The 71,100-nt window shown below is 43.4% G+C and overlaps 4 protein-coding genes across 26 annotated transcripts; 2 read left to right on the top strand and 2 right to left on the bottom strand.

Moving 5' to 3' along the window:
• Positions 1-10,164: 10,164 nt before the first annotated feature.
• Positions 10,165-14,195, bottom strand: LOC135504091 (coatomer subunit zeta-1-like). Of its 6 annotated transcripts, none has more exons than XM_064922375.1 (9): positions 14,005-14,195; positions 13,528-13,596; positions 13,249-13,330; positions 12,934-13,025; positions 12,746-12,801; positions 12,529-12,606; positions 12,229-12,280; positions 12,087-12,125; positions 10,165-10,727 (listed from the first exon to the last, which is right to left on the bottom strand). In XM_064922375.1, the coding sequence occupies exons 1-9, from the start codon at positions 14,020-14,022 to the stop codon at positions 10,659-10,661; spliced, it is 555 nt and encodes a 184-aa protein (XP_064778447.1). In that variant the 5' UTR covers positions 14,023-14,195; the 3' UTR covers positions 10,165-10,658. The 6 variants fall into 6 exon arrangements, with proteins under 6 accessions (XP_064778447.1, XP_064778451.1, XP_064778452.1 ...); XM_064922379.1 differs by having other exon boundaries at positions 14,014-14,193; XM_064922380.1 differs by having other exon boundaries at positions 10,165-10,706; positions 14,005-14,184.
• A 15,232-nt stretch (positions 14,196-29,427) lies between these two features.
• Positions 29,428-41,819, top strand: LOC135504053 (transcription factor NF-E2 45 kDa subunit-like). 6 transcript variants are annotated; one of them, XM_064922312.1, is made up of 5 exons: positions 29,428-29,604; positions 30,115-30,156; positions 31,729-31,807; positions 32,239-32,376; positions 33,706-41,819. In XM_064922312.1, the coding sequence occupies exons 3-5, from the start codon at positions 31,760-31,762 to the stop codon at positions 35,014-35,016; spliced, it is 1,497 nt and encodes a 498-aa protein (XP_064778384.1). In that variant the 5' UTR covers positions 29,428-29,604; positions 30,115-30,156; positions 31,729-31,759; the 3' UTR covers positions 35,017-41,819. The 6 variants fall into 6 exon arrangements, with proteins under 6 accessions (XP_064778384.1, XP_064778385.1, XP_064778386.1 ...); XM_064922313.1 differs by having other exon boundaries at positions 30,115-30,170; XM_064922314.1 differs by lacking the exon at positions 30,115-30,156.
• Positions 37,831-41,522, bottom strand: LOC135504063 (heterogeneous nuclear ribonucleoprotein A1-like). 10 transcript variants are annotated; one of them, XM_064922331.1, is made up of 10 exons: positions 41,426-41,522; positions 40,775-40,891; positions 40,275-40,632; positions 40,089-40,184; positions 39,899-39,997; positions 39,731-39,796; positions 39,278-39,478; positions 38,697-38,900; positions 38,397-38,484; positions 37,831-38,135 (listed from the first exon to the last, which is right to left on the bottom strand). In XM_064922331.1, exons 1-9 carry the CDS (start codon positions 41,435-41,437, stop codon positions 38,408-38,410), a joined length of 1,230 nt encoding a protein of 409 aa, XP_064778403.1. In that variant the 5' UTR covers positions 41,438-41,522; the 3' UTR covers positions 37,831-38,135; positions 38,397-38,407. The 10 variants fall into 10 exon arrangements, with proteins under 10 accessions (XP_064778403.1, XP_064778408.1, XP_064778405.1 ...); XM_064922336.1 differs by having other exon boundaries at positions 39,320-39,478; XM_064922333.1 differs by having other exon boundaries at positions 39,731-39,820; positions 39,938-39,997.
• Positions 41,820-41,914: 95 nt separating the features above from the next.
• On the top strand, positions 41,915-47,755 carry LOC135504089 (chromobox protein homolog 5-like). 4 transcript variants are annotated; one of them, XM_064922373.1, is made up of 5 exons: positions 41,915-42,065; positions 42,724-42,868; positions 44,067-44,298; positions 44,783-44,883; positions 45,178-47,755. In XM_064922373.1, exons 2-5 carry the CDS (start codon positions 42,726-42,728, stop codon positions 45,317-45,319), a joined length of 618 nt encoding a protein of 205 aa, XP_064778445.1. In that variant the 5' UTR covers positions 41,915-42,065; positions 42,724-42,725; the 3' UTR covers positions 45,320-47,755. The 4 variants fall into 4 exon arrangements, with proteins under 4 accessions (XP_064778445.1, XP_064778444.1, XP_064778443.1 ...); XM_064922372.1 differs by having other exon boundaries at positions 42,720-42,868; XM_064922371.1 differs by having other exon boundaries at positions 42,706-42,868.
• Positions 47,756-71,100: the final 23,345 nt, after the last annotated feature.

The raw sequence follows: 71,100 nt of genomic DNA, 5'->3' as shown, positions 1-71,100 counted from the left end.
ACACTGGTATTACTAACTACCGGTGGTGGCCACACTGGTATTACTAACTACCGGTGGAGGCCACACTGGTATTACTAACTACCGGTGGTGGCCACCACACTGGTATTACTAACTACCGGTGGTTGCCACACTGGTATTACTAACTACCGGTGGTGGCCACACTGGTATTACTAACTATCGGTGGTGACCACACTGGTATTACTAACTACCGGTGGTTGCCACACTGGTATTACTAACTACCGGTGGTGGCCACACTGGTATTACTAACTACCGGTGGTGGCCACACTGGTATTACTGGCCACCCAGTAATGAAAATTATGAAATATTAATACAGAAATTGTCTTGTCACTTGAATCCTAGATTTCAGCTTTAAGAAATTAAAAGTGTGATAGAACAATTGTTTTATGCATGAGTATCTAGTTGTGCTTCTAAGGTAAACCCTAGCCTATTAGTAAACAGATACCAAATACTTCTCCATTACAAGTAGGCTTTTCTGTACATTCTGAAATCCCATCAACTCTGCACAGAGAAACCATGAAGACCAAAATAACATAATATTTTCAAAAACTCAATGCAATTATTCTGAAATCATATATGAGGGTCTGAATCCTAATACGGAGTATGATGCATAAGCATAATAAACCCATATACGAACTGTTCAGAGGACCTGAGACGTCAGTGAGCATTAAGTGCTCTCTTGGGACAGGAAAGCAAGAATGGACCCTTATTAAATGGCAGCCATTTTACATGACTGACAGCATTTTCTGCTGCTTGAGGGTGACAAACAAAATGGCCTCCAAATAGTTGGATTCATTGGTAAATGCATGACTAAAAATAGATAGCAGATCAACTCTATGATGCACAGGCAATCACTTGATAAAAAAGCATACTAAAAGATTTCTATATGTGGCCGATAAGAAATGGTCAATCCACGAAATTACGGCCTTTTAAGTAGAAATTGTGCACCAATATAGATTTTGTAAATCCCGTGAAAGTGCCCTATAATATAGACCAGATCAAGGAAGATTTTAACCAGGACGGGCTCATAGTAATGGCTGGAACGGTATCAATAGAATGGTATCGAACACAACAAACACACGGTTTACATGTGTTTGATACCCTTTAATTCACTCCATTCCAGACATTATTATGAGATGTCCTCCCCTCAGCAGCCTCCTGTGGTAGTTATTTTCACACAATGTTGATTGGCACTTCAACCGTATTACCCATAGATAGACAGGATATAAATGTTTTAAGAATAATAAATAAAAAGGTTGCATTCAATTGCCACTTCCTGTTGCACACAACAAGCTTCCATTCCCTCTGTCACAAGGGGATTTATGGATGAATTAAGATGAAATCATCAACCCTGTTACTTTATTTGGCATTTAATAGGCACTTACTATAGTCATTATTAAATTGTTTACCTCTAGAGATAGGAAGTCTTGTTTTCTATTATGTTGAACATGTGCCCGTTATGACAGAATGTTCAAATTAGGTGAAATTAAAAGTTTTTATTGACAAAGTTACACTTCTCGAAAGGTACCGAATGGGTGGAATGACCCTAAAGCTGTGTGACACGTCAAGTTTACACTGTTAGTTTACTACGCATTCAGCTGCTATTGACACACTTTCCCCTCTCAATTAACACTCAAGATTAATTTGCTGAAGCATATTATTCATGTTCCTCAACACTTCTGTCCCATCTGATCAAGTTGGGAAGAGAAGTTGTCACAATCAGAGCATATGATAGGTGACAAAGGATTTGAACGAGAAACAGTCACACGAATGGCCTAATTACCAAATCCTGCATATTCATGCATTAACCCATAAGACACATACTAGAACAAAATGTTCATGTTGTCCCCTATCCACCTCATGCTGAGAGAGGGAAGGTCTGTTGGTGTTTTGGCTCGATAGTCATTCACATTCCCCTGGATAAGATGGACAACGCGGCCGGAGCCCAGTCCTTCCCAGACCACCTTTCTTTCCAAGCCACGGCACCACAGGTGCCAGGGAGTCACAGGCATTTAGCGAGACAGACAGATACATTAACACACCATGGCCAAACGCCACCCCATTAATCTGCAGCTCGTTGGGGCTTGTCGGGGCTGGCAAGGCAGGGCTGGAGCTTCTCCAAGGAATGTTGAGCCGAGGCACAATGGGTGGGTCCCTCAGTGAGTAGCGTGCCACTGCTATGGTGCCACCCCAGCACTCTGAAGTCAGCAAACAAACCAGTATACCTAGAGGCCTTTTGAAACCCCTGAAACGTTGCAAATCTGATGTTGAAGAAAGGCAGTTATGACAACACATTATTTTACTGGTCTAAAAAGGCCCTTCACATATTCTCCTGGACTAAAAAGGCCTTAAGTCATCTGAAATTTCCAAGGGCCTCTCTAAAGCTGTTACAGCAACACGCCTTAAAGGCTTAAAGGCATGAACCTGTAGGATTCAGGACCAAGAAGCAGGTAAGAAAAAGATTAAGAAAGATATAGTAGAAGTAATAGATCTGCTATATATGAAATATGATTCTCCTTAATGTGTTCTCACCTACTGACCACGCATATCGATAGAGGAGAATTTTAACAAGGTTTTTTTCTAGGCTCAACTTCTAGGCTCAGCTGTAGGAGCGTGACTTCTGGGGGTATATCCCAAATTACACTCAAATTCTTATAAAGTGCACTACTTTGGACCAGAACCCATCTGGTCAAAAGTAGTGTACTTTATAGGGAATGGTCTTTGGTCAAATTGCACTTTATAGGGAATAGGGTGCCATTTGGGATGCAAGCCTGGTATGAGAGACTGTCTGCTATGACATGCTGAAGTCTTGTGGCTGATTTATTAAAGCACTATTTCAGCCCTCTTTGTAGCCAACCTCTATGACATACTTAGATAGTCATTTCTGAAATGGATATGCATGGTCATGTGATACAAGTATGGTATGTTAAAACCAGCACTTTAACTTACACATAGCGACAATAGCAAATATTTGTAATGCTCACTTGATAAATATTAGATATTAATATGGTTATGTTATTCTCTTGTCATAATATCAGTCATGAGCTCACAGAAGTGAGCAGCCATGGTCATCAAAAAGAAAGGAGGACCAAGGCACTCTTCATATAACTAATTTAAAATGCCTTTATTAGTATGGCATGTTCAATAGAAACAAGGTTTTTTTAAACGACACGTTTCGGCTGCATGGTCTTCATCAGGGAGTAGAACCTGTCTTCTCTCTAAGCACGACAGTGAGTCTGCGTCTGCCATGTAACCTCAAGCTAAGCAAGTTCATATGCCCGTCTCGCTCTTCGCTCTATCAAGGAATTATGCAATTACATTAGGGTAGTACATGGTTTCTCTCTCTCTCTCTCCCCTTCTCTCTCTCTATTTTCCAGCAATTTTCCACTTGAGCAGACGGACCTAACCTACCTGATCTTAGACCACCACTCGTCCTCTGATGCTTTATGAATACAGGCCATGATCTGCAGGGGATAGACTGTCTGCCTGGCTGATGGAGACATAGATAGGCAATAGATAGATTACTAACTGTATTTATGGCTCATAGGAGATATTGTACCAGTGGGTAGATAGACAAGGATTCAAAGTGACTTTGGCGGCTTGCTGCTGTTTATCAGCTATGCGATAGATACAGTGATTTAGTCTGCCATTTTAGTCTTATAGATGTTGATATATTATCAGTAATATAATTCTGCCTGGTTGATTACAGGATGTATGGGCTGGGGAAGGACGGGGTAAGATAGGTGGATGGTTGAGGGGGTAGTTCAAAGTGTCCACTTATCCTTATGATACTTATCTTTACTGCGGGAAAATAGAGATCTGAGGAAGGTGCTGCGGACGGACAGAAAGACAGACACACACACTCCCAATTCAACGACGATAGTGGAGTAGTTGTGTGTGACTGGGGCAATCCGTACTTCTCCTTTTATCTGACTCTCTCTAGTAGTGGGTCTCTACTCCTCTATTTCTCTGTGTGACTCTGGTAGTGGGTCTCTCCTCCTCTCTTTCTCTGTGTGACTCTCTAGTAGTGGGTCTCTCCTCCTCTCCTTCTCTGTGTGACTCTGGTAGTGGGTCTCTCCTCTCTTTCTCTGTGTGACTCTGGTAGTGGGTCTCTCCTCCTCTCTTTCTGTGTGACTCTCTAGTAGTGGGTTTCTCCACTCTTTCTCTGTGTGACTCTCTAGTAGTGGGTCTCTCCTCCTCTCTTTCTGTGTGACTCTAGTAGTGGGTCTCTCCTCTCTCTGTGTGACTCTCTAGTAGTGGGTCTCTCCTACTCTCGCTCTGTGTGACTCTAGTAGTGGGTCTCTCCTCTCTTTCTCTGTGTGACTCTCTAGTAATAGGTCTCTCCTCTTTCTCTGTGTGACTCTCTAGTAGTGGGTCTCTCCTCCTCTCTTTTTGTGACTCTCTAGTAGTGGGTCTCTCCTCTCAGTGTGACTCTCTAGTAGTGGGTCTCTCCTCCTCTTTCTCTGTGTGACTCTCTAGTAGTGGGTCTCTCTTCCTTCTCTGTGTGACTCTCTAGTAGTGGATCTCTCCTCCTCTCACTCTGTGTGACTCTAGTAGTGGGTCTCTCCTCTCTTTCTCTGTGTGACTCTAGTAGTGGGTCTCTCCTCTCTTTCTCTGTGTGACTCTCTAGTAGTGGGTCTCTCCTCTCTTTCTGTGTGACTCTCTAGTAATAGGTTTCTCCTCTTTCTCTGTGTGACTCTCTAGTAGTGGGTCTCTCCTCCTCTCTTTCTCTGTGTGACTCTCTAGTAGTGGGTCTCTCCTCCTCTCTTTCTCTGTGTGACTCTCTAGTAGTGGGTCTCTCCTCCTCTCTTTCTCTGTGTGACTCTCTAGTAGTGGGTCTCTCCTCCTCTCTTTCTCTGTGTGACTCTCTAGTGGTAGTGGGTCTCTCCTCTCTTTCTCTGTGTGACTCTCTAGTAGTGGGTCTCTCCTCCTCTCTTTCTCTGTGTGACTCTCTAGTAGTGGGTCTCTCCTCCTCTCTTTCTCTGTGTGACTCTCTAGTAGTGGGTTTCTCCACTCTTTCTCTGTGTGACTCTCTAGTAGTGGGTCTCTCCTCCTCTCTTTCTCTGTGTGACTCTCTAGTAGTGGGTCTCTCCTCCTCTCCTGTAATGACACCAGTCAGCCCAGCAGTGTTATCCAGCAGGCAGCACCACCTCCCTTCAGGGATAAGATTTTATGACTGAAACCTGACACCGTTTCTGTGTCCTATAAGCGACAGAGCTGTAACTCACTTCAAAGGCTGCTGGCATCGAATCACAGCACAGTCATAAATTCCCCTGTCACGCCTGGGCCAATCAGGATGTGGCACTAAATCACACCTGTCACTCTGGCGGCCAATGGAAAGACAGTGGCGGTAAATCTGTCAGAGGTACGTCTGTTAACAGTGTTGTGGTGTGGTTGGGCAATCCGTGGGGAAGGAGGGAGGGGAGAAAGTGAGAGAGAAAGAATAGATGACAGAGGGAGGAGGGGAGGGAGAAAGGGAGTGAACTGAAGGCACAGAGGTATGACACAGAATAAAACGCTTGTTTTCTCCCTCTCTAATTCTTAGGCCACGCCATGTTCAAAGCCACATCCATAATATACCACGGTAAAAACTAAAGGAGCTTAAAGAGGGCAGGCTGAGGAATTAGTGAGTAAAACAAGACTAAACACAGCCCCAAAAGAGGAGAAACACGTTCCCCTGAGGGATGGTACTGGACTTGGATAAACCAGGATAAACATCCATAAAGCCTGATGCCTACATTGAAAATCAGTTTCACTGCATCTGTATTCTACTCCTGCATCACTAGCCTACTCCTGCATCACAGGCCTAGTCCTGCATCACTAGCCTACTCCTGCATCACTAGCCTACTCCTGCATCACTAGCCTACTCCTGCATCACGAGCCTAGTCCTGCATCACTAGCCTACTCCAGGCAAACTCTGTGTGAGTGGGACCAGCTGGAGACATTGGGGCAGACAAAGGGACTAACTGGCTGAAGGCAGGCTGGGCTGAGGCGGACACTTCCCCGGGTCTGAAGCTCAGGGTATGTGTCTGCATACCGAGAGTGAGCTGGCTGACCAGATGTGATCCCTCCTACAGGTCTCTGCAGACAGCCGGTCCAAATGAAGAGCAGTTGTTGTCTGGGTACTACAGCACAGCAGGGCAGAGACCTGGATGTAAAAGGATTTCATTCTGCTTCTAAATCACACAAACAGAGAGAAAGAAGAGAGGAGAGAGGATAGAGAGTAAGAAGAGAGAGAAGTGCTTCTAAATCACAGAGAGAGAGAAGAGAGGATAGAGAGTAAGAAGAGAGAATGAAAGAGAAAGAGAAAGAGAGAGAGACCTGGCTCTCAAGAGAAGACAGGCAATGTGCACACTGCCCACAAAATGAGGTGGAAACTGAGCTGCACTTCTTAACCTCCTGCCAAATGTGTGACCCTACTAGAGACAGATATTTCCCTCAAATTACACAGACCCGCAAAGAATTTGAAAACAAGGGAGAGAGAGAGAGAGAGAGAGAGAGAGATAGAGAATCGGAAAAACAACCATATGAACTACTGCAAAAGGCATAGGGGAATAGTAGTGCAAAAAGGTGGAGTATTTTGTCAATTTACTAACGCATGTCATTAACCTTTAAATGTGTTGGAAAATGTATTTTTACATAGTTTGAGAAGCAAATGAAATGTGATGGTGGATAAATATGTTCATGCAAAAGCACTGTTATTCAATGATGGGGTAAAAAGCGGTATCCTAACAAACATGTAACATTCCCACTGGAATGATGAACAGTAGCTAACAGACTAGCTCGGGTTCTGGTGACATACATCAACACAGAATTAAACACTCACATCAGCAATTGATCATCATCTTATGTAATTGATAGTATCACCATATTTTTTGTTGTTGTTGCAAAAACATACATTGTATGTTGAGTTCTGGCTGAGGAGACCGGGACAGAGAGAATGTGCAGTGGTGTGTTCTCTGGCACTGCTGTTGGCTGGCTTCTCTACGGAGCAGAGCAGCAATGATTTTCTATTCTATGGGAATTACATAGAATAGAAAATGTTTTCCTGGTGCAATACAGATACATTTGGGTATAGTACTAAGGTCTGGTGTGTGTAATGTATCTGCGTCTTATACATTATAGTCTAAGACTTCAACACAGACATAATTCATGTCCTATTTTTATGGAATGTTTGATAGGGTAGAGCAGGGGTGTCAAACTCATATTACGCCGGGGGCCGCATTCAGTCTTCAATGAGGTCCGGAGCACAACATTGGATATTGATTGTAATTTCCTCGCCGTCAAAACTATTTTTAATTTCATTTTACTCAAACCACCCGCGTATGTTTGACACCCCTGTATGGTGTATTGGACCATTGCTATTTTCCCCAGCCTTGAGTCTTTGACTAGGGCAGGCCATTGAGAAGTATATAGCTCAGTCACCAGCCACACACCATGTAAATAATTATCATTTACTGACTCACACACACACTCTCTTTTATCGTACACAGCATCGATCAATTACAAGCCTCTAGCCCATTACATGCTCCTGACTGTTTAACAGCATGTTATGTACAGCGTGTCAAGCCATGGCGTTACAGACTATCATACTCATTCCTGTATAATTCATATAAATTACCTCTCTGTCTTTTTACGACAGTGTAACTATAATTAGCAGATGAAAGGGGGTCGTTGACTGCCCCAAGGTACCGCCTGCCCTGCTGAAGGAATACCTAGATGGGAAATGAGTGAAGGGACGGCAGGACACACACTCACAAGCACATGCACAAACACACACACAAAATATGACTGAAACATATTGAATATCTAGATGAAAACTATGTGAAGGGATGACCCTGGAGGCACCAACGTGTGTGTGTGTGATCCATTTGAACCCTCTCCAGTCCCTCTCTGCCCTGCTGGGTGAGGACACAGTGAGGTGGATCTAATCTGATCACTTACTGCATTGCTGTTGTCTAGATCTGCTGTGCTGTCTAACCTTGTCCTCTTTAACCTTCACATTCCAGCCTGGATAAACTAGACTGAACGCTATTGAAACAATGTAGCCTTTCACATCTCCCCTCCCCCAAAATCACACACGTGTTTGTGTCGGGACATATAGAATAGGGAATAGGCAGAATTTTTAAAACGTAATGAATAGATCCAACACTATATCCTAATAATTTCATAATGCTTAAAACAAAATGATAACGCACAAATGCAATTCAGTGGCATCTCTACATCCATTTAAGAGAGTAAAGAGCGGTTGACTTGTCCACCTAGCAACACAAACTGTTGGCTTTTACAATGGACCTGACTGGAGGCCAGCCAAGACAATGGATCTGCCAGATGAGTAATGTTTCATTAACTTCACTTAACTTCTTCCTCTCGCTCTGTGTCCCTGGCAGACACCAATACAAGCATCCACTCTGCTGTTACTGCATCTTATAGACAGGCTGCAGGACATACAGCTATTCTCAAGCAATCACACCTGTCAGGCATGAGTGCATTTCTCGATTGGTCAAATTAACATTTGGGGGCTCAAGGGAGAATGATACAATTACTCCATGCAAAGATAAGGGGATTAGAGTCTAGCTCCCTTTCCTTTGACTATCATCACGAATGTGTGTGATCAGGCTCCAGGACAGAAGCAGCTCGATAACTGGTCACCCCCTTTCTCTTTGATCTTGCTCTTCCCTTCATCCCTCTGCCAAATCATCATTAAAGATAGAGATTAGAGGAAGGATAGAGGGATCAGAGAAGAGGCCCAAAGGAAGGGGGGCTTTAGGTGAGGAACCCCATTTACTCACGGTGTTTGATAGTAGCAGTAGTACTGCATGGTCCTAGAGACAAGCTGGGGTTGTCAACTTACAACTGGCTTTGTGAGTTACTACAGCCAAGACACTAAAGGAAAATCTATGAAGGAGTTATGACTTTTATTGGATTCAGAGGAGGCTGGTGAGAGGGGCTATAGGAAGACGGGCTCATTGTAATGGCTGGAATGAAATCAATGGAACGGTATCAACCACATCAAACATACGATAACCACATTTGACTCCGTTCCATCAATACAGCCAATACAATGAGTCCGTCTTCCTGTAGCTCCTCCCACCACTGACGTTGTTATATCATGGACACTGAATGATATACTGATGCTTCATACAAACCAGACGTCTGAAGCAGACATGTACCGCCATCTGTTTGTGTTGCCTCAGGAAAACATGAGTAATGCTGAAAATAGAGCCAAGGGCTGGACAAGGAGGACCGCTCACTCCAAAATGGTCTACATTAGGCATGGTCATGGATGGACCAGTTACACAACACCTTAAAGATGTCAGCTTAACATGGTGTGTAGCTACACCAGGGACAAATTTATCAGGCACCAAATCGAGAAAAAAAAATTGACTGAAGAGGGACTAACATTCTGTTTCTCGTTGAGAAATGTTGTGTAAAGTTCTCAGTTGCGTGCCCTAATGAACATGACCCATTGGTAGTGAAATGCAGACATTAACAAGAACAGGAATATTTTTGTAATAGACATCACTGCCAGGTTCATATCTTCATGATAGTCTGATCTCACATCCACTTCTCTGGAGGGCGTCTTTCATTTGCATTAAGATGAGCTTGTGTGTTTTTGTGAGGGAGGGGGGAATTATCAAGAAGAAAAAACAGTTAGCTGAAGCACACATTTCATCTCTCTATTGCTCAGTTTGAAATGGATCACAAGTGCAGGATGATTATCAAGGGGAAGAACTTGACTAATTCGATGTGACCGATTTGCAAACACCACAATTTTACAGCATCGAAACACAACACATAACTGAAAATGTCTCAATAAAGACACTTACATGTGAAGTGTTAACCTCAGGAATGTGTTTTGGTACATTGACCAGAAGATGGAGCCCTTGCTTTAGCTGTGAGTCACTCCCCGTCTGGCTAGCAGAGTTCTCTAAGTACCATGGTGTGACAAGGGAACTCTGCAACTGAGGAAACAGTACATGGTTCAAGTGGACTGAAATTCTACTTAATCTACAGTATAAAAGAGCATATTTATATATTATAGAGGCTACCTGAGCTTCCATTCAATAAACCCTGACATTGAAATATGTTAAAGTGTGACAAGAACAAAAAGGGCAAACAACCACAAAATATAATAGTCACAACTTGTGTCTATAAATGTTTTTATTCAAAATATTTAAAATGCTTGAATTTATCCAGTATTCTGAAGGAACAAAGTGACTAACAACAAGGTTGCCTGATCTGACCACATGTCTGTACCATAGAAATAATTCCTTCCTATTTCTATGGTATGTTATCAGAGATGAGGGACATAAAGCTGTCAACTTAAATGGTAAGAAAATGCAAACCAGGCAGCAAGAATGTATTGACACTACCATCCAATATCCCTCTCACAGCTAGCTACATAGCCAGATACAATAATACCCTTTTACAGTTATGACACATGATCAAAATAATACATTCAGACAGACAATACTCAAAGATATCCCTGGCCCTGGGAGTCTGATTGGATGATTGATCAGCCTCTCCTGAGTCCTGATTGGAGGAATGGTGTGGAGTGAGTCGAGGGGAAGAGATGACATCAGAGAGAGGAGACATGTGTAATGGTGGCACAGTATTAGATGAGGAGTTGACAGGTCCTATCGTAGCAGAGACCATTTGATCTGTTCCTTGGCAGACTGTAGCACCTGTAGAAGAAAACTGGCCTTCTAAAATAGATCATACAAATAACATACAAACACACACGTTTGTATAATGAGCCTCCAGTCTGTGTTTATGACATCCATTTGAACTTTCTTTGCATTTCAAAAATGAGACTTTCCCTTTTGAAACAAATTAAGTAAATTAATACCACCAAGATGGATAGACGGAGACCAACTGCCCCAAGCAGACGATTTTATCTCAATAACAAATCATTTCTGGTTAACAAGTAAGCGCCTTACTGCAATAGTTTTTGATTAAAATGGTCAAAAGGAAACAAAAAGCATTTTAGCAAAAATATATTTTTTTAAATTCAAACAATTTTGATAGGACTGTCTTGGAGTTGTCTGAGTGAGGGACCTAATTGGAGTGGCCTAATGGGAGGGATACGTAAGCAGAAACTATACGTGTTATTGTAAGGTGTTTGAGAGTTGGTTATTGGTCTATTAATTTCTACCGCCTGGTGATGTCACCAGGCAGGCCATAATTCCACCCATGCAAAACCCGCTGATGAGAAGGTCCAGTGTAGATAGTTGCTGGTTGTAAAAACTCAGGAAATAATACTGCTAACATTTTTTTTTTTTTTTTTACAATTTTACAGTGTTAGTTTCATTAGCTGTTCTACAAATATGACAAAACACAGGAAACCCTAATTTTGACTGCACTGGGTCTTTAAGTAAATGAAGGTAGACCACATGATTTACACATTTACCTCAAACTTTGACAAAGACCAGATAGAGAAAGATTAGGAATGCAAGTAAAGCAAAATATGCAGGAATGAATTCATGATTAATTTGTTGAAGGAAAAGAACCACAAGGAAGACAGCCAGCCATTAATCATTAGACAGGGAGGGAGGAAGAGAGAAGGGATGAGAGGACAGCAGCTTCTTAAATGAGAACATAATCAAGACTGGAGAGGACCTCAGCTCATAGGCCACACACACACTGGAACCACCGCACCACCTGCCTATAATTAGCAATTGTGGGCTTTCCATGCATAAGGAAGAGTGGAAGCAGTAGGATTGGAGAGTGATGTTGAAGTATATGAGAGAGGGACGTCGGTAGCCTGGAAACCCAGACTTCATTCAGCTCCATTTCAGTTTTCACTAAATTAGTTAAGTGAAACAAGTGAGGTAAAATATAGTTTGTTTCAGTCTGGATTCCCAGGCTAGGATGTTGGGCCCAGCTCTTAAGCTTGTAAGGCTGGGTCCTGGTCAAAAATAGTGCACTACATAGGGACTAGGGTGCTATTTGGACACATCCTAAGTCTCAGGAGAGTAGAGGGTGAATAATGTAATGGCGCATGATCCACACTGAACAATGTAGTATGCTGAGATGAATGAGGTAACTAGGGCTGATGTACTCACCTGGGTGACAGTCTGCTCTGAGTAGGGCACATCTTCCCCCTGTAGAAGAGATTACATACTGGGGTTAGGCAACCACACTCAGAACATTAGAGTCCACTTGGTTGAGTGAAGAGTGTTTTCTGAAGAGGAAAGGGACCCTTACCCTTAGTGCCACGCGGTGGACCACTTGCTGAGGATCACTTTCAAGAATCACTCTTTAGGAGACAGCAGAGAGAGAAGCTTGTTATCACTCACACTGTGCAAATAGACAGCCACACTGGACCAGACCACATTTACATTTAAGTCATTTGGCAGACGCTCTTATCCAGAGCGACTTACAGCTGTCTTATGACTGTGTTTCACCAAGATCATACAACCATGCTTATTGGTTTGGACGGTTGAAAATAAGCAGTGGTAATTAATTTTGAGTCAATATTAAACAATTATAAGACATGGAACTCACCCCCCATCCACAATTTCGTCCACAGCAAGAAAGAGACCTTCCATATTCTCAAGTAGAGCTCTCCTCTCAACATTCTTTCTACAGAGAAAGACAGATAATTATTCAAGGTTTGCCTTTTGATGAAAGATGGCAAAAGATGTGATGTAAGATTTAGCTCTCACCTCAACATTCATCTCAGTGAGTCAAACAAACAGTTCAGAACAGCTTTAGGTCTCACCTCAACATTTGGCTCAGTGAGTCAAACAGACAGTTTAGAACAGCCATTAGCATCAACTGTTGGAGGGGAACAAAACACAGAAACAACAAAAAGGTCATTTAGAGCATGGCAGAGTGCACTGCACCGAAATTAATCATACAATTTATTCATTATATATGTCTCCAATCACGGCCTTCCAATATGATTACCTCATTTTCATGCGAGCTTCCAACGACATAGAAGAAGAGATCAATGTTGCTCTTGTAGACAACTGTGAGGCCCTCTAGCAAAGCGATCTCACCTGAGTATGCACAGAAACATGATAATGGCTGCATTTATACATGGAGGCCAATTGTGATTATTTATTTTTTCACGAATTGGTCTTCTGACCAATGAGATCAGCTCTGAATTATCTGATGTGAAAAGATTTGATTGCTCAAAAGACCAATTAGTGGACAAAAGACCAGAACACTATTCACTGACCAGAGAATATGTACATGTGTGTATTAAAATGCATTTCATACTGTCAGTCCGGTGTGTCTTGCTGAAGATGTTCTTCTCAAACGCTTTTTGTTCCTTTACTGAAGGGTAGGTGTCATCATAATACTGTAATTAAAGCATTAATAAAGAGGCGTTAAACCACAACTAATTGTTGTTTGTACATTTCATATGGTATGCTAGTAATGCAGCTGTGTATTACATAATGACAGAATGCGTTACATAGCAGGTACTGGGTGTATGCAGGCTTTTGTTCCAGCCAAGTACTAACACACCTTTATGTAATACACTTATCAAAGTCTTACTTTAGCATAGAGTCGTTCTCCATCATTATCCAGAATGATGACTGCTTTCACGGTGTATAATGACGGTTCCTGTTGTGAAGATACACAAACATGACTGCCTTGCAGATAAGTTACACATCATCAATACACAGTAGCTAGCTAGCTAACGTTAGCAAATTAGCAAGCTACCTAACTAAAGAAAAATACACTTACTAGCGGAAACATGTGTCATTACTACGCTGATAGCCATTCCGAGTAACTACGCATTGTAACCAGATATTTGCTGCTGTAACTAACTAGCAAGTTAGTTTTCTAAAACAGCGGATGGTGAGTTCGCCAGGTAACGTTACCGTCTATAGCTAACTAACAGCGCCTTCCCAATTCTAAGCAGGCAGCAAGCACACTAATCTCTCTTTTGCAAAGGTTGCTACACTCCCAACAAAAATCGAATCAGGAAATATAACATAAAGAATGATTTCTAAAAATAATAAACGTTACCAGCATTACCGTATCCATCTTATTTGCTACGTTGCTAGCTAGCAAACTTCCTAGTTAGCTGCCTAAACGTTTATCTCGTCTTCCATTGGATGATAAACCGCATCAATCAAAACGCCCCGCTATGACACCGCTCATTCTGTTCTGAGGACAAGAGTTCCAGCACATACAGAACAAAGCTTTCGTTATAAAAATCGTTGGTACAAGTCAACAAGCCCATAACAACAATGTGTATATACACACTAGATGACAGGTTAAGAGTGTTTTGTTGAAGCCACAGTGCCTCCATTTTGGCACTCCCCCCACAGTTGCGTAAAAAGGTTGCACATTTTTAAACAGTTTTCCGAATTTCAGTTTATGTGATAAAACAAGCAAGTATGGTGTATAGAATAATTTTACCATCTAACCCACTGTGAAATGTATTTTTCCATAAACAAAAATATTGTATTTTCAGCTATTTGAAGCCCGTGTATAAAACCGAAAATAAAAGATGCAAAAACTAAACTGAAGGGGAAGCATAGAAATAGCCCACACAGAACAAATCTACTGCTTCTTAAGGCCAGTTTATACTTGCTCTACTGACATGTCTGTAGACAATTAGATTGCTACAAGTGTAGTAGGTCAAAACAACATTTCATTTATATTCCAGTGGAATGTTTGTAGACCGCCATTGCGACTGTCAGTTTGCTTGTTGTACAGACTTGAAAAAAGTTTAAATGTCTGCGACTGTTACCGGACTGCCACAGCAACCAGACCAAATCCTCCAGTGACAAGATGATGCAGGAGTTCTAATATTCTAAGATAGAATGACCTACTTTTATTTCGTCACACTGTGGCAGTACGCTATTTTGTTTAAGGTCGCCGTTACATTGTAAATAATTATCTTGTTGTGGGTTTATTTTCCTGTAATAATGAAAGCTAAAGTTAAGACATTATAGATATACCATGGACATTTGGTTTGTTGCTAACTAGTTAACTAGTTAGCAACAAACCAAAACATTGTTTAGAAAATTGCTTTTAGTTGCCTGGCTTGATAGGTTGACATTTACTGAATTCATTTTTTAACAGATGGATCTATTGGTGTTAAAATAGAGAACGTATGCTATTTGGAGCACCGGGCTGCTGATATCAAGCAGAGGCTGTTGTTTTGTGTTTATAGCTTTTCAGAACAACAACGCCAAGTTTGATGTCGGATGGCAATAGAATGTTCATGATGTCGCTACGAGAATTGACTACAGACATGCCAATAGATGGACTGTAAACCAGCCTTTAGACTTGCTTTTAATGAGAATGACGGATCTATAACTCACATTTCTATGTGAATTTGGTTGGGTAGCCCACAATGTCAGATATTGCAGCTTTAAATACATGTAACTCTGTCCTGAAACATTTAATTGAAATCTGTAGATCTCCATTCATTCCTATGGAAGACTGCGCCTACTGGGGAGTGCCAATATGGCCGACAGGTGGCTTCAAAGTCTCTATGGTCAATACATAGCATCAGCAATCAAGGGTTTATATACAGTGCATTCGGAAAGTATTCAGACCCCTTGACTTTTTTCACATTTTGTTACATTACAGCCTTATTCTAAAACTGATTAAATCGTTTATTTCCTCTTCGGGGCGGCAGGGTTGCAAGTTCAAATCCCCGAGCTGACAAGGTACAAATCTGTCGTTCTGCCCCTGAACAGGCAGTTAACCCAATGTTCCTAGGCCGTCATTGAAAATAAGAATTTGTTCTTAACTGACTTGCCTAGTTAAATAAAGGTAAAATAAAACATAAATAAAAATCAATCTACACACAATACCCCATAATGACAAAGTAAAAACAGGTTTTTAGAAATTGTTGCAAATGTATAAAAAAAATGGAAATATCACATTTGCATAAGTATTCAGACCGTTTACTCAGTACTTTGTTGAAGCACCTTTGACAGTGATTACAACCTCGAGTCTTCTTGGGTATGATGCTACAAGCTTGGCAGCCCTGTATTTGGGGAGTTTCTCCCATTCTTCTCTGCAGATCCTCTCAAAATCTCTCAGGTTGTATGGGGAGCATTGCTGCACAGCTATTTTCAGGTCTCTCCAGAGATGTCTGGGTGGGGCTCTCAAGGATATTCAGAGACTTTTCTCGAAGCCAATTCTGCGTTGTCTTGGCTCAGTGCTTAGGGTTGTTGTCCTGTTGGAAGGTAAACCTTCGCCCCAGTCTGAGGTCCTGAGCACTCTGAAGGAGGTTTTCATCAAGGATCTCTCTGTTCTTTGCTTCGTTCATCTTTCCCTTGATCCGGACTAGTCTCCCATTCCCTGCAGCTGAAAAACATCACCACAGCATTATCCTGCCACCACCATGCTTCACCGTAGGGATGGTGCCAGGTTTCCTCCAGACGTGACATTTGGCATTCAGGCCAAATAGTTGAATCTTTGTTCCATCAGACCAGAGAATATTGTTTCTCATGGTCTGACAGTCCATTAGGTGCCTTTTAGCACACTCCAAGCAGGCTGTCATGTGCCTTTTATTGAGGAATGGCTTCCGTCTGGCCACTCTACCATAGAGGCCTGATTGGTGGAGTGCTGCAGAGATGGTTGTCTCCCTGGAAGGTTCTCCCATCTCCACAGAGGAACTCTGGAGCTCTATCAGAGTGACCATCAGGTCATTGGTCACCTCCCTGACCAAGGCCCTTCTCCCCGATTGCTCAGTTTGGCCGGGCGGCATGCTCTAGGAGGGGTCTCAAGAGCAAGTCGCTCTTGCTGCTGGTGAGTCTCTGATCCACCTCTACGCAGACGACACCATTCTGTATACTTCTGGCCCTTCTTTGGACTCTGTGTTAACAACCCTCCAGACGAGCTTCAATGCCATACAACTCTCCTTACGTGGCCTCCAATTTCTCTTAAATACAAGTCAAACTAAATGCATGCTCTTCAACCAATCGCTGCCTGCACCTGCCCGCCCGTCCAACATCACTACTCTGGACGGTTCTGTCTTAGAATATGTGGACAACTACAAATACCTAGGTGTCTGATTAGACTGTAAACTCTCCTTCCAGACTCACATCAAACATCTCCAATCCAAAGTTAAATCTAGAATTGGCTTCCTATTTCGCAACAAAGCCTCCTTCACTCATGCTGCCAAACATACCCTTGTAAAACTGACCATCCTACCAATCCTCGACTTCGGCGACATCATTTACAAAATAGCCTCCAATACCATACTCAATAAATTGGATGCAGTCTATCACAGTGCCATCCGTTTTGTCACCGAAGCCCCAAATACTACCCACCACTGCGACCTGTACGCTCTCGTTGGCTGGCCCTCGCTTCATACTCGTCGCCAAACCCACTGGCTCCAGGTCATCTACAAGACCCTGCTAGATAAAGTCTCCCCTTATCTAACTTCGCTGGTCACCATAGCAGCACTCACCTGTAGCATGCGCTCCAGCATGTATATCTCTCTGGTCACCCCCAAAACCAATTCTTACTTTGGCCGCCTCGCCTTCCAGTTCTCTGCTGCCAATGACTGGAACGAACTGCAAAAATCTCTGAAACTGGAAACACATCCCCCTCACTAGCCTTAAGCACCAGCTGTCAGAGCAGCTTACAGATTACTGCACCTGTACATAGCCCATCTATAATTTAGCCCAAACAACTACCTCTCCCCCTACTGTATTTATTTATTTATTTATTTTGCTCCTTTGCACCCTCATTATTTCTATCTCTACTTTGCACATTCTTCCATGCAAATCTACCATTCCAGTGTTTATTTATTTTATTTATTTATTTTTTTTTTTATTATTGTATTTTTTTTACTTGCTATATTGTATTTACTTCGCCACCATGGCCTTTTTTGCCTTTACCTCCCTTATCTCACCTCATTTGCTCACATTGTATATAGACTCATTTTTCTACTGTATTACTGACTGTATGTTTGTTTTACTCCATGTGTAACTCTGTGTTGTTGTACGTTTCGAACGGCTTTGCTTTATCTTGGCCAGGTCGCAATTGTAAATGAGAACTTGTTCTCAACTTGCCTACCTGGTTATATAAAGGTGAAATAAATAAAAAGTCTAGGTGGTTCCAAACTTCTTCCATTTAAGAATGATGGAGGCCACTGTGTTCTTGTGGACCTTCAATGCTGCAGATTTTTTTGTTACCCTTCCCCAGATCTGTGCCTCAACACAATCCTGTCTTGGGCCTCTACGAACAATTCCTTCGACCTCATGGCTCGGTTTTTACTATGACATGCACTGTCAACAAAGGGAAGCAAAGCCACAAGCTGCCCAGTGACATGAACCTACCAGACAAACTAAATTACTTCTATGCTCGATTCGAGGCAAATAACACTGAAACAGAGCACCAGCTGTTCCAGATGACTGCATGATCACACTCTCCATAGCCAATGTGAGTAAGACCTTTAAACAGGTCAACATTCACAAGGACGCAGGGCCAGATGGATTACCAGGACGTATACTCCGAGCATGCACTGACCAACTGGCAAGTGTCTTCACTGACATTTTCAACCTGTCCCTGACTGAGTCTGTAATACCAACAATTTTCAAGCAGACCACCATAGTCCCTGTGCCCAACAACACTAAGGTAACCTGCCGAAATGACTACCGACCCGTAGCACTCACGTCTGTAGCCATGAAGTGCTTTGAAAGTCTGGTTATGGGTCACATCAACAAAATCCCAGAAACCCTAGACCCACTCCAATTTGCATCCACAGATGATGCAATCTCTATTGCACTCAACACTGCCCTTTCCCACCTGGACAAAAGGAACACCTATGTGAGAATGCTGTTCATTGAATACAGCTCAGTGTTCAACACCATAGTGCCCTCAAAACTCATCACCTAGCTAAGGACCCTGGGACTAAACACCTCCCTCTGCAACTGGAACCTGGACTTCCTGACGGGCCGCCCCCAGGTGGTAAGGGTAGGGAACAACACATCCGCCACGATGATCCTCAACACGGGGGCCCCTCAGGGGTGCGTACTCAGTCCCCTCCTGTACTCCCTGTTCACTCATGACTGCACGGCCAGACATGACTGCACGGCCAGACAAGACTCCAACACCCCCATCAAGTTTGCAGATGACACAACAGTGGTAGGCCTGATCACCAAAAACGATGAGACAGCCTATAGGGAGAAGGTCAGAGACCTGGTAGTGTGGTGCCAGGACAACAACCCCTCCCTCAATGTGATCAAGACAAAGGAGATGATTGTGGACCACGGGAAAAGGAGGACCGAGCACGCCCCCATTTTCATTGACGGGGCTGTTGTGGAACAGGTTGAGAGCTTCAAGTTCCTTGGTGTCCACATCACCAACAAACTATCATGGTCCAAACATGATCAGAGAAAGGCCCAAAAAATTGTCAAAGACTCCAGCCACCCTAGTCATAGACTGTTTTCTCTGCTACCGCACGGCAAGTGGTACCAGAGCGCCAAGTCGAGGTCCAAAAGGCTTCTTAACAGCTTCTACCCCCAAGCCATAAGACTACTGAACAGTCAATCAAAGGGCTCCTCAGACTCCTCTTCTACGCTGCTGCTACTCTCTGTTTATAATCTATGTATAGTCACTATAACTAACCACATGTACATATTATCTCAACTAACCGGTGCCCCCGCACATTGACTCTATACCGGTACCTGCTGTATATAGCCTCGCTTGTATTTTTTTCTTAAATTCTTAAATCATTGTTGGTTAAGGGCTTGTAAGTAAGCATTTCAATGTAAGGTCTAACTACACCTGTTGTATTCGGCACATGTGACAAATAAAATTTGATTTGAACTGTGGGACCTTATATAGAAAGATGTGTTTCTTTCCAAATCATGTACAATCAATTGATTTTACCACAGGTGGACTCCAATCAAGTTGTAGAAACATCTCAAGGATGATCATTGAAAACAGGATGCACCTGAGCTCAATTTTGAGGCTCATATCAAAGGGTTTTAAAACTTATGTAAATAAAGATCTTAGTGTTTTACTTTTAATACATTTGCAAAAAATGATGATAAAAACCTGTTTTTGTTTTGTCATTATGGGGTATTATGTGTAGATTGATTTTTATTTATGTTTTATTTTTATTTATTTTTATGTTTTTTTTTTATACATTTTAGAATGAGGCTGTAATGTAACAAAATGTGGAAAAAGTCAAGGGGTCTGAATACTTTCCAAATGCACTGTACATAATTGATCCAGACTATTGTTTGACTTGGGCAGGAGCTCACCGGAGCTGAGTACCAGAACCTCAAATTTGCTACTGCTAGAGCTCCTGTAACCGCTTGTAGAATATTAGCTAACAAGCATTGTGAAGCTCCTGCACCTAAATATAAACAGTACCGGCACCCAACATGAGTAGAGGAACATATTTCAATCAAGTCAATCACTGGTCCAGGTCATTCTAATTACATGTAATACTTGAGAGAATATACTTTGAATGTAATGTTTCTGTTACTGCAAATTAAACAATTGGTCATATGATTAATTATGCAGGCTTTAATTGTGTTTAGGTATCAGGTTCAGAGGCCAAAGTTTGTGGTTGGAGGAGCTGACTGTATCAAATCCAGACAAAGTCATGGAGGGACTGTGCAGTTAGGTAGTAACATTTCCAGCAAGCAGAGTGGTCGTGGTATACCACATAGCCACAATAGGGGTATTATAAAAGTCTCAAGTCAGTTAGTTTTCTTTGACCAAAGGACATGCACTTTGAGGGCATGTTCTTCAACTACACCACTGCAAACATTAGATTTTACATTGCAGCATTATGTAACTTTTATATAACCATTATATAAAGGCCTACGGTAATGGAGGTAGGCCAACTGCGTTCTACTCTGGCCGTTAGTTCCTCTGATTTCCTCTTTGATTCCAATGTCTGTCTGAGTATATTCGGACATGTCGTATGAAACATTTTTGTAAAGATCCTCCCACATTAACCAACCTAATTATCCTGGTTGTTTCTTCTGGGAAGTATCAATCTGGAAACTCATGGATGTTGATGGGATTTTCCCTTTTTTATTCCCAATCCATTCAGCATGACATCAGTGTTTACGTGTCAACCTCCATTTTGGTTAAGACATCAATTATGTCTGTTATTGCAGGCAGTATTGTGATTGTAATATTGTTTTCAGGGGTAAGGCACATTGCCATTAAAGTTATTATTTAGGTCCTAGAATGTATGCTTCCAAACTTACATGTAAATTCATATTCTAGATTATATAGCCTGCATTAAATGATAGCATATGATTACAAAAAATACACTTGCAACAGTCCTGTGGTTAACCGACACATTTTGCAATGTTGCAATGGTTTTTCACAATTTTACCACTAAAGATTTCGAAATGACCCTTGATGTCTGAGAGGAAACACAATATGCAGCCTTGAACTGTTCAGTTAAAAGGTTGATGCTTCTCAGAGGAATGTTGGCATGCCATATTGTTTGTAGTTTAGAAGTATAAGAACATTTTGGTTTTAACCGAATCCTCTGATCTTGTACTTGAATTGCCTGTGTTTTTACTGTATAGACTATTCGCAATATAACCATGACAACAGTGACTGTTGCTACTTTACATGCCTAATCCAAAAATTTATTAATAATTTACCCAAAGATTTGTATAACTAAACCAAGATAGACCTGTCATTTCCAATGGGAACAAATTAGTCATAGTGTGTAGAACAAGCAAGGAAGGGGGCAGAGCCAAGCACCAGCTAGCAAGATCCTATTGGCGCATTTTAGCATGACCTGAATATTTCCGTTTGGGAACGCCTACTATGTGAAGTGCACGTGTTCAATAACTCAAGGAGTGCCTTTAGAAGGGGTGCCTTTGCACTCCTTCTAAACAACTCAATTTAAAAAAAACTTTTGCAATGGGTAAAGTCTACAAACCTTAGTCAACTCTGTTCATAACAAATTCTAGGTTTTGGGAACAGAAAACTGTATTGAGATCAAATGTTTCATGAATGAGAAAATTTGCAGAATGTCGGCCAAAATCCATCTTGTTCCATCTTCTCCCACTGCCCGACAGTGGGCTTGCTCTCACTACCATATTTTGTAGTGAGTGGAAACGCCAAGTGGATGCTTCACATTTAAACATCCAGTGAAATATCTGTCTCCTTGTTCAAATCAAATCAAATCAAATGTATTTATATTGGCCTTCGTACATCAGCGGATATCTCAAAGTGCTGTACAGAAACCCAGCCTAAAACCACAAACAGCAAGCAATGCAGGTGTAGAAGCACGGTGGTTAGGAAAAACTCCCTAGAAAGGCCAAACCTAGGAAGAAACCTAGAGAGGAACCAGGCTATGTGGGGTGGCCAGTCCTCTTCTGGCTGTGCCGGGTAGAGATTATAACAGAACATGGCCAAGATGTTCAAATGTTCATAAATGACCAGCATGGTCGAATAATAATAAGGCAGAACAGTTGAAACTGGAGCAGCAGCACGGCCAGGTGGACTGGGGACAGCAAGGAGTCATCATGTCAGGTAGTCCTGGGGCATGGTCCTAGGGCTCAGGTCCTCCGAGAGAGAGAAAGAAAGAGAATTAGAGAGAGCATATGTGGGGTGGCCAGTCCTCTTCCGGCTGTGCCGGGTGGAGATTATAACAGAACATGGCCAAGATGTTCAAATGTTCATAAATGACCAGCATGGTCGAATAATAATAAGGTAGAACAGTTGAAACTGGAGCAGCAGCACGGCCAGGTGGACTGGGGACAGCAAGGAGTCATGTCAGGTAGTCCTGGGGCATGGTCCTAGGGCTCAGGTCCTCCGAGAGAGAGAAGGAGAGAATTAGAGAACGCACACTTAGATTCACACAGGACACCGAATTGGACAGGAGAAGTACTCCAGATATAACAAACTGACCCCAGCCCCCGACACATAAACTACTGCAGCATAAATACTGGAGGCTGAGACAGGAGGGGTCAGGAGACACTGTGGCCCCACCCGAGGACACCCCGGACAGGGCCAAACAGGAAGGATATAACCCCACCCACTTTGCCAAAGCACAGCCCCCACACCACTAGAGGGATATCTTCAACCACCAACTTACCATCCTGAGACAAAGCTGAGTATAGCCCGCAAAGATCTCCGCCATAGCACAACCCAAGGGGGTGCCAACCCAGACAGGATGACCACATCAGTGAATCAACCCACTCAGGTGACGCACCCCTTCCAGGGACGGCATGAGAGAGCCCCAGTAAGCCAGTGACTCAGCCCCTGTAATAGGGTTAGAGGCAGAGAATCCCAGTGGAAAGAGGGGAACCGGCCAGGCAGAGACAGCAAGGGTGGTTCGTTGCTCCAGAGCCTTTCCGTTCACCTTCCCACTCCTGGGCCAGACTACACTCAATCATATGACCCACTGAAGAGATGAGTCTTCAGTAAAGACTTAAAGGTTGAAACCGAGTTTGCGTCTCTGACATGGGTAGGCAGACCGTTCCATAAAAATGGAGCTCTATAGGAGAAAGCCCTGCCTCCAGCTGTTTGCTTAGAAATTCTAGGGACAATTAGGAGGCCTGCATCTTGTGACCGTAGCGTACGTGTAGGTATGTACGGCAGGACCAAATCAGAGAGATAGGTAGGAGCAAGCCCATGTAATGCTTTGTAGGTTAGCAGTAAAACCTTGAAATCAGCCCTTGCTTTGACAGGAAGCCAGTGTAGGGAGGCTAGCACTGGAGTAATATGATCAAATTTTTTGGTTGTAGTCAGGATTCTAGCAGCCGTATTTAGCACTAACTGAAGTTTATTTAGTGCTTTATCCGGGTAGCCGGAAAGTAGAGCATTGTTGTATCTGGGATTGACCTCTTTACATGATGGGCAAATGGTTTCAATAGTATTGCATCTGAAAGACAGGTCACAGAGAGGGCAGAGGCCTCCATAACCATAGCTACTAGCTTTTCAAATAAAACACTGTTGTAGTGAGAGCTAGAGGAGAACATGTTTTCATGTAACTGATGGAAAATCGTAAGACGTTGACAGTGTAAAGTCTAAAGGTGACACTTTTGCATTATGCCTCCTTCTAAAGTACTCAAGCCACTTCAAATGAACACCGTAATCAATATTATGACTACATTAAACAACAGGATCTCCAAAAAGCATGTACTGGTATAACAAATATCCACTTTCTCTGGTAGTTCTATCACAGTCATCATTACAGTAAACCTGATGGTGGTCTGTTGCGGTTGAGTGAAATGTTTGCCATTGACCAATCATTACACCTGACAAACAACAAATGAGGAACATTAACCTGCAGTATCATTGCATTCATTGGTAATGTCTCAATATGACCAATGATAAGATGTACAGATTAGGCGACTTGTGATATTTCACAATACAGCGTCACCTTTTCAAACCTCACATTTTGAAAAGCTTTATTTTATGACTTTGTACTTCAAACAATAATAATATTACATTATTTATCAGCAGGAAGTATAACAGGAATGTGTATGGTCATAGTGGGGTGCGATGTAATTGGAAGTGTTTGTGTGTGTGTGTGTGTGTGTGTGTGTGTGTGTGTGTGTGTGTGTGTGTGTGTGTGTGTGTGTGTGTGTGTGTGTGTGTGTGTGTGTGTGTGTGCATGCGTGTGTGTGTGTGTGTGTGCATGCGTGTGTGTGTGTGTGCATGTGTGTGTACATGCGTGTGTGTCTGCATCCATTCATGGATGCAGAAACAGAGTGAGAGAGGGAGACAGAGGAGGAAAGGGAGGATGCTGGGTGGCGGAAGCTCTGCTCGGTGCTGATAAAAGCAGAGTTGGGTGCTTATGAAGGGAGCTGCTAACTGCTGTGGTTTTAAGCCTGAGATGGGGAGAGGGGAGCAGCCCATGCTATCACATTGTCCCTTAAACCTCCCTGCCTTGTACCGTCCGTTGCACAATGCTGGGCGATGTCTACTGTCCACTAACTGTGAACACACATTGATATTTACTTAGGAATTGGGCTGGGGTTTATGTTGAATAGTATCATCATTGATATTGGCCCATGTCATGTCTCTGAACATGATGTATTGCTGATATACTTGTGGTGACGCATGACATTCCCCTCCATGGTATCAATAAAGTACTACTACTGCTACTATTTCTACTTTCCATGTCATCTCTCTTTTCCTCTGTCTTCCAAGCATCTACTGGCTCATTGTTCCCTTCTTCAGACCACAACCAGGAGAAACAAACAGAATCATGTTGCTCAGTGCTGAGGTATTTTTTCAGCTCGAATCATATACAGCATATTTTGGGATTGTTAAAGCATGACCTCCAATACCGCACCTCTTCCTCTCTAATGGCACAATGGTGACAATAATTTAAAAAATACCTATTTAGAGGAATAAGGGAAAAACACATTATTAATCATAGAGTAGAATGACTAGGACATGCACCTCTTCTTCATATTGGTGTCCTTTAGTAGTGGTTTCTTTGCAGCAATTCGACCATGAAGGCCTGATTCACATAGTCTCCTCTGAACAGTTGATGTTGAGATGTGTCTGTTTCTTGAACTCTATGAAACATTTATGTAGGCTGCAATCTGAGGTGCAGTTAACTCTAATGAATTTATCCTCTGTACCAGAGGTAACTCTGGGTCTTCTTTTCCCGTGGCGGTTCTCATGAGAGCCAATTTCATCATAGCTCTTGGTGGTTTTTGCAACTGTACTTGAAGAAACTTTGAAAGTTCTTAGAATTTTCCACATTGACTGAAATTCATGTCTTGAAGTAATGATGGACTGTTGTTTCTCTTTGCTTATGTGAGCTGTTCTTGCCATAATATGGACTTGGTCTTTTACCAAATAGAGCTATCTTCTGTATACCACCCCTACCTTGTCACAACACAACTGATTGGCTCAAACGCATTAAGAAGGAAAGAAATTCCACAAATGAACTTTTAGAAAGGCAGGCGTGTTAATTGAAATGCATTCCAGGTGACTACCTCATGAAGCTGGTTGAGAGAATGCCAAGAGTGTGCAAAGCTGTCATCAAGGCAAAGGGTGGGACTTCTGAAGAATCTCAAATATAAAATACATTTGTTTAACACTTTTTTGGTTATGATTCCATGTGTTATTTCATGGTTTTTATGTTTTCACTATTATAATACAATGTAGAAAATAGAAAAAATAAAGTAAAACCTTGGATGAGAAGGGTACAATTTAATGAAGCTGCCAGTTGAGGACTTGAGGCGTCTGTTTCTCACACTAGACACTTTAATGTACCTGTACTCTTGCTCAGTTGTGCTCCCCCGGGGCCTCCCACTTCTCTTCCTTATCAGGTTAGAGCCAATTTGCACTGTTCTGTGAAGGGAGTAGTACACAGCGTTGTACGAGATCTTCAGTTCCTTGGCAATTTCTCGCATGGAATAGCCTTCATTTCTCAGAACAAGAATAGACTGACGAGTTTCAGAAGAAAGGTCTTTGTTTCTGACCATTTTGAGCCGGTAATCGAACCCACAAATGCTGATGCTCCAGATACTCAACTCGTCTAAAGAAGGCAAGTTTTATTGCTTCCTTAAATCAGCACGACAGTTTTCAGCTGTGCTAACATAATTGCAAAAGGGTTTTCTAATGATCAATTAGCCTTTTAAAAGATAAACTTGGATTAGCTAACACAACATGCATTTGAAACACAGGTGTGATGGTTGCTGATAATGGGCCTCTGTACGCCTATGTAGATATTCCATAAAAAAATCTGCAATTTCCAGCTACAATAGTCATTTACAACATTAACAATGTCTACACTGTATTTCGGATCAATTTGATGTTATTTTAAATGGACAAAAATGTGCTTTTCTTTCAAAAACACTGACATTTCTAAGTGACCCCAAACTTTTGAACGGTAGTGTATATATGTACAGTATATATGTATATGATGGGATGTATAGACATTATGGACAGTATATGGATAGAATATGTAGTATACCTGAAGAATAGTATATGTACAGCAATAGTTGAATAGGTTGGCCTTGACTAGAATACAGTATATAAATATGAAGTCAGTTAAACAGAATGTAAACACTAGTAAAGTGACCAGTGTTCTATGACTATGTACATATGGTAGCAGCCTCTAAGGTGCATGGTTGTGTAACCAGGCGGTAGCCGACTAGTGACAGTGGCTAAGTTCAGGGCAGGCTACTGGGTGGTGGTCAGCTAGTGGTGACTATTTAACAGTCTGATGGCCTTGAGATATAATCTGTTTTTCAGTCTCTGTCCCAGCTTTGATGCACCTGTACTGTCCTCGACTTCTGGATGATAGCGGGGTGAACAAGCCGTGCCTCGGGGGGCCAAGGTGACAGGGACAAAGGAATAAATAAATAGTGAGTTTGGGGGATCATACTCAGAGATGTTATACAAATCATGGGAATGGACAAGAAATCTTATCAAAATCAAGAGACACTTTAAAGCAGAACAAATTGAAAAGTACTTACCCAAGATGTCAAAGACCAATTGCTGCAAACAAACACCACCACAAAGAGAGGGCGTTGAGCTAGGAACTGCAATTAGGGTGAAAACCATTGTGGTCTGGGTAATAACAGCCTAGTCTTTGGCATCCTTAGGAGGTGGGTGAATAGGGGGCTGGGTGCTAGGAAGCTGAGAAGTTGGGAAGTCCCTTCTCTCTCTGATTCCTGGTAGACACCCACCTCTCTTGACTCTTTCAGCCACCTACTTGTTACATTTTTTTAGAACAATGACACAAGAACATCATCATAATCTGTGGCTTGGAGCTGGGATCTGACTTGATAATATGACTTTTTAAAACTTCTGCCATGTTCTTTTATGTGTACTATTAGAAGTACACTGAGTGTACAAAACATTAGGAACACCTTCATAATTTTGAGTTGCCCTCAGAACAGTCTCACTTCGTTGGGGCATGGACTCTACAAGGCATCGAAAGCATTCCACAAGGCCCATGTTGACATCAATGCTTCCCACAGTTGTGTCAATGTTGCTGGATATCCTTTGGGTGGTGGACCATTCTTGATACACATGGAAAACTGTTGAGTGTGAAAAACCCAGCAGGGTTGCAGTTCTTAACAAATTCAAACCGGTGTGCTTGGCACCTACTACCATACTCTCGTTCAAAGGCACTTCAATCTTTTGTCTTGCCCATTCACCCTATGAATGGCACACATACACAATCCATGTCTCAATTGTCTCAAGCCTTAAACATCCTTCTTTAACTTGTCTCCTCCCCTTCATCTACACACTAATTGAAGTCGATTTAAGAAGTGACATCAATAAGGAATCATAGCTAGGTGTTCCTAATATTTTGTACTCTCAGTGTATGTTCCTTGTGATTTACAAATATGACTGGTTTCTTGTTTCTTTATTCAACGTTTTGGAAATATGAACCCCACCTTTATAAATCGATTTTGTAGAATTCCCCTTTCATGTTGTTTTTTGGAAAAACATTCATGTTGCATGTCATTACTATGCATCCAGATTTGGAACATGAGAATACCACACCAGCACTTTGGACGACCGCTATATGTACATTACTGCACAGAAGTAAAACTACTCCACCAAACTCATCAAATAATCGAGAAGAGTTAAATTGGCTTATTACCAATTACCAATTCCTGTATGTGTATAGATAAGTCTAGTAAAATGTCCACCATGCTAGTGTTACCCATTAGACAGGTTAGGCTTGTCTTTATAAATACAGTGTGTTAGATTGGGGCAGTGTTGGGGAGAGTTTTGTAAGTCACGCTCCTCTCCATTCTCCCCTTGCTCCTCTCTCTCCCTCAGTGGTTGTTCTGCCAGATATAAGAACAATGTAGCCTTTCTTACCTGGTGGAGGTGTACATTCCATCCCTACTAAACTAAGTCTCAATCCAGCCTGTCTGCAACTCACCCCCGTCCCCCACTTGCACAGGGCCCTCTCTGACAGCAATCAATACCAGGGTGGTTTAACTCCAGGTGCTCCAGATCACACTCCACAAACCTCTCCTTTCAGAGGACTTCTGGGGGAAGCTTTCTTATAGGCCTTTCATACGAAGCGGACTCGCTGACTCGCGATCAGCTAGATGTGTATAAGGATTTGTGCATCATGTTGTATCATGTCTACGAGTAATAATGGTTTATTAGTCTGATAATGTAGGCAACATGTAGATTAAACATCTATTCATCCTAGCTAAGACTAATTTGCATTTGTTCTAAAAGGTAACAAGGGGTTGTTTGGGGGTATGCCGTGTCCTTGGTCTGTGGTTTTCTATTGTGGGGAAAAAGGGATTTTTTGTTGTTGTCAGAGTGCAAGTGTTTTATTAATGATAGAAGCTAAAAACTATGGTGTGGTTGCTTTACAGGAAAGTTGCTTACATCGGAGGCAGAGACACCCCTTTTCTGCTGGGGACTGTCTTTGTAGTAGAGCAGAGAGCTAGAGATTGGCAGAGAGAGAAACACAGAGAGAGAGAGAGAGAGAGAGAGAGAGAGAGAGAGAGAGAGAGAGAGAGAGAGAGAAGTGAAAGCACATGCACTCCCTATAATGGTCGGTTAAAAGTGGACACGTTCACCTTCGTCCTCACAAAAGTGAATATAAAGTCATTTTATATTTTCTACCTGGATTATTATGTTTCTACTGTGTCATTCTGAAGAGTTTTGTCTCCCGAACACGTGTTGAAGACTCAGAGACATGTTGCTCAGGTATGTTCTTTCTCCAGCTTTTTTTCATTGCCAGATAATGCTACTTCTTTCATGTTTTAAATATACCCTGTTTTTCTTTTTTCATACATTCATTATTACCTTGTCATCACTGTGCAAAACAGGTTCTCAAAAATATTAGAAGCAATTGATAGCTGGTTATTCAACAAACATAATCCCCTTGACAACATACAACTGACAATCAATTGCCACTAAATTCAAAAATAGTCACAAGCATATATTAAAAACATTATGCAAATGCCCAATATGAAGAAGAAGCATATATTTATAATCAAACTGTCATCTTAGTAGCCTATATATTGAGTAGACAGTATTTAGGCCAGATAACTTACTTAGCCATTAATTTATCTCCAGTTAGTAAATTACTTATTCACTGTTACTATTCAAGTCTTATTTGTCCTCTTCAGGAATAAGTGTCATGGTTACCTACTGACCATTTCTAAGATATTACTCTTCAGAACTACACAATGCATTCTTTTCTCTTGTCCACAGTACTCTGTCTGGGTTAGCATTGCTGCCCTTGCGCCTAGTATCGTGAGTAAAAAAATGTATGCTGAGTAGGATTGTGATATTCATGTATAGCCCACCACCTTCTCACTCTGAGCTGTTTTTTGTGTTAATGCAACACCTGATGTAAGATCTGTAAGACCTGGTTGATAGCAAGGCCAGGCGACTTTATCTGCCCCCTCATTACTAGAGGAAACAGCCTTCACCACAAACATAACAGTGGTTATGGCAGGATATGAGTTACAAGCCCATCTACGTTGTTTATGCTATGCATGGGAACCTGTAGCTACAGATCACAGAGTACAAATACAAAGATGGATGACCATGTAGTGGTTTGATGAATTAGGTGACGGTATTTACTGGGATAATGTCACATTTTTGCAATAGTGTTCAGGTGAGAGCCATCACCTCCTAGCTGTGTGAGTGACATGCGAATGTGTGAGCCAAAGTAATGAATCAAGTTTTCTCCTCTGAAGCAGCAATGTATCCTATGTTGTAAATTACATACTTTATCACTAAGATCTTTAAATCAGGAAAACTTTGAATATACAGATTGCTTGAAAATATTTTGTGTTGCCGGGGAGATGAGAATAAAAAATATAAAGTAAATAAACAATTGTGGTAATGGAAGATGGAATGGTCATCATTGTGCTGTTGCAGAGGATTCCTGCTCTGTTCCTGAGTATAAATAAGTTGCTTGAATGCCGTTGAGTTCCAAACAAAGCCAGTGAGGAATGCCAGTAAATGCTGGAAGATGCATAACTTAGTTTTTGCCTGTTGCCTCTCATCATCCAAAGTATCTTAGTCAGTATCTATAGTGCCAACAACAATACATAAAACTAAATATGAAATTCATGTGTGGTACAATGACTAAAAAAACCAGGACAATGTACTGTCTGCTACTCTCAAATGAGCACTTATTAATGGGAATGTCCCAGATGTATGTCCACTATCATCATTACTGATCCAGAGCGTCTAGAGAGGGATAAAATACATTAGTCTTATAAAGCATTTTAAAGGTTAAACCATTTTTAAAAGTTAAACCATTTATTAAGGTTATCAAGCCCTCCCTGACTTTCAATTTACACTAAGAAGCATAGGCCTGACTGCGTAGGCCCCAGCCCCTGTTTACTGCTGCAGAGGGAGCGCTGTGCTGTCTCCCAGCAGATTGTCTTATCAGTGACTGACATAGTAGCACCACTGCTCAGCTGATAGGAGGGATCCAGCCCAACGGAACTCTGTGTGCCTGGTCGTCGCATGTCCCAAACAGTTCAACACAGAACATCACCCAAACACACATCTAGTACATGTAGCCATCTCTAGTGGGTCTACCTTTATGGTATGTGCATCTTTCTGCAATATGAAATGAGGTGTGTGTTCGGTTTATGGAGGTGATGAATACACCAGGTTATCATCAAGGATTGTAACATGTAGTGTTTTTCTTAGATGAGGTGAGACTTCTAGTGTTTTTCCTTTGTGTGTTAGCATCTATGTATTAAATCAATAGAGACGAGTTCAGCATGTAATCAGTGTATTCTGATGGCTAAATAAAAATGAAAAAAGCTGATAATAATCGTTGTGTCTGTCGGTCTGTTCCAGGAGGGTTCCCTGCAACCACAGCCTGTCCTGAATGTGTGCAGCAGCCAACTATATACTCCCACTGAGGAGACAAAGTGAGGTGGGTGACATCATGTAATGAACTAGACCGTTGAGACAACGTTGTGTGGTGGTTGTGTATTGGACTAGTAACCGAAAGGTTGCAAGTTCGAATCCCCGAGCTGACAAGGTACAAATCTGTCGTTCTGCCCCTGAACAGGCAGTTAACCCACTGTTCCTAGGCCGTCATTGAAAATAAGAATTTGTTCTTAACTGACTTGCCTAGTAAAATAAAGGTCAAATAAATAAAGAAAGCAAAATTGGCTGGGCATCGGATTCTTTCCTGTGAAAAAGGGTTTAGTTTTGTGTTCAACTATTTAAAGAAGCAAGTATCATTACATTCTTCATGTTGTAAGTGTAAATACCGTCAAAATAGGGTTGTAAAATAAAGCATAAAAATGCCATAACTCAAAGATATCTAAGATTTACAGCATTTACCAATTCATTCTCCAGGGCTTGGCGAATCCGGGCAGGCTGTGTGGGGGGGTGTCGATGCCCACCCATGCCCCTGGAGCCAGGTCACGTGGAGCCCCCAACGACCCAGAGATGGACCTGGCCTGGCAGGAACTGATGGCCATCACAGATCTTCAGGTAGGAGGATGAGTATTCAATAGCCTGATAATTATGTAACCATATAGCTGAAATGTGATTTGCGTTTGATTGAAAGCCTCTCTCTTCTGCCTACATCAGCTGGTCATGTAGCCATAGCGATATGGAAAACTATAGCTATTGTTTTTAATGATATCCTTACTGTGTGAGATGCAATTTCATACTGTTGGCCTCTCTTAGCAAAACACTCCCATGGCAGTGAATTAGGCAACCACAAACAGACAGACAGAAAAGAGAAAATGACACAATCTTGCAAACCAACCACAGTAGTGTCAAGTTTATGTATACACATTTAATCTAAGGAAATGCTGTGTATTCCCACTTAAAAAGTAACACACACTCGACAATGGGCCAATTGAGTTATGGCAAGATGAAGAGACAGGGAGTGGGGGCAAGCACAGCACTGTACATCGCAAGCAGCCCCTTGCACAGCACAATGACCACCTGTTTCCACATGAAACTTGATAACACACCTAAGAGAGACTTGCATGGGCAGCATGAGCTATGGGTGTATACCAAGGTGGGGGTGACCTGTGTGCTATGGGTGTATACCAAGGTGGGGGTGACCTGTGTGCTATGGGTGTATACCAAGGTGGGGGTGACTGTGTGCTATGGGTGGTGGGGGTGACCTGTGTGCTATGGGTGTATACCAAGGTGGGGGTGACCTGTGTGCTATGGGTGTATACCAAGGTGGGGGTGACCTGTGTGCTATGGGTGTATACCAAGGTGGGGGTGACCTGTGTGCTATGGGTGTATACCAAGGTGGGGGTGAACTGTGTGCTATGGGTGTATACCAAGGTGGGGTGACCTGTGTGCTATGGGTGTATACCAAGGTGGGGGTGAACTGTGTGCTATGGGTGTATACCAAGGTGGGGGTGACCTGTGTGCTATGGGTGTATACCAAGGTGGGGGTGACCTGTGTGCTATGGGTGTATACCAAGGTGGGGGTGACCTGTGTGCTATGGGTGTATACCAAGGTGGGGGTGACCTGTGTGCTATGGGTGTATACCAAGGTGGGGGTGAACTGTGTGCTATGGGCAGCAGGTGACTTATAGGTAAGATAGCCAGCCTGCCCCCCCCCCACACACACAATGCTTTAGAGTTTCATTTCTTACACTCATTCCCCGTAGATGATTTATTCATCCTCCTATTAAATTAGATTTTGCATGTTCACAAATGCACATAGCAATTTAAATCTCAGGGATAAACATGTATAATTATTTTGTTTTATACATAAAGTAACATAGTAATGGTAAACTAATGAAAAGAGAGAGCATCAACTAATGATTCTTACTTTGTTTTTCATTTTAGGAGTTTGAGGTCCCCCATGATGGCCCATATGAAAGTATTCAGTACCATCCCACAGAGCCACCTAGATCTCTGGGAAGTTATAGCATAGCTCAGTCTCACTCTCATACACAGTCTCTCCCCTGTTGTGGTGAGACAAACCGTGATGTTGCATATGAGGGAACCTACTCTGATGTAATGCCAGCCTGCCAGCATCAGGCTACCAGTGAATTAACTGAGGCACTGTACAGACATTCTGGAACTCATTCTGCAGCCCAGCTGAATCCCAGAGTTCTGAACCCTCTGCCACCACCGCAGATGAATTTTCTAGAACAAATGAGTCTGATGAATGTCAGTGGTGAGGGGTCTGTTGGAAAAGACAATGCTGGCCTCTCTCAAGGTTCGAGTCGACACATGCTAGGGACTGATCACAGGCAGGGCAAACACCAACCATGCACTGTGGATGATCTGGAGTCTGACTCGGGTTTATCGTTGGGGTCTAGCCCACCGCTGGCCTCACCGGATGATGTCATGACCGGCGTACCTGCTTGTTCAAGCACAGAGGTTGGTCTGAACTATAGTCACAGGGGGATGGAGAGTATGGGTGAGCAAGGTAGGAGAGCTAGCCTCCTTTACTCCTTGGATTATCAGCAGCATCCTACCCAGTCCTACCCCTACTCAGGGCCGCACCCCTCTTACTTCCCTGTAACACAACCATCCCAAATGCAACCACAGCCTCACTTCCTGCCTCCCATGTCAATGAAACATCAACAGGGTTTACAGAGTGCATTGAATGACTTGCACCTTAACAGCTCTGTCAGCATAGGGAGCTCTTCTCAGGCGTTTTATGTAAAACCCAGAGGCAACCCTCCTCCTGTCCCTCTGAGCCGGGATGAACGCAGAGCTCACGCCCTCAAGATCCCTTTCCCTCTGGGGAAGATCATCAACCTACCTGTGGATGACTTCAACGAGCTCCTGACCAAGTACACGCTCACGGACTCCCAGCTCGCCCTCGTCAGAGACATCCGCCGGCGGGGGAAGAACAAGGTGGCGGCTCAGAACTGCAGGAAAAGGAAGCTGGAGAATATAGTTTACCTGGAGGGAGAGCTGGGTCAACTGCAGGCTCAGAGGGATCACCTGGCCAGAGAGAGAATGGAGTTCCAACACAACCTGGCTATTGTTAAACACCGCCTCACAGACTTGTATGCGGAAGTGTTCTCTCAGCTCCGGGATGAAGATGGACATCCCTACTCTATAGAGGACTACTCTCTACAGCAGACCCCTGATGGGAACGTATACCTGGTGCCACGTACTGACGTGTTGGATGGAGAATAATGTAAAGATGAAATCTATTGGACAGCTATTGTATACTGCCTCACTGTTTATATACCATTATGAAATGTTGATACATCTACAGTACAGTAAGAGCCATTAAGTATACTGAACAAAAACATAAAACGCAACAATTTCAGAGTTTCACTAAGTTACAGTTCATATAAATTAATTAAAATAGATCAATTAGGCCCTAATCTATGGATTTCACGACTGGGAATAGAGATATGCATCGGTAGGTCACATACCTTTATAAACTTTTTTTTAATGGGCCTCAGGATCTCACCACAGTATCACTGCATTCAAACTGCCATTGCCAAATGCAATTGTGTTCATTGCCCGTAGCTTGTGCCTGCACATACCATAACCCCACTATGGTGCACTCTGTTGACATCAGCAAACCACTCGCCCACACACGTTGTCTGCAGTAGCGAGGCAGGTTGGGCGTACTGCTGAGCTTTTTGATATGCCACACCTGAGTTGGAAGGATTATCTTGGCAGAGTAATGCTCACTAACATTTGTGCATCTTATTTCAGCTCATGAAACATGGGACCAACATGTTAATGTTGAAAGTGTATGGCAGCTAAAAGTTATTTTTTCCAGATACTGTGCTCATGTACAAGCGAGTCAATAGTTACAAGTGAAGTCATATGGCTATGCTTGTTCTGGATATATTTTATTCAGTGGTAAGACAGTGCCATCAGAAAGTATTTCTACCCCTTGACGTAATCCATATTTATTGAAAAATGAAATTTCACACAAGTATTCACACCCAAATCAAAAGCTGATCTAAGTCAACACTAGGCCACCCACATTCAATGTAGTCTTGGTAAGCAACTCGTGTATGTTGTATGGCTGTGTTTCATGTTAATATCCGGCTTAAAGGTGATTTTGCCTCTTTGGGTCTGATGGAAAGCAGACTGAACCAGATTTCCTTTAGGTTTTTGCCTGTGCTCAATTCCATTGAACTTAAAAAAAAAAGTTGTCCTTGCAGATAACACCCATAACATGATGCAGCCACAACCGTACTTACTGTGTCGAATTTGCCCCAAGCATAACACTATTCAGGGCATAGTAATATCTTGCCAACCGGATGCATGGTTGGAATATTTGTTCTGTACAGGCTTCCTTTTCAATCATTTAGGTTAGCATTGTGGAGTATCAATGTTGATCCAGCCTCAGTGTCCTCCCATCAGCCATTAAACGGTTTTAAAGTCACCATTGGCCACCGTCTCCAGCAACAGCGTTTTGAAGGACACCTGTATCTTTGTAGTGTAATTAGTAATGTCACCATGTGCAAAGTGACATTCAATAACTCCCTGGTCTTGATGTTAGAAATGCACTGCTCAACCTCAAAGATAATTGTATGTGTGGGGTACAGAAATGAGGTAGCCATTCAAATCATACTTACCGCACACGAGGCCAAGCAACTACCAAAGCAAATTTACTCTTCAAAATAGTCATAGCCTTGTCATTCAATCAAGACATACATTTGGGGAAATTATATTATGTCCCTGCATGAATTGTATTAGAGGATGAAAATTGTTTACCATCTATGCAGCTGTTTAAGCGTAGTATTTAGCAAATGACAGACCAAAATAGATTTATGTAAAAATATTTTATTGATAAACAGATGTGGGTAAAAAAACAAACAAGTAAAATCCTGCACAGCAGTAACAAAAATAACGACCATTGCATTTCTCCAGGCACCCTAAAACAGAAGACAAATCACAACAGCCTTAGAGATGAGGCTTCAGATATTCTCCCACAATAAAAATTGTGAATATTTCCAACTGTTAAATGGTCACTTACCTTGTGCAATGTTATGGTGTGCAACGTCATCATGCTTTCAGTAGCAGTCCTTCAGAGCAGTTAGTTTCCTAGGAAATATCAGAAGAAAAGGAGACTGAGACATTGAAAGGCGTTAGTCTGTTACCATTTCATAGTTTGACTGCCAACATAAGCATGCATTACAAGGATTGTAGCATATCTTTACGATTAGTGCCAAAGGTCAATGCCCCTTGTATTACCAGATGAACAGGGGGCAGTGATTTGTACTAAAACATCTCTGCACATCCAAATAAACTGTACATGGTCATGAATGCTATACTATTCATGTCTACATTATCTACAAGAGTTTGCGCGTACTAACTACAGAACATGTTATTTAAACTAACAGTAGTTGGAAAAGTCTCCTTACCCACAGACTGCATTTAAGCCATTTGGTAGCGGCTGCCTGCTAGTCTCATGCCTTCTTGCTACTCACTCTCCCCTGCTTCACACTGCTCCTGTCAGGCGATGGGCTGTTTACTATGACTCGCCCTCAGCTCAGCTGGCTTCCATGGCTGGCTAGCCTCAAGACTGCATCATGTAAGCTAGCCTTTGCTGGCAGGTGTGCTGTATGACAGGCGAGTGATCTAGCCAGCCAACTCAAATCTCCGGTGCAGTTCTCAAAGAGATCATGAACTGTTGACTGAGTATTATACTACCATAACTTAATCCATTGGGACCGTGTTCAGCAATGACTTCAAAGCTATGGTATCACTTTGTCAAACCTTCCTTTGAGTGATGTGCTGGATACATGTTATTTTCTAGATTCTGTAGTATGTGCATTGGAAGAGACTAGGGACATCCCACGCAAGAAAAAAATAAAACATGGGGCTAGGCAAGTCTCCATTGACAAGTGGTACTTTTCTTCAAGAGTCATTGACCTAATCCATCAGTTGTGTGGACCTGTATTTGTTCTAATGCATTAAACACCCAAACCAGAAAACAGCCTCCCCTCATTCCCCTAAAAGACACTAACAAGACTGAACGACAGTTTAAAAAAAACTGAAAGGTGGTTTATTTCAACTTGATTGGTTGCAGTTACACAAAAATAAAAACGACTCAAAGAAAAACTACATAAAACCTCATTGGAATGCTTGCTTTCCAGAAACATCAAATAATCCTGTTTGACAACACAGAAAAACGAATGAAGCCCCTCCATGATTTCTCTATTGTACACATCTCTTCTTGTAGCAGATGTAACCTGCCACATCTGTTTGGCTGAGCAGATCTAGGTTGTAAACCTGCAGCTGCCCTGTCACTTGTCTCGCTCTCCTCTCCTAAGTACTGAGTCCTGTTGAACAATATGGAACAACATCAAGTTAAACTGTGTACTGACTGATGGAATGACCAGAACCTACTACATGAGATCCAGAGCCAGCATTCTTAACACTTGGCTCAAGAGCTAAAAACACAACTACAAGGACTCAATGCATCAAAGTGTAAAAGAATGGATCCCCTAGTTTCAGAACACTACATATTTTACAAATTCTAGAATATGCGTAAGTCTCATCTACACACGTTACGTTTCAAACGGTCACATTTAAAAACATACCTTCTGAACATTTAGAACCGTCGTCCACCGGAGCCCCCACCATATCCGCCACCTCCGCCACCCCCACCTGAGCTACCTCCATAACCACCTGAAAAGAAACATACAAAAGGTCAAAGGTTGAATCAGAAAGAGCCCCCAGAAACTCATAAAGTACAAATTAAGGTGTTAATTTACAGTCAAATGCTTTGACAAACTAACCGTTAGTCACATACTAGATTCTCTGACGAAGTGCCAAACCAACACGTTTACTGGTTGCTTAGCACTGGCTGAGCAGTTGATAGCCTGACATGTGCCACCTACCACCATATGGGCCACTGTTCCTGCCACCGCCGCTACCCCCGCCACTGCCACCACCGCCGCCGCTGCCACCGCCACCACCGCCGCTGCCACCAAAGTTGTTACCCTTCATCGGGCCGTAGTTGGAAGCCTGGTTGTTGTAGCTGCCAAAGTCATTGTAGCCATTTCCGCCACCATTTCCGCCGCCACCACCACCGCCGAAGTTACCTGCACACAATTTAAAAAGTCACATTACTTAGTGAAGATTAGTCTGGCCATTTTACACAGGCTTAAGGATATTCCCAATCATTTGTGTACAGCTCGGATAGAGTATTTCATGCATCACTTTCATCAAGTCAGCTATGACCGAGTTCTCATACTACTTCTTATTTAGTAGGCCATTTCGGTTTCTGGCCCAACGCTCTTAACCGCTAGGCTACCTGCCTACGCCTCTAAGGTTTTGTATGCGAAATCTCAGGTTTAATATGGTAACATTTTATGCTTACTACATGCCATTTAGAAGGGAAGTATAGGTAGATCAATACTTTAACCAAACAGAATGTAGTGTGAGAATTTGATCACAGCCTATGAAGCCATCCACTTACCAGCAACTGGTGCTGCCTCTTGTGGTGAAGCCATGGACTTACCGCCGCCAAAGTTCCCGCCGTTGCCATTGCCATTGTTGTAGTCGTTATAACCATTTCCGCCACCGTAGCCCCCACCCTGTCCTCCGCCATAACCTCCTTGTCCTCCACCATAGCCACGGTTACCACCCCCATAACCACCAGGTCCTCCTCCATAGCCACCTATAGAAAGTAAGGTTCTAGTCTAAATACATTCCCAGCAACAAGCGTGCACACTATAGATATACATGGAACCCTGTGGGTTTGATTTCACTGAGGGGGGGGGGTGTGTAAGCGAAATGTATGCACTTTACTGTAAGTCCCTGCGGAACAGAACATCTGCTAAATGACTACAATGTAAATGGACCAGTCTGTTGCTGTGAGTCTTATAGCTCTTCCTGCTGCCATTTGTCTGACAGAGAAATCAAATCTTACCATCTCCTCCCCCATAACCATTGTTGTAACCACCATCTCCACCTCCATATCCACCCCCTCTGCCTCCTGAAACAGACGAGTCAGCATCACCTAAAGTATATTGAAACAATCACAAGTGGTTAAGTACAAAGGCTCAAGCAGAGAGAGTGGTTCAGGACCACCACATACCCCGGCCACTGAAGTATCCATCACAGCCAAAGTCATTACCTCCGTATCCCCCACCTCTGCCATAGTTGCCACCGCCGCCACCACCACCTCCACCACGACCTGGGAAGAAAATTATAAACCATTAGTACTAGACCAACCTCAGAAGTAATTAAAGATTAAACCACTTGCCATGAAGAAGTCATGGACTTACCACCCCTCATACCCATTCCTGTAGTCTGCATCTCCTGTCTGGACAAGGCTTTCCTCACTTCGCAATTGTGACCATTCAGTGTGTGGTACTTCTGAACTGGGGATAGAAGATAGACTTAAAATTACAGCAGAACACAAAAGGTCAGTGACTTTAATAATAAAGAAAGTCATTCAGACCACAACTTACTAACAATCCTGTCCACTGCATCATGGTCATCAAACGTGACAAAGGCAAAGCCCCTCTTCTTGCCACTGTTGCGGTCAGTCATAATGTCAATTACTTCAATCTTGCCAAATTGCTCAAAGTAGTCTCGCAGGTGGGAGTCTTCTGTGTCTTCCTTGATACCCCCAACAAATATTTTTTTCACTGTGACATGAGCACCTGGTCGGCTTGAGTCCTCTCTGGACACCGCCCTCTTCGGCTCTACGAGCCTACCATCAACCTTGTGGGGACGTGCTTCCATGGCAGCGTCAACTTCATTCACACCAGCATAGGTGACAAATCCAAACCCCCTGGAGCGCTTGTTGGCTGGATCTCTCATTACCTGTTGGTAATATAGAGTAATGCAAAAATAATTAACTTGCACCGAAGTTAACCAATCAAACCCTGACTGATAATGGAACCCCATTCCGTAATACTGCAGCCAACTAGGTATAAGGGTTTCAAATGTGTACACAAACACTCACCACACAATCTGTAAGAGATCCCCATTGTTCGAAGTGTGCTCGCAAACTCTCATCCGTGGTTTCAAAGCTCAGACCTCCGATGAACAGCTTGCGGAGCTGTTCGGGTTCACGTGGGGCCTGGACATAAAGGGAGAATGCATTTAGAGCGAAAGCAAATGAGAGCGAGCGCTACATTGTAGCGAACTAGGCCAATCATTTTCACATATTCCTGTAGTTACTCGAAACAAGTTGTGGAGATCGAACAATAGCATATGATGCCGTCAGCACGGTGTAATAAAAGAAAGGCCTTGACCACGGGTGGTGGGGGTCGACTGCGACTCCATAATTGTACATTCGGCAAGTGTACACCAAAACAAAACTATTTTTTTAAACCGGGAAGTGTGAACAAAGTATCGGTTAATATTATAGCAAAAGTGTAGTGTAAAACAAAGGATACAGTTAACGTCCGCTTCAAATGGCTAAACAAAACGCAAGAACAATCAACGCCATGAGGCCTGTAGCTAAGATGGCGGCATCCCCACAATTATAGCTGCAATATACACTCGTGAAGGGAAAGCCATTTTGACTCGATTGGTCAACGTGCACGATATATTAATACACTAAACGTATATATCACAAAATTGCAGGTAGATATTAATTAGAAAACCTTACCTCCTTAGACATTGTGGCTGGTAGTTTCCGATCCCTTGTTCCTTATTCGAGGACAGAAATTCTGTGACAGAGAGACGACCGTGCCTGGAAAGAAAATAGTATAATAAATAGGGACGGATACGCCTCTTGGATTCAGCAATTGGTTAGCTGTTCCCGCTGAATTATACTGTTCCTCTTCCGCTGCTACTCCGATTGGGTACTTCACAGTCAGTTATCAGCAATATCCAATAATAAAACGACACCAGCCGGGGGTGGGCGTGAGTTTACGTTTTATATTGTTTTAATGTGTACGTCAAAATACGTCACTTCAATGGAGTTGAATTTGATGTTCTGGCAAGTCTGTATAAATAAACGTAATATAGTGTTTGATAAAGCTTGCCAAATGATCCTGAAATGTCTGCATATTTCTTTAGTGGACATTGCTAGCCATAACATTTACTTATTAAATCACAGTTATTTAGTTTGACGCCGTCCTTTTCGTGGGCGTGCACGGTCTGCTATTGTGCTTTTGGCGCGCAAGCAAGTCGTGTGGGGAGGGGGAACAAAAAGCCCAGAAAAAGCATCCAGCCAACTGCTGAAGCTAACCGTGTGGTGGAAGAAAGCAATTTTGATTTCCAATAAATTCATCCGAATTACAGAAGTGAGTAGAAACATGAAGCTATTTCTTAGCTAGTTAAAAGAAAAGCAGAAAGTCTTGAGGATAACGCTTGCAAAATTGCTTAGTTAGCTAACATCATCTAGCTACGTTTGTAGTGAACGGTTAGCTAGCTGGTTGGGACAAACATGTTAGCTAACGTTTGTGTAGCTACACGCTTTCGACTATTTAGATTTGAATGTCCCTGTGCATCGTTTTCTAACAAACTGCAATGAATTAAAACCGCAATTTGCTAACTAAGTACTTATTTTTACCCCTATTGAGAGGAAATTGTTATGTGTTTTATCAAATAAGTCAAATATACGCATGCCGGCTAATTTAACAGTATTGGCTGACTGAGCGAACGTTAACTGAGCGTACTTTATAATTCAATTGATTCCTTTTAAACGGACAATCTGCTGTCCGGACATGGTTGAGGAATAATTAATTTAAGCCAGGGTTTAACCTCGATGACCCTCGACAAGTTAACATGTTTATCGGCTGTATAATTTTGACTTCATAGTGTGCGTAGTTAGCTAGCTATGGACAACAGACCAATGTGTAACTTTATTGCACACATTTCTAAACTTGTTTCGACGTTTGCTAGGTTCTCAAAAGTTGAGACGTGCCACTTAACTCACCCTAGGTACTGTAACCTAGCTAGCCATGGGAAAGAAGACTCGTGAAAATGATGATGGTGCCTCAGGCTCATCTTCAGAAGAGGAAGAATTCATTGTGGAGAAGGTGCTGGACAGGAGGACGGTGAAGGGCCGAGTTGAATTCTTCCTTAAGTGGAAAGGTTATTCAGAGTAAGTCTGTTCCTCATGTGATTGTGATGCGATGTTACTTTGACATTTTTTTCAATATGAATATGCTTCATGTAGCAGTAGCTAGCTCATTTCTACCTTTAGCCATCCAAATAAAACAAATATGTCATGCCTTCCAGTATGTTTCAAAATGAGAGTCTAAAATGTTACCTGAGTGTTTTGCTGACTGAACTCCATGGTGAAGGAAAATTCTCATCAACTCCACCAACAGAGTTGAGCAGAGACCTGCTCTGGAATTCAGCCCAGACTACATCGATTCACCCAAGGTCAATACTTCCAACCATTTTTAATTATGAAATGCCTACCATGTACCTACATTTGTTCTCTGTAGTTGTGTGCCTTTGTAAGCTGAAAACCATACTTTTAAAATAATATGTAATCAAATACAAACACTGACCGTTTCCTTGTTGAAATTCAATTGGCACATGCACATTTTCATAGCGTTACCATCCTAGAGCAACAGCAAAGAGTAAACAGTGGTTGTATTTGATGAACGTTTAATGAAAAATTGTGGACTTCGCAAACAAAGGCATGCAACTACAGAAGACAAACATTGGTACAAGGTACACGTTTCATGATACATTAAAAAAATGACCTTGGTCAAATTAAGTTATTCTGAGCTGAATTCCTCCACGCCTGGTCTGTTTAACTCGTTGGTGGCGTTAATCAGACACGTCACAGTTGAGTTTAGTCAGCTACTGTGTCTAATGTTCAACTCTGACTCCTACACATGAAGGGTAAACATTCTTTGGAGACTCGTAAAATGACCAATGCAGTTTTTTCCCCCCCTCTTCCTTCCATAATGTGGCTTAGGTAGTGGGCTTCATGGCCATTAGCTCAGCTCCCGACCTAACATTTGAGGCCCTCCTTATGGCTGCAGAGACGATGTAGTTTAATTTATTTATTTATTTACTGCAATTCTATACATTTTGCCATGGCTTATGCTGAGTGACCCCATGCCATGACAAAAATACTCCTGAATGCATACTTTTTAGATTCTCTTTGTCTTTATTTTGGTAATTGTTAGTTCTCAGATCTTTATTTAAAAAATACGGCCATTCTTTTCAACATGCTTTAGTTTTTTTTAGTTCACACTGAATTGTTTAAACTGTTGGGACACTAGTGTGTATACCTCCTGTCTAATGTCAAGCGCTCTTTTACAATGCATGGTACATTGCAGAAAGCACAACACATGGGAGCCAGAGAAGAATCTTGGCTGCCCCGAGCTCATTGCTGGGTTCATGAAGACCTACAAGAAGCCTAGCAGTAGTGGTGCAACCCCCAGCAGTGGAGGATCCAAGTCCAGTGCGGGATCATCAGGCCGTAGCAAGGAAGGCAGCAGCAAGAGGAGGAACTCTGATGATGATGACGATGAGGAGGGGAGCAGCAACAAGCCCAAGCGGAAAAAAGAGGTGTGTAACCTACCTCGTTAATTGGTGTAGATAAACCCTTTTACCCCAAAATTGTTTTTTTTATACCAGGCTAGTTTGTTTACACTAGACAAGATCTGGGTGAATTGACTGCCAGGTGCAAGTCTACGAAACCAATCCTCGATTACTGAAAGGGGGTGACTTTCATTGCAATTTGTTACCTCCAGCATTTGCAGCCTACTGATAGGTGAGCTGACACTTAACAACCTCTTCAGTGGTGCTGCAGCGTTGTTATTGTAGGCTAGAACAGCGGCTTGATCTTCCTGGTGAACTTTTCATTTGCAAAGAGCTCGTTTTAAAGTGAAATGGTAACACCCTCTTGATCGACTTTCACTGGAATGACAAAGGCTTTGTGAAATTAAACTGTTCACTCAGTTTCTGTGCTAAACCAGCCCCCCCTCTCTCAGCAGTGCCAAAGTTACACTTGTATTGTACCACATAAAGGTATTACTCGTCTTTTCTCCAGGATGATGTCCTGATTGCGAGAGGCTTTGAGAGGGGTCTGGTACCGGAGAAGATTATTGGAGCCACAGACTCCTGTGGAGATCTCATGTTCCTCATGAAGTGGTGAGTGTTGAATACTTAGACATTGTTGACCTTGTTATCTTTTGTTAGATTACAACACCATAAGAATTTGTTTTCAAACTGGTGACAAACTGCTTAACTGTAGTGGTTAACTGTTGTGGTTGCTCTACTGTCCTGAAGATAATCGTTTAGGTCTACTAACTTTTTGTCCTGATTGACTTTTGCGACAAATTGAGTTGTCGACTACGCAGTATACTACCAAATCTTGGCTTTAAATCACCATGGCAATAGGTTTGTAAATAAGGATGTTATATTTATTATTTCCTTACTCTACAGGAAGGACTCTGACGAGGCAGATCTGGTGCTAGCCAAGGAGGCCAATCACAAGTGCCCGCAGATCGTCATAGCCTTCTATGAGGAGCGCCTCACCTGGCACGAAGATGGGGACAAGAAAGAGAAGGGCGCTGTAAGCATGTGAGCGGGATGTCTTGCCACGGGAACGGTCACTGACCTCTTGCCCCCGACTCTGCAGGGACATCCTGGTGACTCGTGTAGCCAGCACCAAATCACACCCTATTCCTCCCCCTTGGCCTTAACCCTTTGATGTTAACTTGTTTGAATAGTCTGCATAGGTATAATCAGTGGTGGTAAATATTCCACTGTATTGATCTGCAAACATTGAAGGGTTAGGGCAAAATAGAGGGTTGGGGAGGGATTTGGTACCGACTGACAACCCCCACCCCATTCGTAATGACATAACAAAAACCACACAAACCAACGATGGAGAACACTGCCCACTTTCTCATGATACCTCCCTCCATGCCCCAATGTACAGGCTAATATCCCTGAATAACTAACAGTTCAACCTTGCCATTTTACATAGAAACTGAGAAGGATGCAGGGAGATTGTGGTTTTGGATGTGGCGAAACGGGTGCGCTCGCTACTGGGAAGGGCTTGTTTTTTTTTTTCAACCTCATGCTTTATTCTCTCACTTTGTACTTTTTGTGCAGTATTTTTTTTTTTTACGGCATATAATTGTGTCGGGAAGACCGTAGATTCTGTGGTACCCTGTCTAGGTACAGGCAGCCATATTAAGGTGACTTGAAGGTAGTTGTCTTCACTGAGACGTTAAAATGGGCAGTCTATCATAGCATGGTCCAGGGACCTGAATTCAGTGTCTGACTGCTGATCCAGTGTCTGGTCCATATATTAATTGATCTAACAGCGCAACTGATCCTCAATCAGACAATCTGTGGAAACGTTGAATGTGGGCAACGGCCATGTTTGACACTGGGAAGCCGACAGCCTTGCAAGTCTTAAACCTTAGTTAGTTGTGCAGTAGAAACAATAGAATTGTATTATCCGATTTCCCCCTATTGGGCCACCTTGGTCAAAAAACATCTTCTAGACTTTTTCTTCAGTAGTTTTAGTTCAACTTTGATGTTCTAAGGTAAATATGGCCCCTTTATGTAAAACTCCTTCCATGGTTTTTCTCTCAAATTTGCTAGTAGTGTGGCTGGATTGTACGTTTTGTTTTAATCATCGTCATGTTAATATTTTAGCTCTCTTGTCCCAATGTTTTATTTTCTGTAGCTTTGCCCTGTCAACTATGTAGCTTTAATTCCATTGCTGAGATCATGAATATATTTTAAAGTAGCCGCTTATTCCTAACTTGGAATTGGATTATTTTGATGACCTTTTAATCAGTGTCCTCACATCAAGCACAAGTAAGAAAATATTACAGATGAACTAGCCTCTGCTGAGTGCCCTAACAATCGATGTATCAGTTTTCATGGAAAGGTCCTGTGATCTGACTGGTGACACTCAATCTTAACTCCACCTCCACATTTATTGGATTGGTTGAACCGTGCAGAAAACCTCCCCCTGTCAGTTTCGTCCTCTGGTCAAGACCAGTATGTCGGGGCTCTAGTTTCAGGCCATTATTTTATGCCTGCTGCAGATGAACAGAAGGGTCACTTCAAAAGTTGTGCCCAGTGTTTCAAGCCATTGTTGTTTGCAAATGTGAATGACCACTTGATTGTTGAGTATATACACAACATTATCACAGTAATGCTGAACTGTAACCATTCCTATGATGAGAGGTTGGACAATCAACGTGCTCTGCAGTAATGTGAAACAAAACCAGCATGGATTTGATCAAGGTACGCCACCCTGTGACTAAATGTCTCAGCCAAAGTGCTCTTGTCAGTGCGCTGTATGGGAGACTGGAACAAGGCAGACAGTGTTATTGCATGGGATGCTTGTTGCTTTAGTCTAACATTTTAAGATCATGTCAGTACTTTGGTTTAAATGTTAAGTGTATTTTCTTCCCACTTGCTATCATTAAGTTGATTTAAAGGAGTTGTAGAAAAATTTGACCCCTTAGACCTTGTTTCCCCATATCAACTTCCACATATGTAGTGACAAACTGTAAGGTCACGTAAGAGGCAAATATCCCAGTTCATTTGGTGTAGCCAATATATTGCTGAGTTGATGGACAGAGTCCTGTTCATTGGCTGTTCTCTAGATTTACTCGTACTCGATTTGTTCCCCTCTTGCAGTGAATTCTTTGTTTTTTTGTGAATTCTGAGTTGTCTAGCCACTGTAGTCCATAGAAACAACTGTTTTTTTTGTAAATGACATCCTTCCGTTGAGAAACATCCCTATTCTGGACACGTGTAACAGGGTTGTACATGTTTCATGTCATTAGATATTTTTTGTGTGTCCTGAATAAAAACCTGTTAACTTTTATTTTCTCACACCACTCCTTTACTTTCAAAGATTTAATTTGAAGGCATACACTTTTTTTTTATCATGTTAAATGTGCAGCATTTGTATTTTACCATTTTTAATGCTCTGCAAATTTGTTTTGTCTTGTATTAAATTGTAGTAAACTGTTTCCAACATTTTAAATGCCTGGTGATGTTTCTTCTAGCTGAGTAACTGCACTAATAATATTATACCAGCAGATGGAGCCACTTGGCATGTTACTATGGCCATGTCAGGAGATTTTTAACCAGAAATGGATCTCATAGCTCTCATTCGAGAGCACTTACTGGATCTTCATTTATAAGAATGAATGCAATAATTGATATGCTGTGAATAGTTGGTTGACGAATGTGTAGTCTGACTTTTCAAAAACTAATTTTAATTGAACAGTACCATGTGGGTGACAGATGGGAGGGAGTATTCCTTTGATGCAACTTTACACTCTTTACATTAATTAATTAAATGGGCTTTTCTCTTCCACCTGGGCTGTATGAGGCAGCTTTACACACTGTTCAAACATTAGGAACACCTTCGTAATTGAGTTACATCCCACCTTTTTGCCCTCAGAACAGCTGCAAGTCTTTGGTATGTACTTTACAAGGTATTGAAACTTTTCCACAGGGATGCTGGTCATGTTGACTACATTGCTTCCTACGGTTGTGTCAAGTTGGCTGGATGTCCTTTGGGTGATGGACCATTTTTGATACACATGGGAAACGGTTGAGCATGGAAAAACCCAGCAGTGTTGTGGTTCTTGACACACTGATGTGCCTGGCACCTACTGTACCCTGTTGAAAGCCACTTAAATATGGCCCATTCATCCTCAATGGCACGCAGACACACACAATCCATGTCTTGAGGCTTAAAAATCCTTCACCTGTCTTCTGTCCTACATCACCAATTTGAAGTGGATTTTACAAGTTACATCAAAAGGGATCATGGCTATCACCTGGTCAGTCTGTCATGGAAAGCGCAGATGTCTTGCATAGTAAAGGCTACAGCTAGGGCCTACACTAGTTATTCCTGCTTTGATTACATGGTGGTCAGTAAAACTCCTGACCCTAATCATGGAACAATCAGATCTCTGCCACTAGGTCTCCCTTCCTTTCACTCGTTCAGTCTCTTTTTTGCTGCAAAACTATATCTGGATAGTGGAGTTTTTTTTTTCAGTTCTTCCACAAATGGAATGCTAAGGTCACCAGTAAATTGTCCAGCTTGTGGGACCATTAAGCCCAGCAGAAGGAGTGAACGGGATTTTATGGAGCCTGGTCTGTCTGTTCTCTGCTGAAGAACTGGGAAGAGGCTAAGTTCCTATTCTCTACCCTTCTACCCTTTAAAATGAATTGACTGGAGTCCCTACAGCCATGCTTCCACCAATCTAATGTTATTAACTGCATGAGTTGGAGTGAACAAGTGCACACTTCTGGAGGAGGATAGATGATCAGAACGCAGCCTTAGGACCATGGTGTGTTTGTGTGTGGTGTATAAACACCGAGGCATCTGGGAAAATATGGTCAGGCTTAAAGAACCAGTTGATGTCATATACGCAAGGGACTACAGATGACAATTTGCTGTCTAGCTAAATCAATATTTCAGCTCAGTATTGTGCGTCTGAGTTATTTGTGTACTGTAAAAATACAATACAAAGCTTTCCAGTGATTTTTGTTGCAGTGATGTCATTGGAGCAGACCTAACAAATGGAGGTACTATAATGGGTTTGTGTGCTCGCGCCAGCCTCCACAAACACAGCCGGTGCGGTAAGAGTATCAGTAACTTTCAGTGTAAATGAGTTTGAGGACATTGCCTGTGACAGGTTGGTTGTCTTGCTGCACATCATCACAAATGAGTGTTGAGGTGGCTACTGTGCAGCTGGGGTTGCTAGAGTTGGGGGAAGGGAAGGATGGCTGAGGTGGGCTTGGTCAGTGTTGCATGGTCTGTTCAACAACACAGACCTATTATACACACGCTGCCACTGAATGTATACAGAATACATTATATTATTTTGTTAAAGGTTCAGAAGTTATGGGGCTGTGTGTCTGAGTATCTCTGAGACCAATGCAATTTCTGGTGGTCTCACTGGTGTTCTGATCAGCTCTGCACAGCTGTCCTCCAGCTGTTGTTCTGTGTTATTGCTGCACAGACATTATGGAAATACCTTGACTGCAGTGATGGCTTCTGCCTCAGCCTCTCACAGCGCAGAACCAGAGCTGGGTTCAATTACTATTTGAAATCATTTAAAATACCTTATCTGTGCAGACTGTGCTTGACTGATCTTTCCTGGCTTAATGGACCAACAGAATAGTCCAAAAGGCACACCTGGTGAATCTGTCACCCAGGCAGCTTAGAGCAAGCGTTCAAAAAGTGTGAAATATTTTAAATGGTATTTTAACCCAGCTCTGGCATTAGCGTCTCACAGCACAGCCGCGCGTAGATCATTGATCCGTATGAAGGTGATTGCGAAGTGATTCTTTAATTTGACTCACTATCATGTTTAATGTGCAGTAAAGAAGGCAACAGAGAGACCCAGCATCTCCATATCTAACTGCGTCCCAAATGGCACCCTGTTCCCTATTACGTGCATTAATTTTCACCATGGCCTATAGTCCCCCCGCCTCTCCCTTGGCGGGAATGCGACCAACCTTCACTTCCCTCCTCGATCCTTCCGTTCCTCCCTCCATTAATATCTTCTAGTGACCAGGGCAGAGAGTTATAGCTGGCATAAAAGGCAGGTAATGCATTGTTAACTCATCCTGTCTGCTCAGAGCTGATAGATCCCTCGCTCTAAATCTCAATGCTTCCAATAAAATGTAAATGCTTATGCTTAAACAGGCTAGCTAGACTTACATGCTAGAGGAGGGTGGCGCCTGGGGATGGGGTGGGGGTGACGTTTAGGCCACGCCTGAAAGGGGGCATCCAGCAGAGAATAGAGGAGAGGGAAAAGGGAGGAGAGGAAGGAAATTCAATTCATGGAAATATAGCCTCACCAGATTCCTAAACATAGGCTACACTCAAGTTTTGTTATGTTACAGTATGTTGTTGAGAGACCCACATGTGGTGGAACAATAATAGTTCTCCTCCATTCACCAGCAAAGAATCAAAGACTCCTTGTCTCCGTGTGGGTATAATTCATGATGATTCCTCGTCATCGTCAGTGTAATCTTGGTTTTCTAAATGTTGATCCACTTCTCACTTTGAATTATCCCTCTCGTTTCTCTGCCGACTGGTAAGGACGATGATTTGTGTTCCTTCGTAACACCGGCTTGTCCTGTAATTACATCATTAATTAATTTGCAGAAAAGAAAGGGGGAGAGAGAAAATATTGATAGCGTTAGTAAGGCCAATGCATGATAAACCAACAATCCTACACACACAATGTTGTAATCATTTCAGAACAGAATCCTTTGATTCCAATACAACCAGTGTCTATTCCTGCATGTTTTAAAGATGATACATTTGTAATTTCGTGAGTAGTTAACAAGAGGCACAAATTATTGAAGTTAGCTAATTGTTACAACAATTGGTATTACATTGTTATATAAAAAAGTACATTGCAAGAACATTTTTTGCAATGTTAGAAGACAAAGTATGGGATATACAATATTAAACAGTGTGACTCTTTAGACTGTAGCATACTATGGATTGAGCTATTTGTTTTCTAGTGCATTCTTCTTGACCTCAGTACAATGACTGAACCATGGGTTGTGTTTATCAGGCTCTAAAACAGAAGAAAATAGACACAAACCGGGAGGGACTAACGTTACATGAACTTGTCCAATAAGAAATATTCCTTTTGTGTATTCTGTTGTACCCTAATGAATAGGATCCAGGTCCTCCTTATTTACAGCACAGCTTTTAAGTGGAGAGCTTTAAAACACATTCATTCTAATTGATTTCAGAGTGGGACTACCACCATAGATAGACAATTACTACAACGGGAATCACCATTCAAGTCTATATGCACTATGTTCAAATAAATCTATTTATGTGACTACTACCAAGATTATCCCAGTGGTCGTCCCTGTCGGTAAATTACACGTGGAGATTGGGCCTGTGGACAGTATTAACATTATAACAACAGTTAATGCTGTATTAGACATTACTTTGGGATGGAGATCTCTTTGCCATGTGTAAATTCCCATTAGATAACCTAAGTTACCCTGCGACTGCACAATGTGATTCAGATTCTGATTAAAGAAGAGAAGGAACTTCTCTTGTGGTAGAAAATGCACTCTCAGCAGGGACTGACTTTGAAGCACCACAGACATAGGCTATAATGTACAGTACCAGTTAAAGTTTGAACACACCTACTCATTCAAGGGATATTTTTACGATTTTCTACATTGTAGAATAATAGTGAAGACATCAAAACTATGAAATAACACATATGGAATCATGTAGTAACCAAAAAAGTATTAAACAAAACTAAATATATTTTATATTTGCGATTCTTCAATATGTGTTATTTCATAGTTTTGATGTCTTCACTATTATTATACAATGTAGAAAATAGTAAAAATAAAGAAAAACCCTGGAATGAGTAGGTGTGTCCAAACTTTTGACTGGTAGTGTATATCAGCCATTAAACGTGATCCTTTACGGGGTTGAATTGTCCAAAATCTACCCTAGCATAGCACTTTAGAATTTATGCTCAATGCATAGCTTCATTCTACATAGTATGCTAGTGTGGATATTGGAACAGAGCGTCAGCCAGAGTGAAGATAGAGATACAGGGGATCTGATGACATGCAGTCAGTGACCAGTAGATCTAGGTGGGAAACAGAACAGACACCTGCTTCACATGATATCCTCACTCACTCACTCACTCACTCACTCACTCACTCACTCACTCACTCACTCACTCACTCACTCACTCACTCACTCACTCACCACTCACCACGCGGGCGGGCAGGCAGGCAGGCGGGCGGGCGGGCGGGCGGCGGGCGGGCGGGCGGGCGGGCGGGCGGGCGGGCGGGCGGGCAGGCAGGCAGGCAGGCAGGCAGGCGGGCGGGCAGGCAGGCAGGCAGGCAGGCAGGCAGGCAGGCAGGCAGGCAGTGTAGTTAGAATAGATATTCTGAGGCTGGAAAGAAAAGGGGAAGGTCAGCCAAAGGTAGTCACTTGCTCCCTGGCCCTATCCTGTCCTCCATCAGCCCCTCCATCCCTGCCCTCCCTTGACCCAGAGGAATCACGGCTGCATGACTATTGGGTCGTTTCAGATAGCATGTGTCCCTGCATTTTACCACAGAGACTTATTGGCGCCCTTTTACGTTGAAAAGTCGGCTTGAGTTTCCTAGAGGGGACATGTGTGGTGAGCGTTAATCCACTCACATTCAGCCCAGACACGTTCTGCCGCTGGATATCTGGTTGTCAGCCCTGCCCAAAGCCCTGGCCAGGTGCTGCATGTCCACCACCGATCACTGACCAAGGCATTCTAGAGCGAGCCCGAGAGAATGTATCGCTATATCTGTTTACCCGAGTATAATGTTGTACCATAAAGTATCTAATGTTACGCTCTCAGTGAATGTGTGGTATTATACTGTTGAGATTTTAGATGATGACTCAGCCGTGACTGTAGACGTGAGAAGCCACATCTGTCGAATGTTAAACTATGCACCGGACCTCGGTTCAAATAGGATTCAATGTCTTTCAAATACTTTAGCTATGCTTGATTGAGCTTACCTGGTGCAATGGAACCAATGGAATGCAAACCCCGCCCATCTGGAACCCAAGGCAGGCTCAATCAAACGCTCAAAGTATTTGAACATTTTTTCAAACACGCTTTGAACCAGGTTGGCTCAGGCTGCACATCATACATGCTTTGAACCAGGTTGGCTTTGTCTCCACATCCTACAGGCTTTGAACCAGGTTGGCTTTGTCTCCACATCCTACAGGCTTTGAACCAGGTTGGCTCTGTCTCCACATCATACAGGCTTAGAACCAGGTTGGCTCTTGTCTCCACATCATACAGGCTTTGAACCAGGTTGGCTCTGTCTCCACATCATACAGGCTTTGAACCAGGTTGGCTTTGTCTCCACACCCTACAGGCTTTGAACCAGGTTGGCTCTGTCTCCACATCATACAGACATTGAAGAACCAGGTTGGCTCTGTCTCCACATCATACAGGCTTTGAAGAATCAGGTTGGCTCTGTCTCCACATCATACAGGCTTTGAACCAGGTTGGCTCTGTCTCCACATCATACAGGCTTTGAACCAGGTTGGCTCTGTCTCCACATCATACAGGCTTTGAACCAGGTTGGCTTTGTCTCCACATCCTACAGACTTTGAACCAGGTTGGCACTGTCGCCACATCATACAAACTTTGATGAACCAGGTTGGCTCTGTCTCCACATCATACAGGCTTTGAACCAGGTTGGCTCTGTCTCCACATCATACAGACTTTGAAGAACCAGGTTGGCTCTGTCTCCACATCATACAGACTTTGAACCAGGTTGGCTCTGTCTCCACATCATACAGGCTTTGAACCAGGTTGGCTCTATCTCCACATAATACAGGCTTTGAACCAGGTTGGCTCTGTCTCCACATCATACAAGCTTTGAACCAGGTTGGCTTTGTCTCCACATCCTACAGACTTTGAACCAGGTTGGCACTGTCTCCACATCATACAGGCTTTGAACCAGGTTGGCTCTATCTCCACATCATACAGGCTTTGAACCAGGTTGGCTCTGTCTCCACATCATACAGGCTTTGAACCAGGTTGGCTCTGTCTCCACATCATACAGACTTTGAAGAACCAGGTTGGCTCTGTCTCCACATCATACAGGCTTTGAACCAGGTTGGCACTGTCTCCACATCCTACAGGCTTTGAACCAGGTTGGCTCTGTCTCCACATCATACAGGCTTTGAACCAGGTTGGCTCTGTCTCCACATCATACAGGCTTTGAACCAGGTTGGCTCTGTCTCCACATCATACAGGCTTTGAACCAGGTTGGCTCTGTCTCCACATCATACAGGCTTTGAACCAGGTTGGCTCTGTCTCCACATCCTACAGACTTTGAACCAGGTTGGCTCTGTCTCCACATCATACAGACTTTGAACCAGGTTGGCTCTGTCTCCACATCATACAGGCTTTGAACCAGGTTGGCTCTGTCTCCACATCCTACAGACTTTGAACCAGGTTGGCTCTGTCTCCACATCCTACAGACTTTGAACCAGGTTGGCACTGTCGCCACATCATACAGACTTTGATGAACCAGGTTGGCTCTGTCTCCACATCATACAGGCTTTGAACCAGGTTGGCTCTGTCTCCACATCATACAGACTTTGAAGAACCACGTTGGCTCTGTCTCCACATCATACATTTCAATTGGAAATGGTCAGGTGAAATGGCCATGCTTTTTCTAGGAGTGTTTAAGGTTCTGAGAGCCCGTGAAATCCTCTGGACTTCCAACTGAGATATTTATTTCATCAGGAAATGTGGAGCCCATATTAATTGATCCGCAAGGATTTGGATCCAGCCAAAAGTTCAAGTGCGGTACTTTCAGTGCCTTTGACTCAATAGATTGCTTTCAACAAGAGAAAACAGGTTTAAAAAGCACAGTGGATTTCTGATGGTCATAGGATTAGTGTGGTGTAGATTACCAATCCCTCTTGCTCTGGATATCTGCATTCACCATATTAGTGCATGCATTCACAACAGTCCCAAGCCTTTACATAGATCAGAAGTAGGAAGTATATTTGATTACTTTGAGAATGTACAGTATTTGATCATAGACAGCGTGTCATCAGATCATTGATCATAAACAGACAGCGTGTCATCAGATCACTGATCATAAACAGACAGCATGTCATCAGATAATTGATCATAAACAGACAGCATGTCATCAGATCATTGATCATAGACAGCGTGTCATCAGATCATTGGTCATAAACAGACAGCATGTCATCAGATCATTGGTCACAAACAGACAGCATGTCATCAGATCATTGGTCATAGACAGACAGCATGTCATCAGATCATTGATCATAGACAGCGTGTCATCAGATCATTGATCATAAACAGACAGCATGTCATCAGATCATTGGTCACAAACAGACAGCATGTCATCAGATCATTGGTCATAGACAGCGTGTCATCAGCTCATTGCTCATAGACATTGTGTCATCAGATCATTGATCATAGACAGTGTGTCATCAGCTCATTAATCATAGACAGCGTGTCATCATATCAATGATCATAGACAGTGTGTCATCAGATCATCGATCATAGACAGCGTGTCATCGATCATAGACAGCGTGTCATCAGATCATTGATCATAGACAGTGTGTAATCAGCTCATCGATCATAGACAGCGTGTCATCATATCAATGATCATAGACAGTGTGTCATCAGCTCATCGATCATAGACAGCGTGTCATCATGTCATCAATCATAGACAGTGTGTCATCAGATCATCGATCATAGACAGCGTGTCATCAGATCATCGATCATAGACAGTGTGTCATCAGATCATCGATCATAGACATAGTGTCATCATATCAATGATCATAGACAGTCTGTCATCAGCTCATCGATCATAGACAGCGTGTCATCGATCATAGACAGCGTGTCATCATATCATTGCTCATAGACAGTGTTTCATCAGATCATCCCTCATAGACAGTGTGTCATCATATCAATGATCATAGACAGTGTGTCATCAGCTCATCGATCATAGACAGCGTGTCATCATGTCATCGATCATAGACAGTGTGTCATCAGATCATCGATCATAGACAGCGTGTCATCAGATCATCGATCATAGACAGTGTGTCATCAGATCATCGATCATAGACATAGTGTCATCATATCATTGATCATAGACAGTGTGTCATCAGATCATCGATCATAGACAGCGTGTCATCGATCATAGACAGCGTGTCATCATATCATTGCTCATAGACAGTGTTTCATCAGATCATCGCTCATAGACGGTGTGTCATCAGATCATCGATCATAGACAGTGTGTCATCAGATCATCGATCATAGACAGCGTGTCATCATATCATCGATCATAGACAGCGCGTCATCATATCATTGCTCATAGACAGTGTGTCATCAGATCATTGATCATAGACAGTGTGTCATCAGATCATCGATCATAGACAGCGTGTCATCATATCATTGCTCATAGACAGTGTCTCGTCAGATCATCGATCATAGACAGCGTGTCATCATATCATTGCTCATAGACAGTGTGTCATCAGATCATCGATCATAGACATAGTGTCATCGATCATAGACAGCGTGTCATCATATCATTGCTCATAGACAGCGTGTCATCATAGCATTGCTCATAGACAGCGTGTCTTCAGATCATCGATCATAGACAGTGTGACTTCAGATCATCGATCATAGACAGCGTGTCATCATATCATCGATCATAGACAGTGTGTCTTCAGATCATCGATCATAGACAGCGTGTCATCATATCATTGCTCATAGATAGCGTGTCATCATATCATTGCTCATAGACAGCGTGTCATCATATCATTGCTCATAGACAGTGTGTCATCAGATCATCGATCATAGACAGCGTGTCATCGATCATAGACAGCGTGTCATCATATCATTGCTCATAGACAGCGTGTCATCATATCATCGATCATAGACAGCGTGTCATCGATCATAGACAGTGTGTCATCATATCATTGCTAATAGACAGCGTGTCATTGCTCATAGACAGTATGTCAGATAATTTCTAGTGATTGAGAAGACGGGTCACAAGTGACATGACCCTCATTCAAACATTTCATGTCTAACCATGGACTCCATCTCCTCTCCTCTCCTCTCTTCTGCCAGAAATAAACCCATTCTTCCCTGAGTACCGTGGAAACGGTACCCAGGAAACGTGAGAACCGAACAGAGGGTCTATCCACCACCAGATACCTCCCACTTCAGTCCCTTCTTATCCTCTTTCCTCACTCTAACTTTACCTTCTGTCTCTCTCTAATTCAAATAGTTCCAGCCATGCCAGTATACCCTATCAGATGTTGCCAAAGCAATACAATACATCAAACAATTAGATAATATAATAAAAAAGAAAAACTCTTTCTCTCTGTCTGTCTCTCTCTCGCTATCTCTCACCACACACTCTCTCTCTTTCTCTCTCTGTAAGTCTCTCTCTCGCTATCTCTCACCACACATTCTCTCTCTTTCTCTCTCTGTCTGTCTCTCTCTCACACACTCTCTCTTTCTCTCTCTGTCTGTCTCTCTCTCGCTATCTCTCACACACTCTCTCTCTTTCTCTTTCTCTGTGTCTCTCTCTCTCGCTATCTCTCACCACACACTCTCTCTCTTTCTCTCTCTGTCTGTCTCTCTCTCGCTATCTCTCACCACACACTCTCTCTCTTTCTCTCTCTCTTTGTCTGTCTCTCTCTCGCTATCTCTCACCACACACTCTCTCTCTCTCTTTCTCTCTCTGTCTGTCTCTCTCTCGCTATCTCTCACCACGCACTCTCTCTCTTTCTCTCTCTCTTTGTCTGTCTCTCTCTCGCTATCTCTCACCACACACTCTCTCTCTTTCTCTCTCTGTCTCTCTTGCTATCTCTCACCACACACTCTCTCTCTTTCTCTCTGTGTCTCTCGTGATCTCTCACCACCCACTCTCTCTCTTTCTGTCTCTCTCTATCGCTGTCTCTCTTCGTCTGTTTGTCTGTCTGTCTGTCTGTCTGTCTGTCTGTCTGTCTGTCTGTCTGTCTGTCTGTCTCTGTCTGTCTGTCTGTCTGTCTGTCTGTCTGTCTGTCTGTCTGTCTGTCTGTCTGTCTGTCTCACTCTCTCTCTCTCTGTCTCTCTACCCTCTGTATCTAGTACTGTGAACCTGGTTTCAAGTCTGTGAGCTGATACAGCCTCACATATATGTTACATAAGTGATACTGTGAGGTTGATGTTCTGTTTTACCACGTAGCATTTGACCAACTACAAGACATGATAAGAGCCAAGAGAGGAGAGACAGCATCATGTTTCTGTTTCTGACCTCTCCACTATGGCATGTCCCCACCTGGTTTGTTGTAAAAAGACTGACGGCGTATTGCATACCATTTTGGAAGAGATCTTTTTAAATTAGAGTAGAATAAGAAACATTTAATTTATCTGTGAAACTTAAAGCTTGCATGTATGATGCATTATGTAAGACTTGTCATAAGCATTTAGGCCTATTACCCCTTCTAACGCGTTATCATCATCTCATAATGACCGTGACTATCGTTCATCCAAGATGGCACCAGCCAGCTTTCGTCTTTAATCTGGTCAGTAATACATCATGGGTGTCTTAGGCTTTTAAGTATTGATCCAGGTGAAAAGGTGGGACATTTCCACCATGTTCACATCCAAAAGCTCTTCAATCCATATTGAGTGAATAAAGTTTGCTACTGAACAGTATATCTAGTTTCAAGAACGTAATCCTAATCCGATTGTAATAAATAAACATGTCAGATTTGACTTGAAGACTTCCTCCCCAAGAATGTGTTACTTCAAAACGATCAGCTCTAAAAAGGAGACTTCACTCCAAACTATGTGAAAATGTATGTCAGATGTGTTGCCATGACGACAGGAAAGGCAATGGAGGGATATTGCAGAATAAATAGCTCAACCTTTTTCCTATTGGCTAGGAAAGAGGGAGAAAGACAAAGAGAGAGGGAGGGAGACAGGAGGGAGGGAGAGGGAGACAGCTGACAGGCTGGATTAGGAGGGAGGTGGGAAGAGGGAAGGAGGCTGATTGAAGGAAGGCTGGAGGAGGGATACAGAAGGAGAAAGGCTGGAGGCTGGCTAGAGGGAGGCTGGAGGAGGGAGACAGGAGACCTGATCCTGGAGCTCAGCCTCATTCTAGATGTAAAATGTAGGCTAGAAGTGTAGTCTATAGGATAGGTGTAGACTAGAGGTGTACTCTAGGATAGGTGTAGACTATGGAATAGGTGTAGTCTATAGGATAGGTGTAGGCCAGAGGTGTAGGCTAGAGGTGTAGTCTATAGGATATGTGTAGGCTAGAGGTGTACTCTAGGATAGGTGTAGGCTATAGGATAGGTGTAGACTAGAGGTGTACTCTAGGATAGGTGTAGACTATGGAATAGGTGTAGTCTATAGGATAGGTGTAGACTAGAGGTGTACTCTAGGATAGGTGTAGACTATGGAATAGGTGTAGTCTATAGGATAGGTGTAGGCCAGAGGTGTAGGCTAGAGGTGTAGTCTATAGGATATGTGTAGGCTAGAGGTGTACTCTAGGATAGGTGTAGGCTATAGGATAGGTGTAGACTATAGGATAGGTGTAGGCTATAGGATAGGTGTAGACTATAGGATAGGTGTAGTCTATAGGATATGTGTAGGCTAGAGGTGTACTCTAGGATAGGTGCAGTCTACAGGATAGGTGTAGGCCAGAGGTGTAGGCTAGTGGTGAAGTCTATAGGATATGTGGAGACTAGAGATGTACTCTAGGATAGGTGTAGTCTTTAGGATAGGTGTACTCCATAGGATAGGTGTAGGCTATAGGATAGGTGTAATCTATAGGATAGGTGTAGTTTATAGGATAGGTGTAGGTTAGAGGTGTAGTCTATAGGATATGTGTAGTTTATATGATATGTGTAGGCTATAGGATAGGTGTAGGCAATATGATAGGTGTAGGCTATAGGATAGGTGTAGTCTATATGATAGGTGTAGGCTATAGGATAAGTGTAGACAATAGGATACGTGCAGGCTATAGGACAGGTGTAGGCTATAGGATAGGTGTAGGCTATAGGATAGGTGTAGGCTATAGGATAGGTGTAGACTATAGGATACGTGCAGGCTGTAGGATAAGTGTAGGCTATAGGATAGGTGTAATCTATAGGATAGGTGTAGTCTATTTGATAGGTGTAGTCTATATGATAGGTGTAGTCTATTTGATAGGTGTAGTCTATATGATAGGTATAGTCCATAGCATAGGTGTAGTCTATTTGATAGGTGTAGTCTATATGATAGGTGTAGTCTATTTGATAGGTGTAGTCTATATGATAGGTATAGTCCATAGGATAGGTGTAGTCTATTTGATAGGTGTAGTCTATATGATAGGTGTAGTCTATTTGATAGGTGTAGGCTATAGGATAGATGTAGGCTATAGGATAGGTGTAGGCTATAGGATAGGTGTAGGCTATAGGATAGGTGTAGACTATAGGATACGTGCAGGCTGTAGGATAAGTGTAGGCTATAGGATAGGTGTAATCTATAGGACAGGTGTAGTCTATTTGATAGGTGTAGTCTATATGATAGGTGTAGTCTATTTGATAGGTGTAGTCTATATGATAGGTATAGTCCATAGCATAGGTGTAGTCTATTTGATAGGTGTAGTCTATATGATAGGTGTAGTCTATTTGATAGGTGTAGTCTATATGATAGGTGCAGTCTATATGATAGGTGTAGGCTGTAGGATAGGTGTAGGCTATAGGATAGGTGTAGGCTATAGGATAGTTGGAGGCTATAGGATAGGTGCAGTCTATATGATAGGTGCAGTCTATATGATAGGTGTATGCTATAGGATAGGTGTAGGCTATAGGATATGTGTAGGCTATAGGATAGGTGTAGGCTAGAGGTGTAGTCTATAGGAAAGGTGTAGTCTTTAGGACATGTGTAGGCTATAGGATATGTGTAGGCTATAGGATAGGTGTAGGCTCAGGTTGTAGTTTATAAGCTAGGTGTAGGCTATAGGATAGGTGTAGTCTATAGGATAGGTGTAGTCTATAGGATATGTGTAGGCTATAGGATATGTGTAGGCTATAGGATATGTGTAGGCTATAGGATAGGTGTAGGCTATATGATAGGTGTAGGCTAGAGGTGTAGTCTATAGGATAGGTGTAGGCTATAGGATATGTGTAGGCTATAGGATAGTTGTAGGCTATAGGATAGGTGTAGGCTATAGGATAGGTGTAGTCTATTTGATAGGTGTAGGCTATAGGATAGGTGTAGGCTCGAGTTGTAGTTTATAAGCTAGGTATAGGATAGGTGTAGGCTATAGGAAATGTGTAGGCTATAGGATAGGTGTAGTCTATTTGATAGGTGTAGGCTATAGGATAGGTGTAGGCTATAGGATAGGTGTAGTCTATTTGATAGTTGTAGGCTATAGGATAGGTGTAGGCTATAGGATAGGTGTAGGCTATAGGATAGGTGTACGCTATAGGATAGGTGTAGGCTATAGGATAGGTGATAGGTGTAGGCTATAGGATAGGTGTAGGCTATAGGATAGGTGTAGGCTATAGGATAGGTGTAGTCTATTTGATAGGTGTAGGCTATAGGATAGGTGTAGGCTATAGGTTAGGTGTAGGCTATAGGATAGGTGTAGGCTATAGGATAGGTGTAGGCTATAGGATAGGTGTAGGCTATAGGATAGGTGTAGGCTATAGGATAGGTGTAGGCTATAGGATAGGTGTAGGCTATAGGATAGGTGTAGGCTATAGGATAGGTGTAGGCTATAGGATAGGTGTAGTCTATATGATAGGTGTAGGCTAGTGGTGTACTCTATTGGATAGGTGTAGTCTATTGGATAGGTGTAGTCTATTTGATAGGTGTAGGCTATAGGATAGGTGTAGGCTATAGGATAGGTGTGCTATAGGATACTCTATAGGATAGGTGTAGTCTATAGGATAGGTGTAGTCTATAGGATAGGTGTAGGCTATAGGATAGGTGTAGGCTATAGGATAGGTGTAGGCTATAGGATAGGTGTAGGCTATAGGATAGGTGTAGGCTATAGGATAGGTGTAGGCTAGATAGGTGTAGATAGTGTAGGTGTAGTCTATTAGGATAGGTGTAGGCTATATGATAGGTGTAGGCTATAGGATAGGTGTAGGCTATAGGATAGGTGTAGGCTATAGGATAGTGTGTAGGCTATAGGATAGGTGTAGTCTATGATAGGTGTAGCTATAGGATAGGTGTAGGCTATAGGATAGGTGTAGGCTATAGGATAGGTGTAGACTATAGGATACGTGCAGGCTATAGGATAGGTGTAGGCTATAGGATAGGTGTAGTCTATAGGATAGGTGTAGTCTATATGATAGGTGTAGTCTATAGGATAGGTGTAGGCTATTGGATAGGTGTAGGCTATAGGATAGGTGTAGGCTATAGGATACGTGTAGGCTATAGGATAGGTGTAGTCTATAGGATAGGTGTAGGCTATAGGATAGGTGTAGGCTATAGGATAGTGTAGGCTATAGGATAGGTGTAGGCTATAGGATAGGTGTAGGCTATAGGATAGGTGTAGTCTATAGGTAGGTGTAGTGTAGGCTATAGGATAGGTGTAGGCTATAGGATAGGTGTAGACTATATAGGTGGTCTATATGATAGGTGTAGGCTATGGGATAGGGATAGGTGTAGTCTATAGGATAGGTGTAGGCTATAGGATAGGTGTAGGCTATAGGATAGGTGTAGGCTATAGGATAGGTGTAGGCTATAGGATAGGTGTAGTCTATTTGATAGGTGTAGGCTATAGGATAGGTGTAGGCTATAGGATAGGTGTAGTTTATATAGATAGGTGTAGGATATAGTAGGATAGATAGGTGTAGGCTATAGGATAGGTGTAGTCTATATGATAGGTGTAGGCTATAGGATAGGTGTAGGCTATAGGATAGGTGTAGGCTATAGGATAGGTGTAGTCTATTTGATAGGTGTAGGCTATAGGATAGGTGTAGGCTATAGGATAGGTGTAGGCTATAGGATAGGTGTAGGCTATAGGATAGGTGTAGGCTTTAGGATAGGGGTAGTCTATAGGATAGGTGTAGACTCTATAGAGGGATAGGTGTAGTCTATAGGTGATAGGTGTAGGCTATAGGATAGGTGTAGTCTATTTGATAGGTGTAGGCTATTGATAGGTGTAGGCTATTTGATAGGTGTAGGCTATTGGATAGGTGTAGTCTATTGATAGGTGTAGTCTATTTGATAGGTGTAGGCTATATGATATAGGATAGGATAGGTGTAGCTATTTGATAGGTGTAGGCTATAGGATAGGTGTAGGCTATAGGATAGGTGTAGGCTATAGGTGTAGTCTATAGGATAGGTGTAGTCTTTAGGATAGGTGTAGGCTATAGGATAGGTGTAGGCTATAGGATAGGTCTATATGATAGGCTATAGGATAGGTGTAGTCTATAGGATAGGTGTAGTCTATAGGATAGGGTGTAGGCTATAGGATAGGTGTAGGCTGTATAGGTATAGGATAGGTGTAGGCTATAGGATAGGTGTGTAGGCTATGTAGTCTATATGATAGGTGTAGGCTAGCTATAGGATAGGTGTAGGCTATAGGATAGGTGTATATTTGTGTAGGCTATGATAGGTGTGGCTATAGGATAGGTGTAAGGATAGGTGTAGTCTATTGGATAGGTGTAGTCTATAGGATATGTGTAGGCTAGTGGTGTAGTGTAGGCTATAGGATAGGTGTAGGTGTAGGATAGTAGGCTATAGGATAGGTGTAGGATTGTAGGCTATAGATAGGTGTAGGCTATAGGATAGGTGTAGGCTATAGGATAGGTGTAGTCTATAGGATAGGTGTAGGCTATAGGATAGGTGTAGGCTATAGGATAGGTGTAGGCTATAGGATAGGTGTAGGCTATAGGATAGGTGTAGGCTATAGGATAGGTGTAGGCTATACGAGTTGTAGTTTATAAGCTAGGTGTAGGCTATAGGATAGGTGTAGGCTATAGGAGTCTATAGGATAGGTGTAGGCTATAGGATAGGTGTAGTCTATATGATAGGTGTAGGCTATAGGATAGGATAGGTGTAGGCTATAGGATAGGATAGGTGTAGTCTATTTGATAGGTGTAGGCTATAGGTTAGGTGTAGGCTATAGGATAGGAGGATAGGGCTAGGATGTGTAGGCTATAGGATAGGTGTAGGCTATAGGATAGGTGTAGGCTATAGGTGTAGGCTATAGGATAGGTGTAGGCTATAGGATAGGTGTAGTCTATATGATAGGTGATAGTGGTGTAGTCTATTGGATAGGTGTAGTCTATTGATAGTGCTATAGGATAGGTGTAGGATAGGTGTAGCTATAGGATAGGTGTGTAGGCTATAGGATAGGTGTAGTCTATTTGATAGGTGTAGGCTATAGGATAGGTGTAGGCGATACGGTGTTGTAGTTTATAAGATAGGTGTAGGCTATAGGATATGTGTAGGCTATAGGATAGGTGTAGTCTATAAGATAGGTGTAGGCTATAGGATAGGTGTAGTCTATATGATAGGTGTAGGCTAGTGGTGTATTCTATTGGATAGGTGTAGTCTATTGGATAGGTGTAGTCTATAGGATAGGTGTAGGCTATAGGATAGGTGTAGACTATAGGATACTTGCAGGCTATAGGATAGGTGTAGGCTAGAGGATAGATGTAGTCTATTTGATAGGTTTAGGCTATATGATAGGTGTAGGCTAGTGGTGTAGTCTATTGGATAGGTGTAGTCTATTTGATAGGTGTAGTCTATATGATAGGTGTAGTCTATTTGATAGGTGTAGGCTATAGGATAGATGTAGGCTATAGGATAGGTGTAGGCAATACGATAGGTGGAGTCTATAGGATAGGTGGAGTCATTTTTGATAGGTGCAGTCTATATGATAGGTGTAGTCTATATGATAGGTGCAGTCTATATGATAGTTGTAGGCTATAGGATAGGTGTAGTCTATAGGATATGTGTAGGCTATAGGATATGTGTAGGCTAAAGAATAGGTGTAGGCTATATGATAGGTGTAGGCAAGAGGTGTAGTCTATATGATGGTGTTGGCTATAGCATAGGTGTAGGCTATAGGATAGGTGTAGGCTTGAGGATATGTGTAGGCTATAGGATAGGTGTAGGCTATAGGATAGGTGAAGGCTATAGGATAGGTGTAGTCTATTTGATAGGTGTAGGCTATAGGATAGGTGTAGGCTAGGATAGGTGTAGGCTTATAGGTGTAGCTAGGTGTAGGCTATAGGGATAGGTGTAGGCTATAGGATAGGTGTAGTCTATATGATAGGTGTAGGCTATAGGATAGGTGTAGGCTATAGGATAGGTGTAGTCTATTTGATAGGTGTATGCTATAGGTTAGGTGTAGGCTATAGGATAGGTGTAGGCTATAGGATAGGTGTAGTCTATTTGATAGGTGTAGGCTATAGGTTAGGTGTAGGCTATAGGATAGGTGTAGGCTTTAGGATAGGGGTAGGCTATAGGATAGTTGTAGGCTATAGGATAGGTGTAGACTATAGGATACGTGCAGGCTATAGGATAGGTGTAGGCTATAGGATAGGTGTAGGCTATAGGATAGGTGTAGTCTATATGATAGGTGTAGGCTAGTGGTGTATTCTATTGGATAGGTGTAGTCTATTGGATAGGTGTAGTCTATTTGATAGGTGTAGGCTATAGGATAGGTGTAGGCTATAGGATAGGTGTAGACTATAGGATACTTGCAGGCTATAGGATAGGTGCAGGCTATATGATAGGTGTAGGCTATATGATAGGTGTAGGCTAGTGGTGTAGTCTATTGGATAGGTGTAGGCTATAGGATAGGTTTAGGCTGTAGGATATGTGAAGGCTATAGGATAGGTGTAGGCTAGAGGTGTTGTCTATAGGATAGGTGTAGTCTATTGGATAGGTGTAGTCTATTTGATAGGTGTAGGCTATAGGATAGGTGTAGGTTATAGGATATGTGTAGGCTCGAGTTGTAGTTTATAAGCTAGGTGTAGGATATAGGATAGGTGTAGAGAATGGGATATGTGTAGGCTATAGGATAGGTGTAGACTATAGGATAGGTGTAGTCTATAGGATAAGTGTAGGCTATAGGATAGGTGTAGGCTATAGGATAGGTGTAGACTATAGGATAGGTGTAGGCTATAGGATAGGTGTAGGCTATAGGATAGGTTTAGGCTATAGGATGGGTGTATGTTCGAGGTGTAGTTCATAAGCTCGTTGTAGGCTATAGGATAGGTGTAGGCTATTGGATAGGTGTAGTCTATAGGATAGGTGTAGGCTCGAGGTGTAGTTCATAAGCTGGGTGTAGGCTATAGGATAGGTGTAGTCTATAGGATATGTGTAGTCTACAGGATAGGTGTAAGCTATAGGATAGGTGTAGACTAGAGGTGTAGTCTATAGGATAGGTGTAGTCTATTTGATAGGTGTAGGCTATAAGATAGGTGTAGGCTAGAGGTGTAGTCTATATATGTCTACCCTATCCTGTGCCCTCTATGACTACCCTATAGGATACCCTCTAGGATAGGTGGCTATAGGATATGTGTAGGCTATAGGACCCTGTACCCTCTATGTGTAGCCCTCTCTAGGATATGTGTAGGCCCTAGGCTACCAGGTCCTCCGGCCCTCTCTGTATAAATAATGTCTACTATCTACCCTCAGAGTCCTCCGGCCCTCTCTGCACTACCCTCTACCCTCTCCTCCGGCACACTCTGCACTACCCTCTACCCTCTCCTCGGGCCCTCTCTGCACTACCCTCTACCCTCTCCTCCGGCCCTCTCTGCACTACCCTCTACCTTCTCCTCCGGCCCTCTCTGCACTACCCTCTACCCTCTCCTCCGGGCCTCTCTGCACTACCCTCTACCCTCTCCTACGGCCCTCTCTGCACTACCCTCTACCCTCTCCTCCGGCCCTCTCTGCACTACCCTCTACCCTCTCCTCCGGCCCTCTCTGCACTACCCTCTACCCTCTCCCCGGCCTTCTCTGCACTACCCTCTACCCCCCTCCTCCGGCCCTCTCTGCACTACCCTCTACCCCCTCCTCCGGCCCTCTCTGCACTACCCTCTACCCTCTCCTCCGGCCCTCTCTGCACTACCCTCTTCTCCGGCCCTCTCTGCACTACCCTCTACCCTCTCCTCCGGCCCTCTCTGCACTACCCTCTACCCTCTCCTCTGGCCCTCTCTGCACTACCCTCTACCCTCTCCCCTGGCCTTCTCTGCACTACCCTCTACCCTCTCATCCGGCCCTCTCTGCACTACCCTCTACCCTCTCCCCTGGCCTCCTCTGCACTACCCTCTACCTTCTCCTCCTGCCCTCTCTGCACTACCCTCTCCTCCGGCCCTCTCTGCACTAACCTCTACCATCACCTACGACCCTCTCTGCACTACCCACTAACCTCTCCTCCGGCCCTCTCTGCACTACCCTCTACCCTCTCCTCCGGCCCTCTCTGCACTACCCTCTACCCTCTCCTCCGGCCCTCTCTGCGCTATCCTCTACCCTCTCCTCCGGCCCTCTCTTCACTACCCTCTACCCTCTCCTCCGGCCCTCTCTGCACTATCCTCTACCCTCTCCTCCGGCCCTCTCTGCACTACCCTCTACCCTCTCTTCCGGCCCTCTCTGCACTACCCTCTACCCTCTCCTCCGGCCCTCTCTGCACTACCCTCTACCCTCTCCTCCGGCCCTCTCTGCACTACCCTCTACCCTCTCCTCCGGCCCTCTCTGCACTACCCTCTACCTTCTCCTCCGGCCTCTCTGCACTACCCTCTACCCTCTCCTCCGGCCCTCTCTGCACTACCCTCTACCCCTCTCCTCCGGCCCTCTCTGCACTACCCTCTACCCTCTCCTCCGGCCCTCTCTGCACTACCCCCCTCTCCTCCGGCCCTCCTGCACTACCCTCCCCTGGCCTTCTCTGCACTACCCCTACCCTCTCCTCCGGCCCTCTCTGCACTACCTCTACCATCACCTCTCCTCGACCCTCTCTGCACTACCCTCTACCATCACCTCCGACCCTCTCTGCCCTACCCTCTACCCTCTCCTCCGACCCTCTCTGCACTACCCTCTACCCTCGCCTCCGACCCTCTCTGCACTACCCTCTACCCTCTCCCCCTGGCCTTCTCTGCACTACCTTCTCCTCCGGCCCTCTCTGCACTACCCTCTACCATCTCCTCCGGCCCTCTCTGCACTACCCTCTACCCTCTCCTCGGGCCCTCTCTGCACTACCCTCTACCCTCTCCTCCGGCCCTCTCTGCACTACCCTCTACCTTCTCCTCCGGCCCTCTCTGCACTACCCTCTACCCTCTCCTCCGGCCCTCTCTGCACTACCCTCTACCCTCTCCTACGGCCCTCTCTGCACTACCCTCTACCCTCTCCTCCGGCCCTCTCTGCACTACCCTCTACCCTCTCCTCCGGCCCTCTCTGCACTACCCTCTACCCTCTCCCCTGGCCTTCTCTGCACTACCTTCTCCTCCGGCCCTCTCTGCACTACCCTCTACCATCACCTACGACCCTCTCTGCACTACCCTCTACCATCACCTACGACCCTCTCTGCACTACCCTCTACCCTCTCCTACGACCCTCTCTGCACTACCCTCTACCCTCGCCTACGACCCTCTCTGCACTACCCTCTACCCTCTCCCCTGGCCTTCTCTGCACTACCTTCTCCTCCGGCCCTCTCTGCACTACCCTCTACCATCACCTACGACCCTCTCTGCACTACCCTCTACCCTCTCCTCCGGCCCTCTCTGCACTACCCTCTACCCTCTCCTCCGGCCCTCTCTGCACTACCCTCTACCTTCTCCTCCGGCCCTCTCTGCACTACCCTCTACCCTCTCCTCCGGCCCTCTCTGCACTACCCTCTACCCTCTCCTCCGGCCCTCTCTGCACTACCCTCTACCCTCTCCTCCGGCCCTCTCTGCACTACCCTCTACCCTCTCCTCCGGCCCTCTCTGCACTACCCTCTACCTTCTCCTCCGGCCCTCTCTGCACTACCCTCTACCCTCTCCTACGGCACTCTCTGCACCACCCTCTACCCTCTCCTCCGGCCCTCTCTGCACTACCCTCTACCCTCTCCTCCGGCCCTCTCTGCACTACCCTCTACCTTCTCCTCCGGCCCTCTCTGCACTACCCCTCCCTCTCCTCCGGTCCTCTCTCCTCTACCCTCTCCTCACTACCCTCTACCCTCTCCTCCGGCCCTCTCTGCACTACCCCTCTACCCTCTCCGGCCCTGCACTACCCTCTACCCTCTCCTCCGGCCCTCTCTGCACTACCCTCTACCCTCTCCTCCGGCCCTCTCTGCACTACCCTCTACCCTCTCCTCCGGCCCTCTCTGCACTACCCTCTACACTCTCCTCCGGCCCTCTCTGCACTACCCTCTACCCTCTCCTCCGGCCCTCTCTGCACTACCCTCTACCCTCTCCTCCGGCCCTCTCTGCACTACCCTCTACCCTCTCCTCCGGCCCTCTCTCTACTACCCTCTACCCTCTCCTCCGGCGCTCTCTGCACTACCCTATACCTTCTCCTCCGGCCCTCTCTGCACTACCCTCTACCCTCTCCTCCGGCCCTCTCTGCACTACCTTCTCCTCCGGCCCTCTCTGCACTACCCTCTACCCTCTCCTACGGCCCTCTCTGCACTACCCTCTACCCTCTCCTACGGCCCTCTCTGCACTACCCTCTACCCTCTCCTACGGCCCTCTCTGTACTACCCTCTACCCTCTCCTACGGCCCTCTCTGCTGATGGATGAATGTACTGTTGGCATTTTGGGCTGTTTTATTATCCTCTGATGTCTCTTGTTTTTCCATCATCCAAATGACCCTCCTACAATTTACCAGCCTTGATGTGCTTTTACTGACCTGTGTGTGGAGCACAGCACGGGTGCAATGAAGCCATAGGTGAACTGGAAACATGCATGTGTGAATGAACCAGCCAGGAAGAGGTGAAGCGAGAGGTTTTACTCAACCCAAAATCTGTCCACGAAAATAAGACCACCAAGTGAGACATTTTTGTTTGTAGGTCAATGAGTGTCTAATTTTGTCAACTAAAAAATGTAATTGCTAATTTGCTACATGAGGCTTATTTTATCGGATAGAAGTTTCGTAATGGTTAGATTGTTATGAATGCACTGATATAAGTGGACTCGTGGCATTTCGGCAATGACTTTATATCAGCAATATGCCTGTTTTCATAGAGATATAGGAATCATGGATATATCCCGTTTTAGCATGGACCTTGCCATTGAGGTCTTCCACCAACTGGTTCAAATCAAATCAAATTTATGTATAAAGCCCTTCTTACATCAGCTGATATCTCAAAGTGATGTATAGAACCCCAGCCTAAAACCCCAAACAGCAAGCAATGCAGGTGTAGAAGCACTGTGGCTAGGAAAAACTCCCTAGAAAGGCCCGAACCTCGGAAGAAACCTAGAGAGGAACCAGACTACGAGGGGTGGCAGTCCTCTTCTGGCTGTGCCAGGTGGAGATTATAACAAAACATGGCCAAGATGTTCAAATGTTCATAGATGACCAGCAGGGTCAAATAATAATAATCACAGTGGTTGTCGAGGGTGCAACAGGTCAGCACCTCAGGAGTAAATGTCAGTTGGCTTTTCATAGCCGATCATTCAGAGTACCTCTACCGCTCCTGCTGTCTAGAGAGTTGAAAACAGCAGGTCTGGGACAGGTAGCACGTCCGGCGAACAGGTCAGGGTTCCATAGCCGCAGGCAGAACAGTTAAAACTGGATCAGCAGCATGGCTGCTGCAGCTTGGTTGGGTGTTCCTATGTATTGGGAGCAAATAAGCCAATGAGGAACAAGAAAATGTACTACTTTAAAATGGAGA

Source organism: Oncorhynchus masou, chromosome 18, assembly GCF_036934945.1.
Source record: "Oncorhynchus masou masou isolate Uvic2021 chromosome 18, UVic_Omas_1.1, whole genome shotgun sequence".
NCBI classification, from domain to species: Eukaryota; Metazoa; Chordata; class Actinopteri; order Salmoniformes; family Salmonidae; genus Oncorhynchus; species Oncorhynchus masou.
This window is presented reverse-complemented; position numbering and strand designations above follow the sequence as displayed.

Excerpts from the sequence above, each read along its gene's own strand:
- LOC135504091 (XM_064922375.1), bottom strand. Across the intron at positions 13,026-13,248 it reads CAAGACACACCGGACTGACA|GTGAGATCGCTTTGCTAGAG; the intron begins GTATGAAATGCA and ends GTGCATACTCAG. Across the intron at positions 10,728-12,086 it reads CAGAGCAGACTGTCACCCAG|AAGGCCAGTTTTCTTCTACA; the intron begins GTGAGTACATCA and ends GATCTATTTTAG.
- LOC135504053 (XM_064922314.1), top strand. The coding sequence starts at position 31,760 with ATGTGTGCAGCAGCCAACTATATACTCCCACTGAGGAGACAAAGTGAG. Across the intron at positions 31,808-32,238 it reads CACTGAGGAGACAAAGTGAG|GGCTTGGCGAATCCGGGCAG; the intron begins GTGGGTGACATC and ends TTCATTCTCCAG. Across the intron at positions 32,377-33,705 it reads TGGCCATCACAGATCTTCAG|GAGTTTGAGGTCCCCCATGA; the intron begins GTAGGAGGATGA and ends TTTTCATTTTAG.
- LOC135504063 (XM_064922331.1), bottom strand. Across the intron at positions 40,185-40,274 it reads TGCAGTGGACAGGATTGTTA|TTCAGAAGTACCACACACTG; the intron begins GTAAGTTGTGGT and ends TTCTATCCCCAG. Across the intron at positions 38,485-38,696 it reads GAACAGTGGCCCATATGGTG|GTGGTTATGGAGGTAGCTCA; the intron begins GTAGGTGGCACA and ends GTTTCTTTTCAG.
- LOC135504089 (XM_064922373.1), top strand. The coding sequence starts at position 42,726 with ATGGGAAAGAAGACTCGTGAAAATGATGATGGTGCCTCAGGCTCATCT. Across the intron at positions 44,299-44,782 it reads AGCCCAAGCGGAAAAAAGAG|GATGATGTCCTGATTGCGAG; the intron begins GTGTGTAACCTA and ends TCTTTTCTCCAG. Across the intron at positions 44,884-45,177 it reads CTCATGTTCCTCATGAAGTG|GAAGGACTCTGACGAGGCAG; the intron begins GTGAGTGTTGAA and ends CTTACTCTACAG.